Here is a 72,089-nt window from a genome sequence, read left to right on the forward strand (position 1 = left end):
AATTTTATATACAAGGGGCCACTATCAAAATTACAATTTGCAGATATACAAGGCCACTAACACTAATCGATGCAATATTAATGGTGTTTGCCTCGTGGTACTAGCAAAGGAGGACATTAATTATCCCTTGCATGCATGCGGGAGTTTGTAAAAAAATGCATCTTGATGTTCCGTGCAATGCATGGGCATCTTGCTAGTCCATGAAAACAACACATGGCAAAATTCCACGGCGAACAAGGGATTTGAATCTGTTGGGAGGGGTAGCCAAAATATTGGCGACCCTTTTGTCCACCGGTGCCTTTGCCACCGATGAACAAGGAATGGCTCGGGTGCTCATGCTGTCATGCATCCTCCAGCGCGCATGTTGGAGACGAGCTCGCACGAGCTGTGTTTTTTTTGTCCACAACGCCGCCCGAGCCGCCCGCAGACCGACCGGCGACCTGCAAATTACGCCATCCAACCATAGCCGCACACGTTATGACAGCAACTCAACCAACCGGACGAAATTCACGCAAACACGTAGACAAACTGATATTTCATATAAACAACGACGGAAATCATATAAAATATCGGATTTTCATACAAACATGATGAATTTCATTACATTCAAATGAACTACGCGGTGCTAGTTCTGGACATCACAGGTATATAATACCTGGCCTAAATGGTCGCTCGCCGATTGATTTGTGTTCCTCATGTCCGGCAACACGATCACCGGACTGCCGGGAGCCCCGGAGGTATATGCTTCAGCGCAAAGGACGGCTCGCTTCCCCACTGCCCAACTGATATCATTGGCTGGTGCCGAAGATGATGGTGGCTGGCACCGGTTCGAGTTCATCACCAGCCACTACTTCGCCATGGCCGGCACCAGCTTGAGTTCATCCTAACATTCCCCTCTTCTGTGGAGCCCATGCAGGGTCAACGAAGGTCCTCGCAACAAAAGGACCAGCAAGACACCTGCTGTGTACGCCGGCGTCGCCTCCGTGGTGGCCTTCATGGGACCGAAGTGGCGGCGGCCTCCCGTGTTCTACTTCTCCTCGATGATGGCGGCAGACACGGAGGCGCTGGCCACCGACTCGTCGCTCTCCGCGCACCCGGCTTTTGTCGCTGCTTGCATGGCGCGGCCGCCGGCATGGGAGTCTCGGCCACAGAAACGGGAGACACGGTACGAGGCGGCGGCAAGGATGTTATTCACAGGGATTATCGATGGTTAGGAACTACAAGGCAGTTGACATAGTGTCTCGAGAAACATCGAGGAGCATCTGCAGAATCTTCCGGCGAAGCAAGCGATTGTCGATAATGTCGGGGCTCTCCGGGAGGAAGTGGGTACGAGAGCCTAATGTCAGAGTTAGTAAAATGTTTAACCCGAATAGACGAGAGATCAGAGTCCCAGGGTATAGACGAGGAGTAAAAATCCTAATACCATCTAATGGCGACGTGGGCCCATAAGCCGCACAACCATGTTAGTAAAAGTTTTTAAGTGACTAGACTCAACTTCGGCCAAGGAATTGGAAAGGGGGCTACCTACATGCAGTTGGCTCTGATACCAACTTGTTTCTCCCTCGATTCAATCATACACGCAAATGTGTACGATCAAGATCAAGGACTCACGGGAAGATATCACAACACAACTCAAGACACAAATTAAAATAATACAAGCTTTATATTACAAGCCAGGGGCCTCGAGGGCTCGAATACATAAGCTCGAATACACAAGAGTCAGCGGAAGCAACAATATCTAAGTACAGATATGAGTTAGACAAGTTTGCCTTAAGAAGGCTAGCACAAAAGCAACAACGATCGAAAAGTCAAGGCCTCCTGCCTGGGAGCCTCCTAACTACTCCTGGTCGTCGGCGGCCTCCTCGTAGTAGTAGGCACCCTCGGGGTAGTAGTAGTCGTCAAAGGTGGCATCTGGCTCCTGGGCTCCACCATCTGGTTGCAACAACCAGAAAGAAGAAAGAAGGGGAAGGGGTAGCAAAGCAACCGTGAGTACTCATCCAAAGTACTCGCAAGCAAGGATCTACACTACTTATGCAACATTATCAAAGGAAGGCTGTATATGTGGACTGGGCTGCAGAAATGCCAGAATAAGAGGGGGAGAAGCTAGTCCTATCGAAGACTAGCATCTTCTGAAAACCACCATCTTGCAGCAACAGGAGGGAGTAGAGTAGTATAACATAAGTCATATTTATGTTGTTGTATCAATGCTCCGGGATCCTTTCTCGACTCCCGAAGCAACATATCCGAAACATGCCTCGACATCCAGTTCTAGTTGTATCGATCGAGATACAACTCCGAGTGTCCGTTACCGTAGGACATGCTATCGATAGATGTTTTCTTCCCTGCAGGGGTGCGCCAGCTTACCCACCACGCTCGATTAACTCCGTCCGGACAAACTTTCCTGGGTCATGCCCGGCCTCGGCCAAACAATACGCCGCAACCCGACCTAGGCTTAATAGAGAGGTCAGCACGCCGGACTAAACCTATGCCCCCAGGGGTCATGGGCCATCGCCCCGAGAAATCCTGCACGTTGCGTACGCGGCCGGTGAGTAGACCTAGCTACCTTCCTAAAAGGCAGGAGCTTACCAGTCCAATCCGGCGCGCGCCGCGCGGCCGCTGACGTCTATTAAGCTTCGGCTGATGTATATGACGCATAACGCCCATACTATGCCCACGAGATGATTAGTGTTATCAGGCCAGAGGCCCCTCGGATCAAATATCCAAATCGTAGTGGATTTGTAACGCGCGGTAACAAGCGGAGACCCACGAAAGATGTGACCCTGTCGCCCCGTCTCGAGGACTTGCGGCACGGGCTAAGAATGCCCGGCCACGCCTCGTAATTATCTCGCGGGCACCTTCCAGGTCGACCCGACTCCACATCACTCGCAATTAAGCTCGCGCGGGTACCCGTTAGGGCCGACCTGTCTTTAGTAACATGATTCAGTGTAAAGTCATAGTAACCATAGTAACTGTGTGTCTAACACCAAGGGGAGAACCTGAGGAATCACCCTTGACGGATTCCACTCGATGTAATCATCAAGGTGAACGTAAGAGGATCCACCCTCGAGGTTCACACTTGAGGGGTTGCACGACAGAGTCGTATCGGAAGTGGTTAAGGCGGAATCACCCTCGATGACCATGACCGAATAGCTACACTACAAGGTTAACATCAGAAGTGCTGATGAGGTCTCACCCTCGGCACTCGATAGTAACCCAGTAGTGTCGAGCAACTAATTAAGGGGAAAGTGATGTGCGGTGCCGGGGACTGGTCTTCGATCCTGTTGATCAGGTCTTCGATGATGAAGCAGGGGAAACAAGGACAAGGTGGGGGTCACTGATGGATCACTAAGCAACCGATACTAAGCAGTTTAGGATAAGCAGGTAAGGTACAATGAGCAGGTTACAAAAGCAGGCTATGCATCAAAATAGGAGCAAACAATAATAGTAGCAAAATCTAATGCAAGCATGAGAGAATGGAATGGGCGATATCGGGATGATCAAAAGGGGGGCTTGCCTGGAAGCTCCACTGAAAAGGGAAGAAGGGTCGTCGACGACGTAGTCGATCATAGGGGCAGCATCGGTCTCGGGGTCTACTGGAGAGAAGAGGGGGAAGAAACAATAAATATAAAGCAAACATAGCATCACAATGCATAACATGGCAATATGTTGTGCCGGGTGTGACCTAACGTATGGCTACACGATATAGGTGAAGGGGGAATTCAACCGGGAATGTATTCCCGGTTCTGGACCTATGTCAGACAGATGACCGGAGGGAGAATGTTCCATGTTCAGCTAGTTAGAGGCATCTGACAGGTAAATGGACCGCGTATTCGGATTCGCCTCGTCGTTCTGAGCAACTTTCATGTAGAAAACATTTTCATCCGAGTTACGGTTTATTTTATATTAAAATTCAAAGTTTTAATTGATTTTCCAAAATTATTATTATTTCAAAAATAAACAGTAAATGCTACGGGTACACCGAAGTGTACCCAGCATTATGCACATGTGGCTGACAGATGGGACCAGAGGGCCTAGTTGACCAAGTCAACAGAGACTAGTCAACTAATGAATAGTAGAGGTGGGTCCGCATGTCATTGACTCTAACCTTAGTAGTTTAGGTAAATTTGCTTAACTAACAGTGGGGCCTATTTGTCATAGACTCAGTCTTTTTAGAGCAACTAATTAAAGCTAATAAACAGAGGGGACCACTTGTCATTTGCTATTAGACTAATTGAGCACTAAAGTATTACTACTAACTAAGCCTAGACATATAACTAAACAAGGGATGGCATGGTGGCACAACCGTGAGGCTGGTTATGCACACACGCACACACCACACACGGCCTTGGCCATGGCCGTGGCCGTAACCACCACCACCAGCAGCCGGCGATTGCAGGCGGCAGTAGCAGCAGTAAAGCAACACTAGCAGCAGCAGCACGCCGCAGCAGAGCAAAGGAGCAATGGCGGCAGCGCAACAGCAGTGCAAGAGCGGAGGCAGCAGCAAGCAGCGCAGCAGCGCAGCAGCGCAGCCGCGCAGGGAGCAGAGCAGCGAAGCAGCAAGCAGCCACAGCGGTTGGTGAGCAACTGCGGCGAGGACCCGAGCGGGCGCGCGCGCACAGCAACTGCAACAACAGCGCATGAGCAGCAGCAGTACACACGTATGTACGTACGCGTACGCGCGAGCTCGGACGAGCTCAGGGATGGAGGCTACCGCAACGAATCGAGGGGGAAAGCAGGGGGGAAAAGAGGAGGAGCTCACATAGAGCTCATGGGCACGGTCGACGAAGGCCGGGGTGGACCGGAGCCGTGGCAAACGACGTCGGACGCTGACAATTTACCGATGAAGATGTGCCCGATGCCGAGCATACTGGGCGTCCTAGCTCGAGCCCTTCGGCGAGGGCGAAGGGGACGGTGATGGCGGAGCTCCTCGACGTCTTCTCAGGCGCTGAGGTGGACGCTGGTCGTGGTGACGACGATGATCATGACGACCACGGCCCGGGCGAGCTCTAAATATGAACAGAGAGGCGCGAGGGGGAAGGTGAACTGGACGGCTAGGGTTTCTCCACTCGGTCGGGGAGGTCCTTATGCATCTCCAGGGGGCTCCGAATGGTCGACACGGCAACATCCGTGGCGTGGAGGGCCGTGTGCGCGGCCACGCCAGGACGCTGCCTCCTCCTGTACAGTAGGAAGAAGGAGAAGGCCGTGGTGGGCTTGGGCCGGATGCACTGTAGCTACATAGAGCCCACCCACACAGTAGCTTATTAGGCCTTTTCCCTTTTATATTTACTGTTTTCTATTTTGCTCACTGTTTTGTATTTTGTTTTTGATCCAAATAAATTTTGTTACATAGGAAACTTGTCTCATAAATACTTTGCAATATCGTGGAACTATCCACGGAGTCTTAGATAATTTTTGAAAGGCTTTATTTTCAGTTTGAATTTAAAAGAGCCACTAAGTGTTGTTTGCTCAATTCAAAAATAGATAATGGCAATTTTGAAGTTTCAAATGATGCTGGTCCCAACATGAATATTGATCAGGGGAATTTATACTAATATTCGAACATTTTAGTTTTTTTCCGCTCGAAGAAATAATAATTTCACTTGACATTTTAATTTGAATTTCACTTTGATTTTGGACAAGTGGCAAGCTGCATAGTAATCACGGTGACATGGCCACCATTAGGGGGAGATTATTGTAGCATGATTCTCGGGGTGTTACAAGCACCCAACCCTACATATGCAAGAGATACATACAAGGTGAAAGCTGAGATCCTAAGTTTTAATGGAAATGTTGACATTGAAGGGTGCCTAGATTGGTTATATGAAGTGGAGACTTTCTTTGAGGTCATGGAGGTTCCGGAAGATCGTAGAGTTCCTTTGGTCGCATACAAGCTGAAAGGAGGAGCCGGTGCATGGTGGCATCGCGTTCAAGAGGAGCGCAGGTTGAGAGGAGAACCTCGTGTTAGAACTTGGCGACAAATGAAAGGCCTCTTGAGAGGGAGATTTTTGCCCGCTGATTATGACTAGATCCTATTTATCCAATTTCAAAATTGTGCTCAAGGAAATAGGACTGTTTCAGATTATACGGAGGAGTTCCTAAGGCTACAAGTGAGGTGCAACCTTGCTGAAACTGAAGAGCAACAAGTTGCAAGGTACATCAATGGTCTCAATGATGCTATTCAAGATCGATTGATGATGCAACAAATCTGGTCCATTGATCAAGCACAAGCTCTAGCCTTAAAGGCCGAGAAGTTTGTGAGGATGAGAAAGAAAACTAAGGCTCCATATCCTCATACCGAAGGCTCATCTAGGAACCAACCTAATAGAGTGGAAGAAAAGACCACTCCACCAAAGACAAAACAACCCATCCCGAAGCAAATTAGAGGAAAGGGTAAGACAAATGAAGGCCCAAAGTGCTATAAATGTGGTAAATAGGGACACATATCCAGCGGTTGCCTACTAAGGAAATTTGTTATGGTGAAAGCGACGAGGAAGGATACGAATCTGAAGATGTAGACGAACAAGAGGTTTGTCAAGAAGAAGGTGAGGAGGTGGTATGTGTGATCCAGCGTGTCCTATGTTCCACACCACAACTCGATGACACACAACGGAAGAAAATACTTGAGAGCAAATGCACGGTGAATGGCAAGGTATGAAAACTAGTGATTGATAGTTGCAGATGCAAGAATCTTATCTCCCAGAAGTTGGTGGACCATTTAAAGCTTGAAACCCATGATCATCCAAATCCCTACACTATTGGATGGATCAAGAAAGGAGTGAATATGAGGATCACCAAACAATGCAACCTGCCGCTTTCTTTGGGTAAGCATTATCGCTCAAATGTGTTGTGTGATGTGGTTGACATGGATGCCAGCCATGTTATTCTTGGGAGGCCTTGGCAATTTGATGTGGATACTACACACAAGGGCAAGGAAAACTCTTACTCTTTCATTTGGAACAAGAGAAAGATCATTATCCTACCAAACAAAACCGAAGGTAATACCTCTAAGGAGGAGGGGAAAACTATGTTAACTATCTCCCATACCTCTCATGAGTTTATGGAAGACTTGAAGGAGGCAGATTTGTGTGCTGCACTTGTTGTAAAGGGAGAAGAGCACCTGACTATTGAAATTCTAGCAAAGGTACGTGGTTTATTGGCAGAATTTCAGAACATAGTTGGGGAGCCACATGGCTTGCCACCGATGAGAGGAATTCAACATAGAATTGACTTAATTCCGGGAGCAAGTCTTCCTAGTCTTCCACACAATCGAATGAGCCTAAAGGAGCATGATATATTGAAGGAGAAAGTGGAGGAATTGCTGCAAAAGGGGCACATTCGAGAAAATATTAGCCCATGTGCAGTACCAGCCCTGCTCGCGCCTAAGAAAGATGGATCTTGGCGCATGTGTACGAATAGTAGAGCCGTTAACAAGATCACCGTAAGGTATAGATCCCCTATTCCCTGCCTGGATGATATGTTTGAAGGAAATATGCCCTAGAGGCAATAATAAAGTTATTATTTATTTCCTTATTTCATGATAAATGTTTATTATTCATGCTAGAATTGTATTAACCGGAAACATAATACATGTGTGAATACATAGACAAACAGAGTGTCACTAGTATGCCTCTACTTGACTAGCTCGTTAATCAAAGATGGTTATGTTTCCTAACCATGGACAAAGAGTTGTTATTTGATTAACGGGATCACATCATTAGGTGAATGATCTGATTGACATGACCCATTCCATTAGCTTAGCCGATCGTTTAGTATGTTGCTATTGCTTTCTTCATGACTTATACATGTTCCTATGACCATGAGATTATGCAACTCCCGTTTGCCAGAGGAACACTTTGTGTGCTACCAAACGCCACAACGTAACTGGGTGATTATAAAGGAGCTCTACAGGTGTCTCCAAAGGTACAAGTTGGGTTGGCGTATTTCAAGATTAGGATTTGTCACTCTGATTGTCGGAGAGGTATCTTTGGGCCCTCTCGGTAATGCACATCACTTAAGCCTTGCAAGCATTACAACTAATGAGTTAGTTGCGAGATGATGTATTACGGAACGAGTAAAGAGACTTGCTGGTAACGAGATTGAACTAGGTATTGAGATACCGACGATCGAATCTCGGGCAAGTAACATACCGATGACAAAGGGAACAACGTATGTTGTTATGCGGTCTGACCGATAAAGATCTTCGTAGAATATGTAGGAGCCAATATGAGCATCCAGGTTCCGCTATTGGTTATTGACCGGAGACATTTCTCGGCCATGTCTACATTGTTCTCGAACCCGTAGGGTCCGCGCGCTTAAGGTTTCGATGACAGTTATATTATGAGTTTATGAGTTTTGATTTACCGAAGGAGTTCGGAGTCCCGGATGAGATCGGGGACATGACGAGGAGTCTCGAAATGGTCGAGACGTAAAGATCGATATATTGGACGACTATATTCGGACATCGGAAAGGTTCCGAGTGGTTCGGGTATTTTCGGAGGTACCGGGGAGTTACAGGAATACGAGGAAGAAGCAATGGGCCTTAATGGGCCTTAGTGGGAAGGACCAGGAGGTGGCGCGCGCCCCTCCCAAGCCCAGTCCGAATTGGACAAGGGGTTTGGGGCGCGGCCCCTCTCTCCCTTCCTTCCCCTCTTCCCCCCTTTCCCCCCTTCTCCTAGTTGGACTAGGAAAGGTGGAAACCTACTCCAACTAGGAGTAAGAATCCTACTCCTCCTTGGCGCCCCACAAGGGCCGGCCGGCCTCCCCCTTGCTCCTTTATATACGGGGGCAGGGGGCACCCCATAGACACACAAGTTGATCCACGTGATCATATTCTTAGCCATGTGCGGTGCCCCCTGCCACCATAGTCCTCGATAATATTGTAGCGGTGCTTAGGCGAAGCCCTACGACGGTAGTACATCAAGATCGTCACCACGCCGTCGTGCTGACAGAACTCTTCCCCGACATTTTGCTAGATCGGAGTCCGGGGATCGTCATCGAGCTGAACGTGTGCTAGAACTCGGAGGTGCCGTAGTTTTGGTGCTTGATCGGTCGGGCCGTGAAGATGTACGACTACATCAACCGCGTTGTGCTAACGCTTCCTCTGTCGGTCTACAAGGGTAAGTAGATCACACTCTCCCCTCTCGTTGCTATGCATCACCATGATCTTGCGTGTGCGTAGGAAATTTTTGAAATTACTACATTCCCCAACAGTGGCATCCGAGCCTAGATTTTATGTGTTGATGTAATATGCACGAGTAGAACACAAGTGAGTTGTGGGCGATATAAGTCATACTGCTTACCAGCATGTCATACTTCGGTTCGGCGGTATTGTTGGACGAAGCGGCCCGGACCGACATTACGCGTACGCTTACGCGAGACCGGTTCTTCCGACGTGCTTTGCACAAAGGTGGCTAGCGGGTGACAGTTTCTCCAAATTTAGTTGAACCGAGTGTGGCTACGCCCGGTCCTTGCGAAGGTTAAAACAGCACCAACTTGACAAACTATCGTTGTGGTTTTGATGCGTAGGTAAGATTGGTTCTTGCTTAAGCCCGTAGCAGCCACGTAAAACTTGCAACAACAAAGTAGAGGACGTCTAACTTGTTTTTGCAGGGCATGTTGTGATGTGATATGGTCAAGACATGATGCTAAATTTTACTGTATGAGATGATCATGTTTTGTAAACAAGTTATCGGCAACTGGCAGGAGCCATATGGTTGTCGCTTTATTGTATGCAATGCAATTGCGCTGTAATGCTTTACTTTATCACTAAGCGGTAGCGATGGTCATGGAAGCATAAGATTGGCGAGACGATAACGATGCTACGATGGTGATCAAGGTGTCGCGCCGGTGAAGATGGTGATCACAACGGTGCTTCGAAGATGGAGATCACAAGCACAAGATGATGATGGCCATATCATATCACTTATATTGATTGCATGTGATGTTTATCTTTTATGCATCTTATCTTGCTTTGATTGACGGTAGCATTTTAAGATGATCTCTCACTAATTATCAAGAAGTGTTCTCCCTGAGTATGCACCGTTGCGAAATTTCTTCGTGCTGAGACACCACATGATGATCGGGTGTGATAGGCTCTACGTTCAAATACAACGGGTGCAAAACAGTTGCACACGCGGAATACTCAGGTTATACTTGACGAGCCAAGCATATACAGATATGGCCTCGGAACACGGAGACCGAAAGGTCGAGCGTGAATCATATAGTAGATATGATCAACATAGTGATGTTCACCATTGAAACTACTCCATCTCACGTGATGATCGGACATGGTTTAGTTGATTTGGATCACGTGATCACTTAGAGGATTAGAGGGATGTCTATCTAAGTGGGAGTTCTTAAGTAATATGATTAATTGAACTTTAATTTATCATGAACTTAGTCCTGGTAGTATTTTGCAAATTATGTTGTAGATCAATAGCTCGCGTTGTTGCTTCCCTGTGTTTATTTTGATATGTTCCTAGAGAAAATTGTGTTGAAAGATGTTAGTAGCAATGATGCGGATTGGATCCGTGATCTGAGGTTTATCCTCATTGCTGCACGGAAGAATTATGTCCTTGATGCACCGCTAGGTGACAGACCTATTGTAGGAGCAGATGCAGACGTTATGAACGTTTGGCTAGCTCAATATGATGACTACTTGATAGTTTAGTGCACCATGCTTAACAGCTTAGAATCGGGACTTCAAAGACGTTTTGAACGTCATGGACCATATGAGATGTTCCAGGAGTTGAAGTTAATATTTCAAGCAAATATCCGAGTTGAGAGATATGAAGTCTCCAACAAGTTCTATAGCTAAAAAGATGGAGGAGAATCGCTCAACTAGTGAGCATGTGCTCAGATTGTCTGGGTACTACAATCGCTTGAATCAAGTGGGAGTTAATCTTCCAGATAAGATAGTGATTGACAGAATTCTCTAGTCACCATCACCAAGTTAGTAAAACTTCGTGATGAACTATAGTATGCAAGGGATAACGAAAACGAATCCCAAGCTTTTCATGATGATGAAATCAATGAAGGTAGAAATCAAGAAAGAGCATCAAGTGTTGATGACAAAATCACTAGTTTCAAGAAAAGGGCAAAGGGAAAAAGGGGAACTTCAAGAAAAACAGCAAGCAAGTTGCTGCTCAAGTGAAGAAGCCCAAGTCTGGTCCTAAGCCTGAGACTAAGTACTTCTACTGCAAAGGGACTGGTCACTGGAAGCGGAACTGCCCCAAGTGATTGGCGGATAAGAAGGATGGCAAAGTGAACATAAGTATATTTGATATACATGTTATTGATGTGTACTTTACTAGTGTTTATAGCAACCCCTCAGTATTTGATACTAGTTCAGTTGCTAAGAGTAGTAACTCGAAACGGGAGTTGCAGAATGAACAGAGACTAGTTAAGGGTGAAGTGATGATGTGTGTTGGAAGTGGTTCCAAGATTGATATGATCATCATCGCACACTCCCTATACTTTCGGGATTAGTGTTGAACCTAAATAAGTGTTATTTGATGTTTGCGTTGAGCATAAATATGATTTGATCATGTTTATTGCAATACGGTTATTCATTTAAGTAAGAGAATAAATTGTTGTTCTGTTTACATGAATAAAACCTTATATGGTTACACACCCAATGAAAATGGTTCGTTGGATCTCGATCGTAGTGATACACATATTCATGATATTGAAGCCAAAAGATGCAAAGTTAATAATGATAGTGCAACTTATTTGTGGCACTGCCGTTTAGGTCATATTGGTGTAAAGTACATGAAGAAACTCCATGCTGACGGGCTTTTGGAATCACTCGATTATGAATCAGTTGATGCTTGCGAACCATGCCTCATGGGCAAGATGACTAAGACTCCATTCTCCGGAACAATGGAGTGAGCAACTGACTTGTTGGAAATCATACATACTGATGTATGTGGTCCGATGAATATTGAGGCTCGTGGCAGGTATCATTATTTTCTGATCTTCACAGATGATTTGAGCAGATATGAGTATATCTACTTGATGAAACACAAGTTTGAAACATTTGAAAAGTTCAAAGAATTTCAGAGTGAAGTGGAGAATCATCGTAACAAAAATAAAAGTTTCTACGATATGATCGCAGAAGTAAAATATTTGAGTTACGAGTTTGGCCTTCAGTTAAAAACAATGTGAAATAGTTTCATTACTCACGCCACCTGGAACACCACAGCATAATGATGTGTCCGAATGTCATAACCGTACTTTATTGGATATAGTACAATCTATGATGTTTCTTACCGATCTACCACTATCGTTTTGGGGTTATGCATTAGAGACAGCTGCATTCACATTAAATAGGGCACCATCTAAATCCGTTGAGACGACACCGTATGAACAATGGTTTGGCAAGAAACCTAAGCTGTCGTTTCTTAAAGTTTGAGGTTGCAATGCTTATGTGAAAAAGTTTCAACCTGATAAGCTCAAACCCAAATCGGAGAAGTGCATCTTCATAGGATACCCAAAAGAAAATGTTGGTTACACCTTCTATCACAGATCCGAAGGCAAGACATTCGTTGCTAAGAATGGATCCTTTCTAGAGAAGGAGTTTCTCTCGAAAAAAGTGAGTGGGAGGAAAGTAGAACTTGATGAGGTAACTGTACCTGCTCCCTTATTGGAAAGTAGTCATCACAGAAATCTGTTCTTGTGACTACTACACCAATTAGTGAGGAAGCTAATGATGATGATCATGTAACTTCAGATCAAGTTACTACCGAATCTCATAGGTAAACCAGAGTGAGATCCGCACCAGAGTGGTACGGTAATCCTGTTCTTGAAGTCATGTTACTATACCATGACGAACTTGCGAACTATGAGGAAGCGATGATGAGCCCAGATTCCGCGAAATGGTTTGAGGCCATGAAATCTGAGATATGATCCATGTATGAGAACAAAGTATGGACTTTGATGGATTTGCCCAATGATCGGCAAGCCATAGAAATAAATGGATCTTCAAGAGGAAGACGAACGCTGATAGTAGTGTTACTATCTACAAAGCTAGACTTGTCGAAAAAAGTTTTGGACAAAGTTCAAGGTGTTGATTACGATGAAATTTTCTCACTCGTAGCGATGCTTAAGTCTGTCCAAATCATGTTAGCAATTGCCGAATTTTTATGAAATCTGGCAAATGGATAAACAAAACTACATTCCTTAATGGATTTAAAGAAGAGTTGTATATGATGCAACCAGAAGGTTTTGTCAATCCTAAAGGTGCTAACAAAATATGCAAGCTCCAGCGATCCATCTATGGACTGGTGCAAGCATCTCGGAGTTGGAATATACGCTTTGATAAGTTGATCAAAGCATATAGTTTTATACAGACTTGCGGTGAAGCCTGTATTTACAAGAAAGTGAGTGGGAGCACTACAGCATTTCTGATAAGTATATGTGAATGACATATTGTTGATCGGAAATAATGTAGAATTATTCTGCAAAGCATAAAGGAGTATTTGAAAGGAGTTTTTCAAAGAAAGACCTTGGTGAAGCTACTTACATATTGAGCATCAAGATCTATAGAGATAGATCAAAACGCTTGATAAGTTTTTTCAATGAGTACATACCTTGACAAGATTTTGAAGTAGTTCAAAATGGAACAGTTAAAGAAAGAGTTCTTGCCTGTGTTACAAGGTGTGAAATTGAGTAAGACTCAAAACACGACCACGATAGAAGATAGAAAGAGAATGAAAGTCATTCCCTATGCCTTGGCCATAGGTTCTATAAAGTATGCCATGCTGTGTACCAGATCTATTGTATACCCTACACTGATTTTGGCAAGGGAGTACAATAGTGATCTAGGAGTAGATCACTGGACAGCGGTCAAAATTATCCTTAGTGGAATAAGGATATGTTTCTCAATTACGGACATGACAAAAAGGGTTTGTCGTAAAGGGTTACGTCAATGCAAATTTTGACACTGATCTAGATGACTTCAAGTCTCAATCTGGATACGTATTGAAAGTGGGAGCAATTAGCTAAGAGTAGCTCCATGCAGAGCATCATTGATATAGAAATTTGCAAAATACATACGGATCTGAATATGGCAGACCCGTTGACTAAACTTCTCTCACAAGCAAAACATGATCACACCTTAGTACCCTTTGGGTGTTAATCACATAAGCGATGTGAACTAGATTACTGAATCTAGTAAACCCTTTGGGTGTTGGTCACATGGCGATGTGAACTATGGGTGTTAATCACATGATGATGTGAACTATCGATGTTAATCACATGGTGATGTGATCTAGATTATTGACTCTAGTGCAAGTGGGAGACTGAAGGAAATATGCCCTAGAGGCAATAATAAAGTTATTATTTATTTCCTTATTTCATGATAAATGTTTATTATTCATGCTAGAATTGTATTAACCGGAAACATAATACATGTGTGAATACATAGACAAACAGAGTGTCACTAGTATGCCTCTACTTGACTAGCTCGTTAATCAAAGATGGTTATGTTTCCTAACCATGGACAAAGAGTTGTTATTTGATTAACGGGATCACATCATTAGGTGAATGATCTGATTGACATGACCCATTCCATTAGCTTAGCACCCGATCGTTTAGTATGTTGCTATTGCTTTCTTCATGACTTATACATGTTCCTATGACTATGAGATTATGCAACTCCCGTTTGCTGGAGGAACACTTTGTGTGCTACCAAACGTCACAACGTAACTGGGTGATTATAAAGGAGCTCTACAGGTGTCTCCAAAGGTACATGTTGGGTTGGCGTATTTCGAGATTAGGATTTGTCACTCCGATTGTCGGAGAGGTATCTCTAGGCCCTCTCGGTGATGCACATCACTTAAGCCTTGCAAGCATTATAACTAATGAGTTAGTTGCGAGATGATGTATTACCGAACGAGTAAAGAGACTTGCCGCTAACGAGATTGAACTAGGTATTGAGATACCGACGATCGAATCTCGGGCAAGTAACATACCGATGACAAAGGTAACAACGTATGTTGTTATGCGGTCTGACCGATAAAGATCTTCGTAGAATATGTAGGAGCCAATATGAGCATCTAGGTTCCGCTATTGGTTATTGACCGGAGACGTGTCTCGGTCATGTCTACATTGTTCTCGAACCCGTAGGGTCCGCACGCTTAAGGTTTCGATGACAGTTATATTATGAGTTTATGAGTTTTGATGTACCGAAGGAGTTCGGAGTCCTGGATGAGATCGGGGACATGACGAGGAGTCTCGAAATGGTCGAGACGTAAAGATCGATATATTGGACGACTATATTCGGACATCGGAAAGGTTCCGAGTGGTTCGGGTATTTTCGGAGGTACCGGGGAGTTACGGGAATACGAGGAAGAAGCAATGGGCCTTAATGGGCCTTAGTGGGAAGGACCAGGAGGTGGCGTGCGCCCCTCCCAAGCCTAGTCCGAATTGGACAAGGGGTTTGGGGCACGGCCCCTCTCTCCCTTCCTTCCCCTCTTCCCCCCTTTCCCCCCTTCTCCTAGTTGGACTAGGAAAGGTGGAAACCTACTCCAACTAGGAGTAGGAATCCTACTCCTCCTTGGCACCCCCACAAGGGCCGGCCGGCCTCCCCCTTGCTCCTTTATATACGGGGGCAGGGGGCACCCCATAGACACACAAGTTGATCCACGTGATCATATTCTTAGCCGTGTGCGGTGCCCCCTGCCACCATAGTCCTCGCTAATATTGTAGCGGTGCTTAGGCGAAGCCCTACGACGGTAGTACATCAAGATCATCACCACGCCGTCGTGCTGACAGAACTCTTCCCCGACACTTTGCTGGATCGGAGTCCGGGGATCGTCATCGAGCTGAACGTGTGCTAGAACTCGGAGGTGCCGTAGTTTCGGTGCTTGATCGGTCGGGCCGTGAAGATGTACGACTACATCAACCGCGTTGTGCTAACGCTTCCTCTGTCGGTCTACAAGGGTAAGTAGATCACACTCTCCCCTCTCGTTGCTATGCATCACCATGATCTTGCGTGTGCGTAGGAAATTTTTGAAATTACTACGTTCCCTAACAATGTTGGATCAGCTTAGTGGAGCAAGAGTGTTCACAAAGCTAGATTTGAGAAGTGGACATCATCAAAACCATATAAGACCCTGGGATGAATGGAAAACCGCCTTCAAGACAAAGGAAGGGTTGTTTGAATGGCTAGTCATGCCATTTGGACTCTCAAATGCACCAAGTACCTTTATGCACTTAATGAATCAAGTCCTTAGACCCTTCTTATCCCACTTTGTTGTGGTCTATTTCGATGACATCTTGATCCATAGCAAGGATGAGGATGAACACTTTGATCACATTCGGAAGGTGCTAGAAGTACTACGGGGAAATGAGCTCTACGTCAACTTGAAGAAATGTGTTTTCCTGCAAACACAACTTCTTTTCCTAGGATTCGTCCTAACATGTGACGACATTCGTGTTGATGATTCTAAGGTTGAAGAAATCCGAGAATGGCCAACTCCTAAGACCATTTCTGAGGTAAGCAACTTTCATGGCCTTGCAACTTTTTATAGGCGATTTGTGAAGAATTTCAGCACTATCATGGCACCAATTACCGAGTGTTTGAAGAAAGGAAAGTTCCAATCGACAGAAGCAGCTGAAGCTAGTTTCAATGAGATTAAACAAAAGCTATCACAAGCTCTTGTCTTAGTACTACCTGATTTCAACAAGACTTTTGAGTTGGAGTGTGATGCAAGTGGAGTAGGCATTGGAGTTGTCCTATCTCAAGAAAGGAAGCCCATTGCTTTCTTTAGTGAGAAGTTAAGTGAAGCTAGACAGAAATGGAGTACCTATCAGCAAGAATTATACGCCGTTTTCAGAGCGTTGAAAACTTGGGAAGTCTATTTGCTGCCTAAAGAGTTCATTGTTTATAGCGACCATCAATCCTTGAAGCATTTTAGAAATCAAAAGCATGTTGACCGCATGCTAGCAAGATGGGCAGCATATCTGGAGAGGTTTAACTATCTCATCGTGCATAAATCTGGAATAACTAACAGAGTGGCTGATGCTTTGAGTCGTCGTGCATGCCTCTTGACTTCTTTTGAAGCCGAACTTCCGGGCATGGATCAAATAAAGGAGTTGTATGAGGGTGGCGAAGACTTTGGCCATGTTTGGGTAAAGCACGCAAGGGGCCAACCATTAGGTGATGACTATTTGATGCAAGATGGACATCTCTTCAAAAATGATCGTTTGTGCATTCCAAGAAGTTCTCTACGTGACAAGCTGGTTAGAGAGCTCCATTCAAGTGATCTTAGTGGCCATGTTGGACGGGACAAGACTGTCGCTAGCCTGGAAGGTCGCTACTTTTGGCCACAACTAAAGAGAGATGCTGGAAAGTTTGTTCAGCGATGCCCTATGTGTCAAACCTACAAAGGCCAAGTCCAGAACACAAGGTTATACATGCCTTTGCCTGTTCCTGTCGCTCCATGGGAGGACATCTCTATGGACTTCGTCTTGGGCTTCCCAAGAACAAGACGAAAGAGTGATGTTGTGTTTGTGGTCGTGGACAGATTCTCTAAGATGGCTCATTTCATTCCATGCCGCAAGACAACGGATGCTCATCATGTGGCAAACCTATTCTTTCGAGAAGTGGTTAGACTTCATGGAGTTCCAAGGTCCATCGTCTCAGATCGTGATAGCAAGTTTCTTGCTGCATTTTGGCTCACTTTGTGGAAGCAATTCAACACTGAATTGAAATTTTCTAGCACTGCTCATCCACAAACAGATGGACAAACGGAAGTGGTGAACAAGTTTTTGGGAAATCTGATATGTTGCATTTGTGGAGAAAGAAAGGGGCAATGGGATTTGGCTTTATCTCTTGCAGAGTTCTCCTTGCATTTGTGGAGAAAGAAAGGGGCAATGGGATTTGGCTTTATCTCTTGCAGAGTTCTCCTACAATAACTCCAATAATAGATCCACAGGAAGGGGCCCTTTTTCCATTGTCTACACTAAAGTTCCAACACATGTGGTGGACCTGATGAAGCTGCCATCAAGGGGAAACTCAAAATCAGCATTGTCCTTTGCTGATAATTACACCGAGTTATTTGAAGAGATTCGCGACGCTTTGGAAGCACATAATCAAAAATATAAACAACTTGCTGATTGCAAAAAGAGGCCAAAATCATTCCAAGTCAGGGATAAGGTGATGGTCTACCTCCGAAAAGAGAGGCTGCCTTTAGGTGTTAAAGGGAAACTTAGGCGGGGAAGGTATGGGCCCTTCTCTATCGTGAGGAAGATAAATGATAATGCTTATGTGATAGATCTTCCAAGTGACATGGGTATCTCAAACACTTTCAATGTTGCGGACTTGACTCTCTACCATCCAGAAGAAGCGCTCTACGAAGATAACTCGAGGGCGAGTTTCAAACAACCAGGAGAGAATGATGAGGAACACTAAATGAGAAGAAAGAAAACAGATGCCAGATCTGTTTGGCTACTTCTAGATGCTTCCACTCTAGTGTAGTATTTCTTTCCTTTTCTTTTCTTTTCTATCCTATCTACTGTTTTCTAGAGTCTTCTAGTTGTGAGTAGCTATGAGTAGAATGGTGAAACTTACATAATGTTTTCTAGAGTATTCCAGCTATAAGTAGAAGTATGCGAAGGCTTCCCAAAGCTCTATAAATAGAGGTCCTCACCTCTACTTTGTAACCAGACTATGTACCCCTACCTATAATAGAACCTGTTGTTCTTATCTAAGATTTTGGAGTAGATCTTATGCCCTAGGAGTTCTGGGTTGAACTCTTGTTGTCCTATCAGCCTACGTTCGCCTCTAGAGCGATATCTAGCGCAGCACGTCGAAACTGTTCCTTCAACACTTGTGTTGTACACATTGTAGCAGCAAGGTGGAGTTGCTCCTTCACAACCTTTGTGCTGCTTCAATTACCATCGCAATTTCCACTCTCGTGACCATCCATGTTGCCATGTGCACTCGCCCCCGCAACCGCACCTCCTACCATCTTCGTTGCTAAAATTTGTGCCTTTGTCAACTCAAGATATTGAAGCAGAGAGGTGTCAAAACCTACAGGTCTCGTGAGCATGATCTTGTACTCTTCCTCTATTTTCTTCGCCGGCATGACGAGGTGGCGGGGAATGGCGCTTCCCTCCTTCCCTGCAGGTTGGCTACGGATGAGCTGCTTGCCCGCTGGGCTGCCCGGGCCGGGTTGGCGGTGATGGCCGATGGTGGAGGCAGCCGAGGCGGGCGACGAGGCCACGACGGACACGGGCAGCTGATCGGGATCGGCGGCGTGACGGACGGCAGGGTCGGCGGGGGCTACAGGCGAAGGTACGTGAAACTTCACCCGGGAGAAAAGGTTTTTTTTTTTTGCGCTATGTTTAGGAAAGGTTTACGGGAAGGGCTATATTCCCCTAGAATTGAGGGGAAGTTGAGCTGATTATATGGTGTTTCCTAAAGAAAAATCGTGCTTACGGACCTGTTGGAGCAGTTTTTTTCTTGTCCAACTCACTCTAAGCCAGCTTTTTGTTACGGGAAAGGGACTTGTTGGAGATGCTCTTTAGCCCCGAGAATAGTGCTATAATCATCTAGTCCAACCAGTGTTAAGTATCAGGATGCGTTTAGCGTTATGGTGGATTATGACAATCCCGTTTGCCAGTCCTTTTTTGTCTAATTTTTAGTGATTGTTTGACTTGTTTATGCATACTTTGGTGGGTAATTTGTTCACAAATACATTATAAAATAAGCAAAACGCAACACAGTTCGGCAACCGCAAACTGATCTTAGCAGTACATAACTTCCTTCGAAGCTTACAAATCGCTTCCACCAAAATAAGCAGCTTCTGTATTTTATTTTTCTCTCGGTTAATTGAGCATTTTAATACATATTTTACCAAATAGTGTGCCTTTTGTTGTTGATGTACTAAAGACTGTACATCAAAGAAAGTGAGACGAGGACAAAGGAACTGAAATTATCTCACTACTTAGGCACCGGTTTGGGCATATGTACATGCTTAACACCTTGCTCATGCCCTTATGAATAGTCTCCCTCTGTAAATTAATATAAGAGCGTTTAGATCATTAAAGTAATGATCTAAACGCTCTTATATTATTTTACGAAGGGAGTAGTAAGATCGTTACATAGAGACCAGCATTCAACGTTACAAGTTATGGCATAGTGCTCCGAGTCTTAGGCCAGGTAAATACTCAATAGACCAGCATCCATCGTTACAACAGTATCTTGTTTTACTACGGTGCAACCGAGTAATACATATATATGGTGTAAAAAGAGGAGACGTGATCGGCTTTCTGCTGAACAGTAATCCCAAGAAGACTGCTGGAACGATGTACAATCAGTTATGACCACAGCTGCATGGTCTGCAGCAAGTACAAGGTGGACAATTGGGTTCAGTATCTGCAAGAGACAAATACAATGTGGTTATAAACGGGACAACCTATATTCGCGATAATGGCCTGAATTTCTAGCTTGCTGTTGTAAGTAGACCGAAAAATTCTGAAGAAGAGCATAGTACATCCAATACTTTGTAATGGAATTGAACTCCATGTTAGCGTACCGGCAACAAAAAAGGGTTTCAATTATTACACCTAAGGTGATCTATTCTTGATGGCTGATGAGAGTGTATCAGGTGAAAATGAGTTTGGATTAAAACATTGCTGGGATCAAACTAATTAATCAGGATATCATGAGATGTAGGGAGATTATTTGTCCTGGTAGTTCCCGCAAAATGAACAGATATAAGTAGAAGATAGAGATTGCCATATAAAAAAGCACGATTTCCTGTGAACAAAACTGGTATATCAAAGAGAGGTACAGGTTGCACATGGTAGAATCGCAAGGCAGAGCACATACTCGAAGATGCCGGGTGCAAGAAAATGAGCAGCATGATCCCGGTTGTAACAAGTCGAAGAACCAAGAGGTACCTCCAATCCATTATGAGGGAAAATGAAGGCCGTTGCACTCACTATGGTTGGGCATTATGCTTCATCTCCGTCTAAATAAAGGATCTGTACCAGGACTAGTTCAAAACATATTTACGAGACAAGAACTTTCAATAACTTTGACTGGAAAGAAAGCAGAGAAAACTGATATTTCGATAACTTTGACAAGAAGTTTCAATAACTTTTAACAGCGATTTATACTGTATAAGACAGACAAGTAGCAGAGAAAAATCTATTCAAAGACCAATCGCGTTGACTGGAAAATGCTGTTCTGATGGCAGCGCAAGGACTTTGCCTGTGACCATTTTTCTCCATCAACTATTTAGGCAAGACAGTGTGCACAAGTTAGAGAAACTGCAAAAGTTTGATATGATCACACTAGTTTTCAGTCTACTAACGAAGTTGGACAGGAACTTCTCACAGGATTTTCATACGCGTCATTGCCCTCAAAATCTACCAAACTGGGGGCAATAAGTAGGAAGAGAAGTTGTTTGAAATGTACTACAAATATCACACTCCTGGTGCGAAAATGTTTCAATAGGAATTAATAGGAACTGTAGCACAACTGTGACCTCAAAATGGCATAATCCAAGTCAACCTGATATAGTCCATGTTTATACTACATGTAATTTCACACACCCAATGTGGACATGTATTGAGTAACTAACAAACTGGTATCCATCAAGGAAACTCCAACCGTAGGTCCAGAAGTTTATAAACGGCACGTTTGTAGGTTTCAGCTCTGAACACAAAGCTAGACTTGTATGCACCAAGAACAATCAGCCAAAGGCTTCTATAATCCAGCAATAGACCTCTATAAAAGGCAATTTACCGCTCTTCCAGAATCAAATCAGCCCAATATCCATGGTTGCTCACATTGCATATCAACCAGATGGCTTGTGCATTAGTGTTAGCCATCCTTGTCTCATCGGTTTTGCATCCTTTGTCTATGACAACATTAGCTGATGAATCCGACAACAACCAAGACGCTCTGCTCTGCCTCAAGTCTCGCCTCTCCACCACCACATGGAACACCACCTCGCCTGATTTCTGCACTTGGCGCGGCATCTCGTGCACAGGGCAGCCACAACTACCCCTGGTGGTGGCCTTGGACATGGAGGCACAAGGCCTCACCGGCGAAATCCCGCTCTGCATGTTCAACCTCACATCGTTGGTTAGAATCCACTTGCCGAACAACCAGCTCTCTGGCCATCTCCCACCAGAGATTGGCCGGCTCTCTGGACTCCGGTACCTCAACCTCAGCTCCAACGCGCTCACCGGCGAGATCCCGGAATCGCTGTCCTTATGCTCTAGCCTTGATGTCTTGGCGCTGAGCAGCAACTCTGTTGGAGGTGCGATCCCACCTCCACTCGGTACACTTCGCAACCTATCCTCTCTAGACTTGTCCAGCAATAAACTTTCTGGTGAGATTCCACCTCTACTCGGGAGCTCACCGGCTCTGGAGTCTGTCAGTCTCGCCAACAACTTTCTCGAGGGAGAAATCCCGCTGTTTTTGGCAAATTGTTCCTCCCTTCGCTACCTTTCTTTACAAAACAACAGTCTTTCTGGGGCCATACCGGCAGCTCTTTTCAACAGCTCAACCATCACAGAGATACATGTTTCAATGAACAATCTTTCTGGACAAATTCCATCTTTCACAAACTTCCCTTCAAAGCTCAACTACCTCGATTTAACAGGGAATAGCCTAACTGGAATTGTGCCGCCCTCAGTAGGAAATCTCACACGGCTTACAGGTCTGTTAATTGCGCAAAACCAGTTGCAGGGAAACATCCCAGATTTATCCAAGCTATCAGGCCTGCAATTTCTTGACCTCTCATACAACAATCTATCAGGGATAGTGCCACCATCCATTTACAGTTTACCTTTGCTAAGCTTTCTTGGGTTGGCCAACAATAATCTTCGAGGAACACTTCCTTCTGATATGGGGAACACTCTTTCTAACATAAATTCATTGATCATGTCTAACAATCATTTTGAGGGTGAGATTCCGGCATCGCTAGCCAATGCCTCCAGCATGGAGTTCCTGTATCTCGGCAACAATTCGCTGAGCGGGGTGGTCCCTTCCTTCGGCTCCATGACGAATTTGCAGGTCCTAATGTTGTACTCAAACCAGCTAGAAGCTGGAGACTGGACATTCTTCTCGTCCTTGGCAAACTGTACACAGCTGCTAAAGGTGAACTTGGGCGGAAACAAACTACGTGGCAATTTGCCGCCTGGTTCTGTAGCAACCCTGCCCAAAAGTATGGTTAACTTGATTCTACGGTCAAACTACATATCTGGAACTATTCCCTTGGAGATTGGGAACCTGTCTAAAACTTCCCTACTTTATCTTGATAACAATATTTTCACAGGGCCTATACCTTCTATTCTTGGCCAGCTAAGCAAACTGGTTGTTCTTAGCCTATCACGGAACAAGTTCTCCGGAGAAATTCCACCTTCCATTGGTAACTTGAATCAGTTGACGGAACTTTATTTACAAGAAAATGAATTAAGTGGAAGCATACCTACAAGTTTATCCGGCTGCCAGAAATTGGTGGCACTAAACCTTTCCAGCAATGGCCTCAACGGAAGTATCAATGGGCGCGTGTTTAGCAAGTTGAATCAACTAAGTTAGTTACTTGACCTATCACATAACCAATTCACAGACTCCATACCTCTAGAAATTGGTAGCTTGATAAACCTTGGCTCCTTGAACCTTTCGCACAACAAACTCAGAGGCAAAATCCCATCCGCACTTGGTGCATGTATCCGGTTGGAAGCACTGAACTTAGACAGGAACCTCCTAGAAGGAAGCATTCCAGAATCATTGGCAAGCCTCAAGGGTGTCAGATCATTAGATTTCTCCCAAAACAATTTATCTGGTACAATACCAGAATTCCTTGAGACGTTTACTTCGCTGCAGTACCTAAATATGTCCTTCAATAACTTTGAGGGGCCAGTTCCGATAGGTGGAGCCTTTGCTAACACAAGTAGTGTTTCTGTCCAAGGAAATGCACTTCTTTGTTCAAATGTTCAAGTCAACGATTTGCCCAGGTGCTCCACCTCGGCATCTCAGAGAAAGCGCAAGTTCATTGTTCCATTGTTGGCAGCTCTGTCAGCTGTTGTTGCATTGGCCTTGATCTTAGGGCTGGTTTCCCTGGTTTTCCATATTTTGAGAAAGAAGAGGCAGAGATCAAGTCAGTCCATTGACCACACATACACAGAGTTTAAAAGGCTAACATACAATGATGTAAGCAAAGCAACAAATGGCTTTTCTCCAACCAATATAGTTGGTTCTGGGCAATTCGGGATAGTGTATAAAGGTCAGTTGGAAGGAAAAGACAACTTGGTGGCTGTTAAAGTGTTCAAACTTAATCAGTATGGTGCATTGGATAGCTTTATTGCTGAGTGCAAAGCTTTCCGGCACATTCGACACCGAAATCTCGTGAGTGTCATAACTGCATGCTCAACTTACGATCTGATGGGGAATGAGTTCAAAGCTCTGGTATTTGAATATATGGCAAATGGTAGCCTTGAAAATCGACTTCATGCTAAGATCCAGAAGAATGCTGATTTGAGTTTGGGGACGGTGATATGCATAGCAGTTGACATTGCGTCTGCTCTGGAATACCTTCATAACCAATGCATCCCACCAGTGGTTCACTGTGATTTGAAGCCAAGCAATATACTCTTTGATGACGAATATACTGCGTATGTCTGTGATTTTGGGCTAGCAAGGTTAATTCATGGTTATTCATCTGAAGCTCAGAGCAACTCAACAAGCATAACTGGACCAGGGGGAACTATTGGATATATTGCTCCTGGTGGGTAACTAAAACTAGTCTGAATTAAGTATTATGTTACCTTTCATTAAAACATTCTAGTGCCTGTCATAACTTTTTTGTTTCAAATCGTTGCAGAGTATGGCATGGGCAGTCAAATCTCAACCGAGGGCGATGTCTACAGTTATGGCATCATACTTTTAGAAATGCTGACGGGGAAAAGACCTACTGATGAAGCCTTCAGTAATGGCCTTACACTCCAGAAGTATGTGGATGCATCACTTTCAGAGATTGAACATATTCTTCAACCCAGCCTTATGCCAAAAACTGGAGATCCGCCTGGTGTTACCCCAAAAATAGAAGAATACAAGCCAACTACAGTGATGCATATCTGCGCTCTGCAACTTCTTAAACTTGGGATGTTATGCTCCGTCGAGTCACCAAAAGATCGCCCAAGCATGCATGAAATTTATGGCGAAGTAATGGCTGTAAAAGAAGCATTTTTCTCAATGAACGGTTGAGAGCTACAGTACAAGCCTAGAACAGTTTTGATGTACTGTATACAGATTTATGTCGCAGCTATTTCCGTTTATTTGGGTCTTCTTCATTGTAAAAGCTAGGTAGCTAATTTCTGAATCTTCTAGTGTACTCCCTCCCTCTGTTCACTTTTATAAGACGTTTTAGATGGTTCAGACAACTCCCAAAACAGTTCAAAATCAGCTGTCTAAAACGTCTTATAAAAAGAATCGAAGGTAGTAAATTTCACTATGCATTGATGTTAAAGGCCCTGAGCTATTATGTAAAAGCGAACTTCTCTTCGGATAAAAAGCTGATAGCTATGTTTTCCTATTGCTTTCATCAACCAAAGCAACTTAGCCTCCCCACCCAACCGTGTGGGACAGTAATCAACTATTACCAATATATTTCCAATTGAACTATCTGCATTAGTGTTGCTTTTCTAATCAGAGATCTCTGTATCTGCCTCCCTACCTAATAATTGAAACACCAGCTAACATTCATGTATGATATGTCAAGTTTGGACCACCCAGTACTGGTACTAGTAGAGCCTGCAACGAAGCCTAATCTTTACGGACTGAGACTACAAGTCCGATTAATCCCGGTTAAATCAAATTCGAAGCAAAAATTGTACACAATCGATACGGTAATTTTGGTATTTAACACGGAAATAACAGGACTAGAAAAGAAAATGAAAATAGTACCCTAAAAAAAAGAAAAGAAAAAGAAAATAGCAAACCCTAGGAACTCACTTTGGCGTCAATTTGGGAATGGGGTTTCCCTGCACGTCGTGACGATGGCCGTCGGCCGCGCAAGGCGGAAGGTGGCCGCCGGACGTCGACCTTTGCCGGCGCGGTCTTGGCGCTCCGCGGCAGCTTCATGTTCTCACTGTCGTCCCGCGGCCTGTTCCCTGACTCGGCAGCCTCGCTCTGGTACTTGAGACAGTCAGACGAGACGGCAAGCAAGAAAGCTTCTTTCGACTTTGGACTTGCTTTTTCCTTCTTAGTTTTTCAAAAAGGAAAATCTGAACACAAATACTGTAGAATATTCTCGTCTGCTCCGTGGAAAACCGAAACGGAGAGAAAATATGAAATGGGACAGATTCATTCTGTCGGAACAGAAGAGAAAACAGAATAATTTCATGCGCAGGAACGACTGTATTTTCCGGCGGAATAGTCACGAAAATTGGGGAATTTCCGTGCTCGCCATGGTTGCCTACGTGTGTGGCCTAATCCAGCGCGCAACAGTGAACAGTTGGTAGCCAGCACGAACGCTAAAATCACTCCTAAGTTGATCCCCTTCGCCATCCCCTTCGCCATTCCTCGCTGCATATGCGTTACGATTCTGATTCTGGCGTCCTCGTAGGTCATAGCCTCCGTGTTTTCTCCTTTTGAGGGAAGGGATCGATGCCCACTGGTCACCGCAAGTGGACGTCTCCTGATCAAAGTCAACCCAACCCACAAGCTAAGCTAAGCTTTTTTTTTTTAGAAAAAGGGGGTTTGTCCCAACCTCTACATCTGAACGATACATGCGGCCATGATTATTAATAAGCAAAAGGTCTAATACAAGTCTTTCTATCTCGATCAAAGAACACAAAAAAGGCTCATCAAGAGCTAAACAGTAAAAGAGAAGCCACAACCGGCCGGTGAACAAAGATAGGAATACTAAATGTCTATCCTATTACATGACCACCATCTAAACCGATTGAAAATAGCCCGAGCTGTCATCTTCCATCGGGTAGATCCAATAACCAAAGTAAGCTAAGCTAAGCTAGGTAGCACTAAAAGGAAAAGGTTTGCCCCATGCTTGTACGCTAATGCATGTACTACACTGCAGTACAGCACAACACAAATTTTTGAGATGAAAACTGCAGGGGGAACAGTACGATCCATGTACTGATATAACACGAGCATGGGAGAGCGTGCCTGCCATGTTAAGAGAACCCTATCCTATGCACCGAACTAATCTATGCAACCAATGCACTACTAGCTTTTGGGCCAATAGATGAAAAAAGAATGGCCCAGATTTGGTCTCAAGTCAAACTAGACCATCTTTGCCGAGACAACCCTTCACTTTACAAAAAATTAACCCGCACTACACATCTCACTCCGAATATAAAAATAGTAAACATGTACATCCAGTTATTTTGGTCTCAAACACGAAACGGGAGATATTATTTAAACCGAATGTCCTATTTTGGATCGGTTTTGATTGCCATATTTTTCTTGACAAGACCTTTGATACAAGATCAAAGTTGAATATATTTTCTATATTTTTTTTGCCGTTTAAACTCTACTCAAAACTTCATGGGCAACATATTTGGTGAATCCTGTCTAGTTCGTGTGTCCGTGTAGCCATTCCGTTTCAACCCCACGATCTAAACCCTGAGCACCCAGTACTAAAGGTTCATCACGAACCGGTACTAAAGGTTCACCACGAACCGATACTAATGAGCGTCACCCGCCTAGCCGTTGGAACCGGTACTAATGGTCACATTAATGCCGGTTCAATTACAAACCGGGACTAATTAGTTTCACATTAGACCCTTTTTCTACTAGTGCAATTTGACAAGCATCAAAACCTCTCAGAAATCAAGTCAACTATAATTTGACACGACACAAATTCTCACCGATTACATAATTCAGTACATCAGAGTGTGCATGATAATATAGATAAAATCATTTTTTGCTTGGACCATATCAAGAAGCACCATTTGGCTGCATAACTTGCACAGTCACACTCCCTTTCTCTTTTTTGCTTGGACAATTACGACTATCATGAAACACCATTTGCTTGCACGTCTTGCACAAGCGTGCGACCTTTGCCTTGCCTTCTTTGTCCTTATTTTTTTGACCCCCCCCCCTCTCCTTGATCTCCTTTCCTCGCTTTATTCTTTTGCATCTCCCCACGGTACGGACATCAGTCGGCGGATGTATATGAACTTCAGTGGGAATATTACAACCAATAAAAGCCCCATATTCCTCTTGCCTTGTGCTTTGGGTGGCTGCAGGGATCATTTGGTCCAAAGGTGCCTCAATGTTCATCACACTTGATGTTAAGAAGTCTAATGCTTCATCTAAATGTTTCGCCTTTTGAATAAGCTCTTCCATCTTATCTCGTACACCTGAAATCTTCTTTCTTGTGGCCGCATCAAGTGAATCCATGGGCTTTTCTTCTAGTAGGTTCCCATGTTCATCATAAACATTCTCCCTGCAAAACAAAAGAATGCTGTTAATCATATGATTTTGGAATAACAATAAGAAATCGGTTGTCATGCATTATTATTTTTACCTTTTGCACCTTTTCTGCCATCTTTTCATAATGTAGTAGCTAGGAAGCTCATTTTGGTTTTCAATCCTCAATACTTGGATAATATGCCGACATGGAATACTGAGTGACTCAAATAACTTGCACGGACAATTTGCTGTCATGCTTCCAATGTCATAGCAAACCTCCCTAATCTTACCAGACCGACCTCTCAGGGTCACATTTTTTACCCCCACACCTTGTGTAATACTCTGAACACAACAATGGTCTCTAGCAGCAATAACCTGTAGCTGAAATTTCTCGAACACCTCATATGTGAATACCTCACTACCCTGTTTCTCCATTGTCCATGGCGTAAATAGTTGCGGAGTGGTATGTATGCTTCTATTGTCTGCCATTAATTCTTCCTCACGCTGGCATTCTAAAGCTGTGTCAAACCTAAGCCAAAACTCAACAAAAGCAAGCCTTCGATGAATGAAGCGGTTAAAAAAGGAATTTGCACTTTCTGATCTTGAAGTGGTTCGGAGAATGCCTGCTAGAGATATATATCCATAAAGTAGGCCGGTATCCATATATGTCGAATGCTAAACCTTTTACTCAACCACTCATTTTCCTCCAATCCAAAATCTGTAATGATGGAATTCCACTGTGACTCAAACTCTGTTGAAGTTTCCGAACCCCAAACACATGAGTTCAATCTCGTCCAAAATTCAGAATCTTCTCTAATCACAGGTCCAACTTTTTTCTGGAACCTTTTCCATTATATGCCACATGCACAGCCTATGACGGTGGTTGGAAGAACTTCGTCAATACCATTCTTGATGCTAGTGGCTTCATCGGTTATGATGAGTCTAGGTGCTATCCCTCCCATTGCTTTTAAGAAGGTCTCAAATAACCAAATGTATGACTCGTCCTTCTCATTTGATAAGAATGCAGCAGCAAAAAATACACTTTGTAAGTGATGATTAACCCCGGTAAATGGTGCAAATATCATGTTGTACTGATTAGTGGTATATGTAGAATCAAAGGATATGACATCACCAAAGTGACTATAGTTCTTCCTGCCTGTGGCATCCGCCCAGAACACACGCAATAGCTTCCCCTCATCATTCACGTCAAAATCATAGAAAAATGATGAATTCACTTCCTGCTTTCTGGCTAACTGGGCCACAAACATTTGAGCATATGCATCTCTGATTTTATACCTGAGTGCTTGGTAGTAATTCTGCAAGTCCCTCTTTGAGCAGCCAACATTCGGAATTCCGCCCTCGCTAACTTGCAGGAGCCTATATGCGTGAGAGGTTCCAATGCTTGCCTTATGACATGTGTATAAAGTATTCTTTGCCCTCTCACTAACTGTACGATTCGATCTGATCAAATGCCGCTTATTAGGTGATACAAGACCATGAACATGGTGCTCAACCCATGAGTCTATCTTGTAGGTGTTGTCCCCACAAAGTCTAACAAAGATATGGGCATCACAACCGCATCACGTATTTGTTTGCTTACGCCTTTTCTTCAAGGGGTCATCTGTCTCGTTACTATCTTTTGACTTGAATCCTTCCCTATTACACATGAAACGCTTAGTCCGGACCACCTTATTATCAATCTTTTTCTGTTGTCCGATTCGAACACCAAAACCTGATTCATGTGCATATGCCTTGTAGAACTTCTCTACTGCCTCGAGTCCTTCAAATGTCATACCCACTTTAGGCTTCAAGTGCTCATCACATTCAGGTGTAAAAGATGAAGACTGCAATGTCAAGAGTAAACCGGAATAAGCACTTCATGCATAGTTTCAGTTGTTAGTGCAAACTGAACTTACAAAGAGGGGTGCGTCAGTGTTCTTTTGGGTGTACTAAATCCTCCATGTTTCATATGCATTTGAATGCTATTGATTGGATCCATACTGCTGCACACATGGCCACATGATTAGCCTTTAAACCTACGTACACTCACACGTGTATGCACAAGGACTTAATCTGTGTGTAGTTTTACCTTAAACTTTTGATGCCCTCCATGTCGCTGATTGCAAATGACATCGTTGTACTTACTAATTGCTCATCGGTAGTTGCCGCTGCAGCAAAGTATTACCAGTTATAGGGGAGATAAGTCTAGATCGAGAAGTACATGCAGAGCAAACTGATGTATAGGGCGTTTGCCGATTGTTAACGTGGAATCAGACGAGCACGTATAAGACTGGGACGCTACCTGCCTCTCATCGGTGCCGGACGACGTCGGGGTCGAGTCGACGGAAATCGGAGGCATACGACGACAACGACGGCGGCGGCGCAAGACGAACAGAGGCAGTCGGGGCGCTCCTGGTTAAAAGGCTTTGGGGGGTTTTCTGTGAATTAAGATGGTTGTCAAGTTACAAAGCAGGCGTGTAAATGTAATTAGTCCCTAGGCTACACGTGATGCTCAGGATTTAGATCGTGGGGTTAAAATGGAATGGCTACACGGACACACGAACTAGGTAGGATTCACCAAATATGTTGCCAACTTCATGCATGGTCAAAGATCTCATTAAAACAAAGATGTCAGTCAAAACAGTTCCAAAATCGGACATCCAATTCATAATATATTAGCTTCTTCTATTTGGACAAAAAATAAATAAACAAACAGCTTTATTGATGGAAGAGTGAGAATGTGAGATATGTAAGCGGGTCGTTGGCCTAGATAAAGACATTCCTGAGTACCCATGAATTAATTCTGCATTAACTGTTTTGCTTCAAATTTACCAAGCTCTGTTCTCTAAAGTCTAAAGTCAATCCACAGATGACTTTCCAAAGTGAACCAAAGCTAATACACACTTATAACATATTCGAGGGCAATATTATATTCATGAGCAACTATTGGCGCTTGATATATACCCATGTTGAACCTGTTGTGACATGTACTGCTTTCCTACATTGTTGTGAACCCTGAGGTAACATCACTCCACAGGTACTGTGTGGAAAGCGAAGAATCCCTCAGGTGTCTTTGTGCCTGTCGAAAACCCTGTTATTACTAGAGCAGGATCTGACATGCAGAATCCTGTTATTAGTAGAGCAGGATCTGGCACGCAGCACGTCGACAACCGCCCTGGCAAAAGCTTCAGAAGCTTCAGAGTCGATACGGCCAGTATTCTGCAGTCTATGGAAGTATGGATGCTTCCTTTCTGCATACCTAGGATCCTGACAGATCATCAACTCCTGTACCCTTGATGTGTATAGACTATGGAATGGTGTCGTCGCTCGTTGTTAACTGGAATCCATGACGCCACGATGTTTCGTCTCCCCGTGCTATGTTTAGTTGGTATCTGTAATCTAGAACACTATAATTGTCACACCTTTCTGGAGCTGTTATAAATGTCATTTCTTTTGCACACTTAAGTTCTTGCTTTTGCTTGAGGGGATATATGTGATGTCTGAAATTGTTTGCATGGTAACACTGGATAGTGCAGGAAGAATTCTTGTGCACTATGGCCCTCTTTCTTAGCATGTGGGTCATAGATTAACCAGCTTTCTAATGGGTCGGATGCTGAATAAGAATGTCCTTTTTGGCTTATTACAAGCCTCTGAAGAAATGGCTTGAGGGCCAGTTCTTTTGAGCCTATTTGGTTAAGGTGTACGTACACAGCTTTCATATTCTCTTGCAACATCACCTCTCTTGTGCCACACTCTCCTGGTAACAAACATAGGAATACATACACAAGTGAACTGCAGGAACGGCATAGGTGAAAACACATTGGTTTTTGGAGCTAGCAGTGCATAAATCCATGAATCACATCACTACAGGAATAAATGATAACACTTGCAGTTCTTCTGTTACCACATGATGAGCTTTCTCTGCAGCTATTTCCTATCACAGATGCAGCAAGAAACAGTGAAAAGTATGACAACAAAAAAATCGCAGCAACAAGAGGCAAGTCTTGTAGCACCCATGAACTAACTCAACATGGATCAAACATACTCCCCCCGTTCCCAAATATTTGTCTTTCTAGAGATTTCAACAAGTGACTACATACAAAGCAAAATGAGTGAATCTACACTCTAAAATATGTCTACATACATCCGTATGTTGTAGTCCATTTGAAATGTCTAGAAAGACAAATATTTGGAAACGGAGGGAGTAAGTTTTAGTAATTCAACAAGAAGGCTTCAAATCAGCATTCACCTCAACACATCGATATCACTAATTCCCGTATCGTTCCAATTTTATCGGATGTCCCCGAAGGGACACCGGTATCACTAATTCAACATTGAATTGAACACAAGTTTGCTAATAACTTGCAGCATTACGTAGGTGAAGTAGGCATCGTCTGATCAAAACAACAAGGAGTCCAGAACTCTACTAGCCAACACGAAAGAAGTACCACCATCACCAAAATATACTTGTTATAGGGTTTAGGGATAGGGAACTCGGTAAGATGGCAGTATGGCATATCAATCAATTACCATTATTTGCACGGATAATATGGACTTCCATGGTGCTCGTTTGGTTGGTCAACAGCTCAAAGAGGTAGACATCGTCCATCTTCAGATCATTGTGTTTGGCAAACTTCTTCCATCCAGTTACAATTCGATAATCCTCACGTGAACCGCTTGACTTCCCCTTCCATTTCTTCCCAAGTAGCTGGAAACGGACGACTTCCTTATCTCCAAGATTTTGCTCGGCATACTTATCGGGGACAGTCTATTACAGATTTCAACACAAGAGTTAGTAAATCACTAGTAAATTATGTGTGTGCGTGCGCGCACGCGCGTGTGTGAAATGAGGCTTGAATGGTTAATACACACTCCCCCTGTCCCAAAATAAGTGACTCAACATTATCGTGAGAGACAACAGGGTCGGCGGGGGCTGCAAGCGAAGCGTACGTGAAACTTCGTGCGGGAGAAAAAGTTTTTTTGACGCTATGTTTAGGGAAGGTTTACGGGAAGGGCTACATTCCCCTAGATGGAGGGGAAGTTGAGCTGATTATACAGGGTTTCCTAAAAAAAGATCGTGCTTACGGACCTGTTGGAGTAGTTTTTCTTGTCCAACTCACTCTAGACCAGCCTTTTGTCACAGGAAAGGGACTTGTTGGAGATGTTCTTTAGGCCAGAAAATAGTGCTATAATTTAGTCCAACCAATGTTAAGAGCCTGTTCGGCAGTCATTCAGCTCATCAAAATACGGGAGGTGGTGGAGCGCCACTTTGATGACTCCAGAAAAAGAGAGAATTCCTTATTTGACATTCTCTTAAAATTGTATTTCTTATTTGACACTGGAGAAAATTTTCTTCCCTATATGATCTCTAGTCTTAATTTTTTTTCCCTATATGACACTCTAGTGCATTTTGTTCACGTGAAAAGACCATTTTACCCATATGTATAATGTGACCACAAATATGTACAAGATAATAGTTGTTCCAAAAAAAATCAGTCGAGTTATCCATATGTGACATCATATATGCTGGTATTGTCATGCCAGTCGATTTGCTACTGTTCCGCTTAAATTGTATACCTGCAGTAGCATATCTGTGGAAATGATCCATGCTCTATTTTGTTAAATATGGGAGCACGCAGCATGCATCACCATACAACTGTGCAACACGAGGAGCACCGTACGTATGTAGGTGCGTACGTGCACCATACGTATGTAGTTGCGTACGAGGAGCACCGAGGCCTTCGATGGTTCATGTGCTAATTGACCTCACGGTCTGGCTAGTTGTCTATATGTATTTGTGTACATATACGCGGCCAGCTTGCCGGCGGGAGCGTAGATATTTAAATACGTACGCGCACCTGACGATCAAGCGAATACATGTATTTTAGCTTCGTATGACCCGGTTCATATACATACGCATGTTGGCTGCACCGAACCGGGCATACGTTCGTGCTAGCACGCAACTTCCTTCCATACAGCTATAGGTCCTGCATGGGCCATGCAAATACGTGCAGATGCACTAATGGCATGCACGTAGGTATCACCGAAGCACACACAAAAGTGCTTAAAAAATTCATTCATTTTTAAGAATGCATTTTAGTGTTAAAGCACATGTACAAAACTACGTCAAACAGTCGCACTCACAAACCATACCCCATGAAACTAGACCCATAGCTGAATACGTTCTAAATACATTGGATGCATGCGCTCAGGTATACAGAATACACACGCATCCCAAAAAGGACCAACGGAGGAGATAACATGTTCAGCTGTGCTCACTACGAATTTTCCCTAATTAGGCTCAATGTTACATATTTCTGGTTACATTATGTACAGGGGCAAAAAGGTCTTTTCACGTGTATAAAATGAACTAGAGTGTCATATAGAGAAAGAAATTAAGACTATAGGTCATATAGGGAAGAAAATTTTTCCAGTGTCAAATAAGGAACATGATTTTAAGGGAGTGTCAAATAAGGAATTCTCTCCCAGAAAAATAGGCTACAGCGTCGCTCCGCTCCGGCTGCTCCAGAAGCTGAGCCGTGGAGCGGAAAGCTGCCGAACAGGGCCTAAGTATCAGGATGCGTTTAGCGTTATGGTGGATTATGACAATCCCGTTTGCCAATCCTCTTTAGTCTAATTTTTTAATGCCTATTTGACCTGTTTTTGCATACTTTGGCAGCTAATTTTATTTTTTTGAAGGTCACCGGGGAAGGGCGAAGCCCTCCACCTGAATTTTCTTTTTTCCTTTTATTGATTCACACCCCTGGGGAAACAAGGTTTTTACATCAAGAAGGAGAGGAGGGACAGCATCCCCCAGACGCACAGCTCACGTCAGGATAGGGTGGGGGGAGTTCGAGCCCTCCCCCGCGGCAGACAAGTCGACTAGCCGGAGTGCGCGAACACCAGCAACCACCTGTTGATGCATGGCCGGTCAGCCACCTTCAGGCGCCCCCTTCACAGGGCTGCGTCCTCCCTGCAGCAGCCGAGGAGACGAGTGAGGGAGGGCGGCTCGGCCCGGAAGACCACTGCGTTTATGTGCTTCCAAAGCTGCCAGCAGCACAGCAGGACAAAGGACGCGGTAGCAGCTTCGCCGGCCACGGCACGGACGTCCAGGTCCTGCAGAGCCCCAACATTGTAGCCACGTGCGGCCACCTCGAGCCCAATGGATCGCCAGAACGAAAGCGCGAAAGGACAGGCAAAAATCATGTGATCAGCCGTCTCGAGCACACCGCCGCAGATGGGGCACGCCACCTCCTCCGCAGTGACGATGATTTTTCGAAGGAGGACGTCCCGCGTGTGCACCCTTCGCTGGACAAGGAGCCAGCCGAAGAAACGGGCGCGAGGGGGAGCAACGCACCCCTAGATGAACTCGGCAAAAGCGGCCTGCACCCCACCAAATCTCTCCAGAGCGTAGACAGCAGCTGTTGCAATGCCTCCCCGGGGACCCGGGCACAACACCGAGCTCCGCACGTCATTTCCTGGGGTCGGGACGACCCCGTCCATGAGCGTCAGGAGGGTGGCCCGCTCCGCCGCACCGGCTGTGGTGAGCCTGGGCACAAGCGCACTGTCCAGTCCGTGGGAGTGCACCCACCACACCGTGACCTCCGGTTCAGTCGTGTGCGAGAGAAGGGCGGGGAAGGCCGTCGCGACAACTCCACACGGGAGCCAGGCGGCTAATTTTTCACAAAGACATTATAAAATAAGCAGAACGCAACACAATTCGGCAACCAGAAACTGAGCTTAGTAGTATATAACTTATCCTTTGAAGCTTACAAATTAGTTCCACCAAAATAAGCAGCTTACATATTATTCTTTCTTGATTAATAGGGCATTTTAATACATATTTGACCAAATTGTGTGCCTTTGTTGATGTGCTAAAAAGAAAGTGAGACGAGAGGACAAAGAACCTGAAACTATCTCACATTTTAGGCACCGATTTGGGCATATGTACGTGTGGCATTGTGGCATGCTTAGAAGTTAGAACCTTGCTCATAAACCAGCATTAATCGTTACAAGTTATGGGATAGTGCTCCGAGTCTCTTAGGCCCAGTAAATGTTCAATAGACCAGCATTAATCGTTTTTTTTTTGCGGGGATACCAGCATTAATCGTTACAACAGTTTATTGTTTTGCTACGATGCAACCGAGTATATACATATATATATGGGAATTCCTTGAAACAACAGTGGCGAAAATAGTGTAAAAAGAGAAGAGTGTCATCGGCTTTCTCCAAAATGGTAATCCCGGCAAAACTGCTGGAATGTACAATCATTCATCGTGGACCACAGCTGCATCGGCAGCAAAGACAGGGTGGACAAACAGGCCCGGCTTCTGCAAGAAACACACACAACTTGGTTATAGGTTACTCCAACTCTGCAAGTACACTCGCAAGAAAAAAAAACTCTACAGGTATATCCGGTAATAAACAGAACCACGTTACCCATCTTCACTATAATAATGGCCTGAATTTCTAGCTTCCTGTTGTAAGTAGACTAAACAAGTCCCAAGTAAAGCATAGCACATCCAATCCAATACTTTGTAATGGAGTTGAACATAAAAAATAAAAAGGGTTTCAATTATTACACCTAATATAAGGTGATCTACTCCTGATGGCTGATGAGAGTGTATCAGGTGAAAATTAGTTTGGATGAAAAAATCCTTGAATCAAACTAATAGTGAGGATATCATGAGATGTAGGGAGATTATTTGTCCTGGTAGTTCCCGCAAAACTAACCATTAAAAAAGTAGACATTGCCATATAAAAACTCTATTTTCTGTGAATAAAACTGGTATCAATCTGTTCTAAAGAAAGCTACAGATTTCACTTAGTAGATTTGCAAGGCAGAGCACATACGTGATGAAGATGCCGCCTGGTTCAGGAAAATGAGCAGAATAACCCCGGTTGCAACAAGTCGAAGAACCAAGAGGTACCTCCAAGCCATTGTGAGGCAAAATGAAGGCCGCTGCATTCACTATGGTTGGTTCTTATGCTTCGTCTTCCTCTAAATAAAGGATCTGTACCCGTAATACAGAAAACAGCAACTAGACAAGAACTTTCAATAACTTTGACTGGAAAGACAGTGATATTTTGTATAAGACAGCAAAGTAAACAGAGAAAATTTTGTCAAAGGTGAACAAGATTCTTTGACCGGACCATGTTGACTGGGAAATGGTATTCTGATGGCAGCGACGTGCGTGCTCCTATTTTTCTGCATCAACTAGGCAAAGCAGTGCACGCGTCTTACGCAAACATTAGTCACTGTCTGCTAACAAAGTGGGACTGGTTCTTCTCCCCGAACTTTCATAAACATCATTGCCCCCAATTTTCTTGTTCAGGGACATTGACAAACCTCACATTAGTTACGGTCTACTAACAAAGTTGGACATGTTCTTTTCCTAGAACTTTCAGAAACGTCATTGTCCCCAATTTTCCTATTCAGGGACAGAGAAACTTATATGACTTTCAAACCTCGTATTAATTACAATGTATTAACAAAGTTGGATAGGTTTTTCTCGCAGAACTTTCAAAAAGTTCATTTGCCCCGAATTGTCCTGTTCAGAGTGTTAGAAACTTATAGTCCAAGTTAATACTATTCAGATTTTCACATACATCCGATGTTGACATGTATTGACTAACAAACTGATACTCATCCACCGAGGAAACTCCAACCATAGTTCCGGAAGTTTATAAACGGCACACTGCAAAGTTTCAGTTCTGAACCCAAAACTAGACTTGCATGTGCCAAGAACAATCAGCTAAAGGCTGGTGAATAGTGACCTCCACAGCCCAGCAAGTTATTGCTCTTTGAGAATCAAATCAGCCCAAAATTCACGGTTGCATATCAACCAGATGGCCTGGGCAGTAGTGTTAGCCATCCTCGTCTTATCGGTTTTGCATCCTTTGTTGCTGACAACATTAGCTGATGAATCCGACAACAACCGAGACGCTCTGCTCTGCCTCAAGTCTCGCCTCTCCATCACCGCATGGAACACCACCTCACCAGATTTCTGCAGTTGGCGCGGCGTCTCATGCACAAGGCCGGCACAACTACCCCTTGTGGTGGCGTTGGACTTGGAGGCACAAGGCCTCGCCGGCGAAATCCCGCTCTGCATGTCCAACCTCACCTCGCTGGTGAGAATCCACTTGCCGAACAACCAGCTCTCTGGTAATCTCCCACCAGAGATTGGCCGACTCACTGGACTCCGGTACCTCAACCTCAGCTCCAACGCGCTCAGCGGAGAGATCCCGGAATCGCTGTCGTTATGCTCTAGCCTTGAGATCTTGGCGCTGAGCAGCAACTCTGTTGGAGGTGTGATCCCACCTCTACTCGGTACGCTTCACAACCTATCCTCTCTGGACTTGTCCAGCAATAAGCTTTCTGGTGAGATTCCACCTCTACTCGGGAGCTCACCGGCTCTGGATTCTGTCAGTCTAACCAATAACTTTCTCGAGGGAGAAATCCCGCTGTTTTTGGCAAATTGTTCCTCACTTCGCTACCTTTCTCTACAAAACAACAGTCTTTCTGGGGCCATACCGTCAGCTCTTTTCAACAGCTCAACCATCACACAGATACATGTTTCGATGAACAATCTTTCTGGACCAATTCCACCTTTCACAAACTTCCCTTCAAAGCTCAACTACCTCGATTTAACAGGGAATAGCCTAACCCGAACTGTGCCGCCCTCAGTAGGAAATCTCACACGGCTTACCGGTCTATTAATTGCGCAAAACCAGTTGCAGGGAAACATCCCAGATTTATCCAAGCTATCAGGCCTGCAATTCCTTGACCTCTCATACAACAATCTATCAGGGATAGTGCCACCGTCCATTTACAGTTTACCTTTGCTGAGCTTTCTTGGGTTGGCCAACAATAATCTTCGAGGAACACTTCCTTCTGATATGGGGAACACTCTTTCTAACATGAATTCATTGATCATGTCTAACAATCATTTTGAGGGTGAGATTCCCGCATCGCTAGCCAATGCCTCCAGCATGGAGTTCCTGTATCTCGGCAACAATTCGCTGAGCGGGGTGGTTCCTTCCTTCGGCTCCATGTCGAATTTGCAGGTTGTAATGCTGCACTCAAATCAGCTAGAAGCTGGAGACTGGGCATTCTTCTCATCCTTAGCAAATTGTTCACAGCTGCAAAAGCTGAACTTGGGTGAAAACAAACTACGCGGGAATTTGCCGGCTAGTTCTTTTGCAACCCTTCCCAAAAGTATAAATGGCTTGACTCTACAGTCAAACTACATATCCGGCACAATTCCATTGGAGATTGGAAACCTGTCTGAAATTTCCCTACTTTACCTTGATAACAATCTTTTCACAGGGCCTATACCTTCGACTCTTGGCCAGCTAAGAAATTTGTTTATTCTTAACCTATCACGGAACAAGTTCTCTGGAGAAATTCCACCTTCCATTGGTAACTTGAATCAGCTGACGGAATTTTATTTACAAGAAAATGAATTAAGTGGAAGCATACCTACAAGTTTAGCTGGCTGCCAGAAATTGGTAGCACTAAACCTTTCCAGCAATGGCCTCAACGGGAGCATCAACGGGCCCATGTTTAGCAAGTTGAATCAACTGAGTTGGTTGCTTGACCTATCACATAACCAGTTCACAGACTCCATACCTCCAGAAATTGGTAGCTTGATAAACCTTGGTTCCTTGAACCTTTCGCACAACAAACTCACAGGCAAAATCCCATCCGCACTTGGTGAATGTATCCGGTTGGAAGCACTGCACTTAGACGGGAACCTCCTAGAAGGAAGCATTCCACAGTCATTGGCAAACCTCAAGGGTGTCAAAGCATTAGATTTCTCCCAAAACAATTTATCCGGTACAATACCAGAATTCCTTGAGACGTTTACTTCGCTGCAATACCTAAATATGTCCTTCAATAATTTTGAGGGGCCAGTTCCGATAGGTGGAGCCTTTGCTAACACAAGTAGTGTTTCTGTCCAAGGAAATGCACTTCTTTGTTCAAATGTTCAAGTCAACGATTTGCCCAGGTGCTCCACCTCGGCATCTCAGAGAAAGCGCAAGTTCATTGTTCCATTGTTGGCAGCTCTGTCAGCTGTTGTTGCATTGGCCTTGATCTTAGGGCTGGTTTCCCTGGTTTTCCATATTTTGAGAAAGAAGAGGCAGAGATCAAGTCAGTCCATTGACCACACATACACAGAGTTTAAAAGGCTAACATACAATGATGTAAGCAAAGCAACAAATGGCTTTTCTCCAACCAATATAGTTGGTTCTGGGCAATTCGGGATAGTGTATAAAGGTCAGTTGGATGGAAAAGACAGCTCAGTTGCTGTCAAAGTGTTCAAACTTAATCATTATGGTGCATTGGATAGCTTTATTGCTGAGTGCAAAGCTTTGCGGAACATCCGGCACCGAAATCTCGTGGGTGTCATAACTGCATGCTCAACTTACGATCTGATGGGGAATGAGTTCAAAGCTCTGGTGTTTGAATATATGGCAAATGGTAGCCTTGAAAACCGACTTCATGCTAAGCTCCAGAAGAATGCTGACTTGAGTTTGGGGGCAGTGATATGCATAGCAGTAGACATCGCGTCTGCTCTGGAATACCTTCATAACCAATGCATCCCACCAGTGGTTCACTGTGATTTGAAGCCAAGCAACATACTATTTGATGATGACGATACTGCGTATGTCTGTGATTTTGGGCTAGCAAGGTTAATTCATGGTTATTCATCTGAAGCTCAGAGCAACTCAACAAGCATATCTGGACCAAGGGGAACAATTGGATACATTGCTCCTGGTGGGTAACTAAACCTAGTCTGAATTGAGTTTTTTTATATAATAACTTTATTATAGTGCTTGTCATATAACTTTTTGTTTCCAATCGTTGCAGAGTATGGCATGGGCAGTCAAATCTCAACCGACAGCGACGTCTACAGTTACGGCATCATACTTTTAGAAATGCTAACGGGGAAAAGACCTACAGATGAAGCCTTCAGTAATGGCCTTACACTCCAGAAGTATGTGGATGCATCACTTTCAGAGATTGAACACATTCTTCACCCCAGCCTTATGCCAAAAACTGGAGATCAGCATACTCTTACCCCCAAAATAGAAGAATACAAGCCAACTACAGTGATGCATATCTGCGCTCTGCAAGTCCTTAAACTTGGGCTGTTATGCTCCGTTGAGTCACCAAAAGATCGCCCGAGCATGCATGAAATTTACAGCGAAGTAATGGCTGTAAAAGAAGCATTTTTCTCTATGAACAGCTGAGAGCTACAAGCCTGCAACAGTTTCGATAAAATGAATTTAGATTTTCTGTCACAGCTATTTTCGTTTTGGATCTTTCTTCATTGGAAAATCTAGATAGATAATTGCTGAATCTTGTTATGTTAATTTGACTATGCATTGATGTTAAAGGCCCTGAGCTGTTGTGTCAAACCAAACTTCTCTTCAGAGATAAAAGGCTGATAGCTATGTTTTCCTATTGCTTTCATCAATGCCAAAGCAACTTGGCCTCCCCCACACAAACTGTGTTGGGCGGACAGTAATCAATATTTCCAGCTGAAATCTCTGCTTTTTTCTTTTGCCGGGGAAAATCTCTGCATTGGTGTTGGAAGTTTCTTCCTTTGTAATCAGAAATCTCTCAATCTGCCTCCTGCTAACTAGCTAACATTCATGTATGATGTGTCAAGTTTGGAGCTACTAGTACTAGTAGAGATTGCAACGAAGCCCAATCTTTTGGGACCGAGACGACAAGTCCGATTAATCCCGGTTGAATCAAATTTGAAGCAAAAATTGTACAAAATCGATACGGTAATTTTGGTATTTAACACGGGAATAACAGGACTAGAAAAGAAGACAGCAAACCCTAGGTACTCACTCTGGCGTCAATTTGGGAATGGGGCTGCCCTGCGCGTCGTGACGATGGCCGTTGGCCGCGCAAGGCGGAAGCGTGGCCGCCGGACGTCGACCTTCGCCGGCGCGGTCTTGCGCTCCGCGGCAGCTTCCTGTCGTCGCGCGGCGAGTTAATTGCATGTTAGTACCACACTTCAGCACCTACTCACGGATTGATACCACTACTCGAAAGTTTTACAGTTCAGTACCAATTCAGGGCCTAAGTGTTGCAAAATGGTCTAAGCTGCGTATAAAGACGTATTAACGGCGTATCTGACCGCTGGGACCCGCGTGCCAGGAGCCAACTTGGCATATTTTTTGTAGAAAACACCTTTGTTTTAAATTAAATCACTCCCAGCCGCCTCACCTGTGCCCCACCGCCTCTACCTTGCCGGGCTTGCTCGCCGGAGCCCCGTTGCCGGGTCGCCGGAGCCCAGTCGCTGGCTTGTCGGAGCAGCGGCTGGCTCGCCAAAGCACGGTGCCCCTCTCCCATCTCCTTCATTTCCTCTCCTGTTCGCTGGCTCGCCGGGGCGGTGGTGGTCGGCGACGCTGGTGGGGCGCACAGGTGGGTGATGGTGGCGGTGTGGGCGACGAGGGCTGAGGGCGGCGTGGTCGCCGGTGGCCAAACGGGAACAGCCGCTGGAGTCAAACCCCGCTGCCCGTGTGGTTCGTCCATGAATCCCAGATCCGATCGAGCTAGAAGATGCAGCTTTCGCATGGGCTGCAGGACGGCCCAACCGCGGCCCAGGACCACACACATATATTCCTAAAAAAGGATAATTCTTATCAGTTTTTTTTGCAATTATATGTTAGTACTATTTAGTGACAAGCACCACACTAGAACCCACGCACGGCAATATTTTATGTAGGTTAGTATTATTTAGTGCCAAGCATGAACATTTTTCTAAAATTTATGTGGATTAAAAAAACAAATGTAAGAATATGTGGCTTCACTCAGGACCACATGCATGCACAATTATTATGCATCCTCATTGTAATTTTCAAATACACAGTTAAAAAAATTATATGCCCAACTCAGAGTTACTGCGTATATTTGTTGTATTTTTTAATGCACAGTTACTCGAAAAAATGATAACATGTAGTAAAATTTATTGTGTTATCATAATAAATTTTATAATGCATGATGAACATTTTAGAAAATACATTTACAACTTTTAAATACGCGTTCAACTTTTTCTAAAAATGTTCTGAACTTCTTTTTTAAATGCACAACCACTTTATTTACCTTTCAGATTAATTATAAATTTTTTGAACGTCAACCAAAAAACAAAGCGGAGACCAGCAGGTCTATTATTCAGACCTTGTGTATTCTTCAGACCGAACGCAGTGTGCGCAACGTATATTGAAAAAATTATACACACATGTATATAGATATCGTATATTATAAAATGTTCAACATATAAATGATAAAATTTCTGTAATACGAAATCATATATTTAAATAAGATCATTGTATATTAACAAATGTTTAATATATATATTAAAAGATGTGGTGAACATTTTCTAATATATGATACGCTTTTATACGATGAACTTTTAATATATGATGCAATGAACATATTTTTAATTATACGACGTGATGAACTTTTTTTTAATGTCAGATAATTTTTTTTATATCGTATAAAAATCGGAACTGCTCGGAGTTTAAAGACGTAATACGAACGAGTTGACTGATAGGCAAGCGAGCGAGCGCTGCGAACGACTCGGCGCGGATCGATTTCCGGCGGACGGGCGCGCATTTTTGTACTTCGTAAAAAAAATCGAACGTTGCAAGGTATAAAATGTTTAGGCGTCCCTGTTAAAGCAATAGGAGCAGCAGCAGCCAGCTAATGCTTCCAACCGCACGGCGTGAGTTCGAAACCCGGCAGCAAGCGCGCGTGCCGTCATTTTTGAGAAAAACATTTTTTGCGGCAAGATATTTTTTTGACAAACAGAGGATATGTGCATGATTAAATAGAAGGTAAGGGTTCTTTTTGTAAAAGAGCATGCCACATCAGCCCCTAACAGCGGGTCCCGGCGGTCAGATACACCGTCAATACGCGTTTATACGCAGTTTAGATTGTTTTGGAACATTTAGGCCCTAAGTTGGCGCGGAGCTTGGGAGGTAATTCAGGAGCGGATGCAGATTGTGGTCTGCATCGACGACATCTGGAAGACGGAGCATGTGCTGGGCTCGTGGTTCGTGGATGGCAGATATGGTTTCCTCCTTCAGCGTTTAGTCATGGTGGGGTGTCAGATCTGGAGTTCGATGGCGTGTCCGGGATGTTGCCTCGGATCTGATTCGTTCAACGGTAAGGGCTTCACTTTTAGTGAGCCACTTCGGAGGTCCGCAAAGCTGCATATCAGCAATGGAGCCGCGTCGAGCTCGGGTGATGAGGTGATTCGTCATTATTTCCTTTGGTGGCTGCTGTGGTGGTGCCGGAGGCAGGTGACGGGCATTGGTGTCAAGCTCAGAAATGTTCTGCTATCTTTTCAGTTTTGTCATGTCGGTCTTTACGTGACTTGTATTTTATTCTTTTTGATTTGAATGAGACACGTATTACCATGAAAAAAAGCCCTGAGTTGATATTTAACTGCAAAACTTTTAAATAATAGTACCAATCCATGAATAGATACTGAAGTGTGGTACCAACATGCAATTAACTCTCGCGCGGCCTGTTCCCTGACTCGGCTACCTTGCTCTGCTACTTGAGAGTCAGAGGAGCGACAGGCAAAAAGAAAACTTCTTTCGACTTTGGACTTGCTTTTTTCCTTCTTATTTTTCTATTTTTTTCTCGTGGATAAACAAAAACAAAGAGAAAATATGAAATGGAATACATCCTCTTCTACTCGACAAAAGCGTTTTACATTTAAAATCAGATGTACTCCGTCCGTCTCTTATATTATGGGGCGGAGGGAGTAGTAGACTGTGTCAGAATGGAAAAAAAAACATAATAATTCTTTCTTTTTGCGGATGAAAAATATTTGGAGAACTAGTTAAATGTCCGTGCGTTGCTATGGGCAAATGATTGAAAATAAATCAGTCGGGGCACCTATATGTCAGGTACCTGAAAATCTCTTCGCACCTGTCACTTTTATCTTTGTCTATCAAATCAATATCCAACGGTTAGGAGCACACCGTCATCTGTTCATCCCTCTTCCTCCCGCACCTTCTTCTCTTGTTCCATGACGGTTCCTCCTCCTCAACCATGGCCTACCTAGAGTCCCAGACCTAAACTCCTGCCTCCACCCCCAACCCCCCCACCCCCACGGCCGGTGGATATTGCCGCCCCACCCTCCCCTCGACCTCCTCCACGACCATGCTGGCTGCCGCCCCACCCATCCATCTAAGCCTCAGCCCGATGAACAACTCCGACCCTCCCCCCCGGTACCCCATGCACGGTCACACATTCTCCCTCTTGTTTCGCGACGGTTCCTCCTCCTCAACCATGGTCTACCCAGGCCTAAACTCCTACCTCCACCCCCCCACACACCCCCTGGGTCGGCGGATATCGCCACCCCACCCTCCCCTCGACCTCCTCCACCATGCTGGCTGTCGGCCCACACATCCATCTAAGCCTCACCCCGGTGGATAACCCCCCCCCCTCCCGCACCCCATGCATCATCACCGATTAAGTTTTAGAGTCGCTCCTGCCAGCTATGCCCACCCCCCTAAGCCTCACCCTAATGAGGAAATTGCCCGTGCATTGTAAAGGGGGCATAGATAATATATTCTAATAGTTTGACAACAATTGTGGTTAACCATATATGTTTAGTATTGTATGCACGTCAATAGCATTGCCAACTTTTTATCGTTAAATCGTTACTTTTCTTCTTCTTCCATCTTCGGCTCTCAATCTATCAATGCCATAGCAGGCTCAGAATCCCCCCCACCACCATGGAAGCATCTCCCCTGATGTATTGCAAGATGTAGTTGGGCCACTGACATGAGGGCCGCTGCAGTAGGGATCCCTGTCCCACCAGCACACCCATTTTGAATTTTAAGGAGATAACTGTAATTGTAATATTTTTGGTCGTTGATGACAGAAAAAGATGTAATGGATTTTGACCAAGTCACCATCATGTTTTGTACTCAGTCGCATCCTCGAGTAATTGATAATGGGGAAAATATCATATGGAAACCAACATTCGTATGATAAAGTACACTTACATACATTACTTGTCATTACAAACTTTGTGAACATCAAATTTTCTAAGGACACACAGTATTTTTTCAAAATCAAATCATTACACTGAATCTACATTACCTTTGTACCTTGTCTGGCGTTACACATGAATATATTTGCATCACGTCAGTACACATAAAATACATATGCACTAAGTTGGTCCTACTAAACACTGATTCAGCATCACAAACTACATGATGTTACATCAAGATGCACACGCTCGAGAAGGACCTTCAGTTGTACTCCCTCCGTCCCGAATTACTTGTTGCACGTATGGATGTATCTAGATGTGTATTTTAGTTCTAGATACATCCATTTCAGGGATAAGTAATTTGGGACGGAGGGAGTATATGAAAGTTCAAGCCAACTCAACTGCTTGCACTATATAACTTAGAAACGTGTATTAGCATTGAAAACCTGAAAAATAAAATCTCTAGTGTTCTTCTAAACCTCTAGGACTTTTTTTCAAGATAGTTAGGGAGGCATGGAAGGATCTCAAACCAGTCGGTCTGGCCAATGTTGGGGCGATTCTATTGTCTAACATTGACCAGCCAGTCCACACTATGCTGCTCACCGTTATTCTGCTCCCCTCCAAATCGGCCAACAGATGTTACCGCTGCCACTGCTCCGCACCGTCAAATCAGTAATAGGAAACTATATTATACCTCCAAAAAATTGTCAAGGAAGGATCAATAATAGGCATAACATATTGCATATGATAAAATTGAAGCATCTTTGTTCTGCACACATGTCACAATTTCTTGGAGATCTGGTGCAATACACAATATAGATAAACTCTCGGATGTTTGACATCCTATTAAAATATGTACACAGAATAATAATAAAATCTTTAATAAAAGAAACGAAAGAGAATCATAAAAAGGGATTGTAGAACCAGTGTTGACATATATATTTCATTTACCCACCAATTCGTGTGATATAAAAAAATAACACTCGCAAAAATCTCCTTCGATCTCACCACGTGATGCAACTGAATGACATCTCAACCTTCTCATGACTTCTAATTTTTTTTCAGTTGCAAAATTCTTTAGTTAAGCTCACTAATTTTTATCATACAATATCCCAGAGCTATATTTTTGCCAGGTTGCAATATGAAAGATCACTCTGATTAGCCATCATAGCAATATGCATCATCGCAAGCAATAATCAGCACATAATTTCCATTAAAACAATTATCACCAATCAAGCTCCTACAAAATCATTAGAATCAAACTTCTTATAAAAAAATCATATTCACATAACTTCTACCATCAATGTCATATTATATTTATGCGTGCCTCAAAAAATATCTAAAGTTCAAACCCAATAATCAGTTAAGCTCTGTCTTTTACATCATTTCTGAAAACATGCCACTCTATAGCACGATTCTTTTCAGTGGTAATAGCTCATGGTGTTGCGATAACTGACTCTTTCTCAGTCATCAAAAACCCTGTGTGTTTTAAGAAAATGAATGTTTCGAAAATTCATACAAACATACATATGAGTTTATTAACAGGTTAAACTCTTCATGCTTGTGACCATAAGTCAATTTTCTTGATTGCAATAAAACCTGCAAACTCAAAGGTTGAGACAGGATTCTCCAAGAGGCATAAAATACTGGGTGGTTCAACAAATTTAGGACACAAAAAACTATATCCAAGAGGCATAATATACATATAAGATGGATTTGTCGTCCTGCTCCTAGATGGTGGCTGCACCGAAAAACCTCATGGGCGAGACCTTGTCCCTGGCGGCCGGCGGGGTGGACTCCTGAAAGACCTCATCGGCGGGGGCAGTCAAGATGCATCTAGTAATTTTGGCGAACACACATGAGCTCATTGCTAAGTGCCAACTCCAATTGCCTGTGTTGTAGAACTAATACTATCGTCAGACATTGGCATAGCAAAAGTCTAAAACGAACACCTAGCATATCGGAGTCTGGAGTCGATCAATCCACCTACCACTGGACTATGCACGACGTGAGCTAGTGATCGGAAGGCCCCTGCAACATGGGCATATCACGTCTTGGTATTCATCTCACAATCATCATGATCGGAAGAGTCCTCGACGGACATATCACGTGAGCCGACACCGGAATAACCGTACTGGACGGCAGTTCGATGACGTGAGGTAGTGCAGCGCCACAGATCGAGCAGCTCGATCGATGCATCTTTGCCGAGTGGCTGCGCGGCTGCCGACGACAAGGTTCCATTGCGCGACCGCCATAGATAAAGAGTCCGTCCGGCCACAGGCGACGAGGTTTTGTCTTGCCGCCGCCGTAGACGAGGAGTCCGTCTGGCCACCGGCGACGAGGTCTTGTTGCGCGCCCACCATCAACGAAAGTACCATGAGAAAGCCGCAACAAAATGATAGGATGGAAACCAGGACTGGCTAGAAGCATGGGTTGAGATTAGGGTTGCTAGGTACTGACTAGTAAGTGTGCACGTGCAACGCACGTCTATTTGAACTAATAAGTGTGCACGTGCAACACACGTCTATTTGGATTAACATATTATACTAAACTTAATACAAGATAATTTATTCATAAATTTGAAATCCTATAAAATACACAATCTCGTATTCCCAACTCGTTAACTCAACTCAATTGTATGTGGTCCAAGTTTTCTATCAGGAAAACATGTTAACTCAACTGTAGATAAGGACGGTATGAAAATGCTCATGTAAAATTGCAATTGCCATGTATCTGCTGGACAAACAAATACACTTATGCAAACTTCAGGTTTTTTAGTAAAACTTATGCGAACTTTAGTTTTTTTCACTAAAACTTATGCAAACTTCTGGGGTTTTTTCAGTGAAACGTAATTTCATGACTGCAAGTAAGGTCTTGGTTCAGCGAATTTGTCTGTGAGTTCACTATGTAGTCGTGAGTTGGCCATGTAATAACCGGTAGTTAGTACTTAAAAAAATAGGGATGTCTGTTGCAGGTACACGAAAATCAGTGAAAAAATAAAGAAAGAAAAAGGACATTGGTTGCCTGAAACCCAACTGTGTATGCTCCAGCGCGCCTCTGTTTCTCATTGTCTCATCTCTGGTTCCTGTACTTCGGCGAGGTAGCGATGACAGTAAAAAACAACACTCGGTACTTACCTGATTAGTGCGTGCGTGCGGTGCGTTCACGTGAAGGCGAGCGTCTCCGTCGTTCAGGACTGCGAGCGGCCGTGGCGACCATGTCCTCTCACCAGCTGGGCGGCGTTGTCGACGCAGGTGAATCAATCTTCTAGCTTTGAGGCGGCGGCCTCGACGCACCGGGGCGAGGGGAGTTCCAGCGTCCGACAAAGGTAGGATGTCTTTGGACGACGTCGTCCACGCATGAGTACTGGACAAGCGTGTCCAACGGAGCAACACGCGTCAGAGGTGAGGGAGTCGGCGGTGGCTTCATGCGAGTGAGATGGGGCCGTGATTAGCTTCACCTGTTGCGCAGTGGCCGAGACCTGCACCGCCCTGGGGACGCCGATGGTTGGGACCAGGCGAATCTACATGCATGGCTGTGGGGGCAAATGCCCCCACTCGATTTGTTTGGCCCGCTTATACTAGTCCAGGATACTCAGCATTGCCCTCACTTGAAGGGCGTCGGCGGTGGGTGGTTGTCAGCGTGGGAGTTGTGGATAGAGTTGAAGTCGACGCGGACGCCGGTGGTTCCCGGAAAGCATGCCAGGACGTGGACGGAGTTGTTGCAGTCAGTAGAAAAATGGTCTGGCCTCCAGGCAGAAGACGAAAGCGGCAACGACACGTGTGTGTGTTCGGAGGAAGCCGCAGCTCCTCCTCGCGTGTCTCCTACTCTGTCTCGCGTGGATGGTGGGCTGGTGACGGCAGGCGACTCGCAATCGCGATTCCCTGATAGGAGACGATAGGATGCGCTCGTGATTAGTTCCCTAATAATTAGATGCATTCATGATTAGTTATCTAATAGGATGCGTCCGTGATTAGTTTCCTAATAATTAGATGCGTTTGTGATTAATTTCCTAATAGGATGCGTGATTATTTTTCTGATAATAAGATGTGTCCGTGATTAGTTTCCTAATAATACGATGCGTTTGTGATTAGTTTCTTAATAATTAGATGCGCCCGTGATTAGTTTCTTAATAGGATGTGTCCGTGATTATAGTTTCCTAATTAACCAGGCGTGGACTTTCATATTTTTCTCCGCGGTGGAGTACGGTCAGTCAATGTAAATTGCTAAGTGCACGCAGAGAACAGATTAGGCTAAGGCTAGCCGTTAGATTGAGTTTAGTAGGACTAATCATGCGATGGTAATGTATCTGCGTACGTTTTGTGGGGTGCACTTAAAGAAAATAATATTTGCTCTTTTATATAAGTAGTATAGATGAGGGGCAGTCTAGTCTGGTCGGAGGCAGCGCTCCTTTTACCTAGTGCATCACGTAATCAAATCGTATCTTGTCCTGATTTTTCTGGAGAAACTTACCTTACATGAATACGAGGGATTGTATGCTGATTTTGTTTCTCGGCAGAAAAAATCGGTGAGGAGGGGAAGGAATCGATAGATTTAGGCAAGTCACGTAAAACCGGAAGGTGGGGAGTGAAAGAAATCGATTGGGATAAACAAAATCGGTGGATCTATCGAGATGAGGAGCCAACAAACGAAGGAAACGACCTACGGATGATGATGATGATGATTTGATTAGCGTCGTATATGGAAGGGAAGGATGGAAGGATTGGTGTTTTATATGAAAGGGGACAGAAGGGTTGGTTTGGTTCTCGTGATGCATGAATTAAAACCGGTCTTGGTTTTCGGAGGGAGGAAAAAAATTGATGGGGGGAGAGATCGCCTGGTGGGAGGAGATCGATGGAAGGGTGAACGAACGATACGAACGAACGACTTACGTACTCAGATATTAAGAATAGAGATTTTCATTCATAATAATTCAGGAGCATGAACCAGAACTAGACTGTATTTTCGAAGGCAACAGTCATAAAAATTGGGGAATTTTCGTTCTCGTCATGGTTACCTAATTGTGTGCGGCCTAATCCAGCATGCAACAGTGAATAGTTTTTTTTTGGTAACGGTTAATAGTCTGCGGCCAACTCGAACGCTAATATCACTCCTGACTTGATTCCCTTCACGGTTCATTTCCTCCGTCCAGCGAGCCCTCTTTTAAGCATTTGTAGTGGTTATTAGGGTATCTCCAAGGCTATTTATCAAATAATATTGCTAAATCTCAGTCAAATAATATTGCCCTCTCCTACTCCTCCAACATATATATACTAGAGATTTCTGCTCTATTGGATACACAAGTTTTGAATCCTCCTCTAGTTCTTCTAGTTCATGTTTTAGTTGGTCCTAGTTGACTAGAGCGTGGCTAATCCTTCTATCCTCTTAATTAGAAGCCCCGTGTGGTTCTAATCTCCTTTAATTATCCGGCGACGATTAGCTCTGGACGGTGAAGCGTTGCCAGATCGTGAAGGCTGCACGCTGGCAACCAAGTAGAGAGGTCGTGCTTTTGGTCTTCGGTTCGAGGGACTGTTCGTGGGCGGTACGAGGGATCGTTCATCTACGGTTCGAGGGACTCCAAATACGATGTACACCGACACTATCTTCTTCCGCTGCAACTCAGTGACGGCAACGATCGTGACCCCAACCCGTTATGCATCTTCATATTGATCTTGGATGATTGTAGGTGCAATTGTTTTTCTACTATGTTTCCCAACACCCCGAGCCCCTGCCAGGTGAGCTCACATGACACAATCTCCATTGCCACCGGAGACTATCCGCACATCGACGCAACGCAAATCCGACCACCACCAACATCACACCTTGGACCACGCCCACCATCACCTACCCGGAGCGGGAGCTCCGACTAATCTCGGGCGTCACTCTGGTCCGCCCGAGCACGAGGCCCAGGACCTGGCCCTCTCCGCGCGAAAACTCGCGCCTTTGGCCCGAACCTAGGTGAATGGAGAGCCACCACCACTTGGACCCGCCGCTGCACGCCACCGCCAAAGCTGTCATGACTGTGCCGATAACCGGTGCACCCACCAAGGTGCCACCATAGCACAGACAGACCTAAAGCAGAGCAATGCCCACGCTAGGGGCAACCACCGCAGCCGGTGACAAGCCCTGGGCCAACCGCAACGCCGGGCACCGGATATGGCCTATCCAAATCAGGCCGCCATGGCCAGCATGGGCGCAAGCTGCCAGCCACACTAGCACCGGCAAGATGCCCACACATGACCCCGCACCGACGCCCTCCGCCCCCTGTGCACTGCCGCCACCACCATACCATGCGGTGCCGCATCCTACTTCAAGATCGGGAGCGTGTAGCCCCGCCACCCCGCGCCAGGCCAAACCATTGCTGCCGCCACAACACCCACGTCGCTGACACGGCCGTCCGCGTCATTGCCGCAACCATATGAGAGGAAGAAGGCCCTGCCACTGCCTACACCGATCGGGTTTTGCCCCGCGGTGGCAAGGGGGAGGCGAGGGGGGGGGGACGGCACAAGCTAGGGTTCCAACCGCTGGGCGAGGAGGATGCCCTACTAGTCAAATCTATGATTATAAGATTATCCAAAATCAAGGGGGCTAGACCCAAAATGATTATGGTTTCCGATGGAATCACACATTCTAAATGCTGTCGCGTATTAGTAGTACTTTTTCGAGTCAATTACACCACAAGTGCTAAAACTTGGCTGAAAAATTACTTTAATGCCAAAACTTGCGGCGTACATTGAACTGGTGCTATAACTTGGTTTTGGCGTGCATATACAGTGTAAATTGCATTTGTAGACGGATACGGAACTGACTAGGCGCGCCATATGGCATCAGGCCCGCTGCCCGTCATTGAAGTGTACATATAGGGCGTGTCCTGTTATTTTGTGGAAAACCCCTCGGAATATTTTTCAAACATAAATTATGGCCAACCGGATTTGACCCCCTGATCTGCAGCGTGGAGGGTTCATACCTAACCAATGAACCCAAAACAATTTTCTGTTATATTTTCAGATGTACTTTTTATATCGAGGTGGACTTAAGCTAGCTGGAGACCCTAAACCAGTTTGTAGTGTTATATTCTTAACAAAAACTAAACTATATGTAAATTATAATCTTTTTACGAATATGTAAATCATACTTGTGTGTCATGCCTTAGGATTTTTTTTAAATTTTCTATATATTTTAATAAATGCTTACAGAAGTTTAAAATGTTCGCAGTTTTTTTAGAAACAAATCTTCACAGTTTTACCAAAATATTAATGTAGTATATTAAACTGTTCATGCTTTAATAGTTTTTCTATATATTTTGATAAATGCTTATATAAGTTTATAAATCTTCACAGTTTTAATGAAATATCCATGTAGTCTATAAAAGTGTCCATGTTTTAAGAATAATATATTCATATAATGTAGAAATCGTCGGCTAGGATTCAAACCAGTGACACGTAGTCATCAGGTGCGCGTAGCCACCACCCCACCCGTCAGCGTTATTCTTTTCTTCAGAAATTTATAAAATATATGTAAATTATAATATTATATATATACATAATAATATTACATTATAAAAGTATTCACGTATTATTTAAAAATATCCATATGGTTAAATTGTAAATTTGAAAATTATGCACGTAATCTATCCCTATCCCTAATAATAAAGCACGGATTGACTTCGTGGGTTCACCGTCACAATACGCTTCCGTCCAGTCGTAATACGCTTTTACGATTTGTATAGACAAAATCGTTATAAACGAGGTGGTACTAATAGCTCGTCCGACCTGATACGTTTTACATATCGCTCGAGTTTGCACCGCCTGGGCCGAGCTCGTGCGTCACGCACTTATCCTGGCCCAATGCGCCACCTGGGCCGAGCTCGTGCGCCACCCACCTATCCTGGCCCATTTAAGACACATCGAAGGAAAAATAGTGCTGGTGCAAAGAATTGAACACACAACCTCATGCTGAATAACTAGCGTCACTACCATTGGGCTGGCGGTCGTGGGTTAATGATGAGCAGCGTTGCTGTGCATAAGGGAGCTGTCTCAGGGATTTTGGTCTATTCGCTTGTTTTAATGGTTGCACCGCTGCTGGATCTGCTATGTGGATAAGGAAGCTCTCTAGGTAAGGGTTTTTGGTCTATTTGCCTTTTTTTAATGGTTACACCTATCGGAAGCCGTTGAATGTTGCTATGTGTACTATCGATTGCAAAAAAAAAAGAATACGGAATGAGCACCGATTATATTTACTTGCTGTTATTTGTCGTACTATCATAGTTTAATGTTCATGCCTAACACATCTTATGAATACATTATCATATACAATAATTAAAAGTGAGTGAAATATTAGAATTAAATATCTCTTAACAGAGAAGGTAATTGGAGCACACTAGGGCTTGCTAACAACTAAGATATTCCTCAACTCTGGATGTCACCGATGTCATTGCTGAGATACAGAGGGGATACCGGGAGACGGAGGGATGAAGAGTAGAGAGAATGAGACAATAGATCATCTTTCTCACGCTGGCTGGGAGGGGGGGGGAGCACTCCACTCCATTTTACCATCTCTCCCGCAACTCTGTGTGACATAATCACGCAATATCAAATAAATTTCATCCATTCAAAAAAAATTTGCTCCGTGAAAAAATCCTTCTATTTTTGAAATTAAATCCGTAGACCATAAAAGCATATTTTCGAGAGGATAAACGCGTAGACCATAAGATGTTGGTATTGTATGGAGGTTTGTCCCAACGAAGAGATCATCATGTCGTGCATGTTGCTCGACCTGGGCCTTTCACAACCCGTGCTCGCCCAACTATCACGAAAATAAGACAACAATAGCTAAAATAATTAATAAATTACAATGGAATCAAAATATATACTTTTTTAATGGTGCAATTGGTTGGATTTTGAAATGCGTATTTCCTTAAAATTGAAAGACACCTTTTTTGTCCCGTTGCAACGCACGGGTATTTGTGCTAGTAATTTTCATATTCAATAAAAATATCAAAGTATTTTTTGTTTTTCTATATATTTAAATAAATGATAATATATATTTAAAATTTTCATGCCTTTAATAAGATAGTTATGTATTATAAAAGTTTTCATTTTTATTCTGCAGTTTATTTTGTTTATAATGCACAATTATAATTTGCATATAATTTATAATTTTTGTAGCGAATAACAGTGCAAAATGGTCAGTAGGGTGTCGAGCCCACTTAAGATCAACCGAGTATATAGAGTGCGTATCCGTTTAGTATGAAAAATGGTTCTCGGTCCATTGGTTAGGCAGACGCGTATCCATGCTACAGATCACGGGTTCAAAATACATCAGCCACCATTTTTGCACATAATTTGCTCGCTGACAGATGGATCGACACATGGCAATGGCCTTTTTGCGAGAAAAAATAATTTCGATGGGATTCACAAAATAACAGGCCACAAGCCCTATCTCTACCATTCAATGGCTGACCGTGGGTCCCACACCATATGGCGCGCCTAGTCAGCACTATGTCTGTAAACAAGTGCGAATTGCAGCGTATATGCACGTCAAAGCCAAGTCATAACACCAATTCAATGTATACCGCAAGTTTTGGCACTGAAGTGATCTTTCACGTCAAGTTTTAGCACCAGTAGTGTAATTGACTCTACCTTTTCTTTGAGAAAGAAAAATAAGAAGTACAAAGTCCATATCCATTTTGCAGTGCAAGTGGGTGATAATTGACGAGAGAGTTACTGCCCCACGTCTCGACCAGAAGAGCAGCCGCGTTGGGTACACAGTAACACACCGCACACACGGAGCGTCGACGCTCGGCCTCCCCACTCACACTCACTCTTCAGCCTCTCCACGCTCCACACCGACCTCGCCGGCGGCGGCGGCGATCGATGGCCGGGGTCAACCCAGCACCAGCAGGTAGCCACCACTCAGATCATCCTCGATTAGTACCGGGGCAGGCTAAAAACGTCTCCCTTCTCCCGATTGCTTCTTACCGCTGCTTGCTATCCATGTGTGGCAGGCTGGAGCGGCGGCGACGGCGACGGCGACTGCGAGGACTGCGCGTCGTGGAGTCGGCACTTCTACTGGAACCACGCCGGCGGCGACAGAAAGCAGTTCGTCATCGTCGCCTCAGAGGGCTTCCGCGACCACGCGGTGAGAGCTCCATTTATCCCCTTCAATTAGTTCCGGGCCGCTCATTTACCCCCTTCCCTTCCCTTCCATTGCATTGATTCCTTCCAATTTGAGGTTTTGAGGTGCTGGAAGCTCCAAAAGAATGTGCGATTGGTTTCGTTTCGTAGCTCCATTTTTGCCGTGCGCGCAGATCCAAGATAGTAGAATTGTTTCAGTTAGGTTATTATTGGCGGGTTCGGTAGCTCCCCCGTTCACACCCTGATGCAATTTGTTTTATATCTTAGCCACATTGTGCGGTGTGTGCGCAGATCGACGATTCAATTGTTTTTGGGGAGGGAGGGTGGTGTCCGGGTGTTGAAATTTTTGACTGAAAAGAAACGTTTGGCTCTGGTCTTAACTCCTGTATCATTCATCCTACAAGTACCAAATGGCCAATGCATGCGAACAATATGCATTTTTTAAGTTAAGTAATTAATGGTCCATCATGGAGTAGCACGTGTTGGACCTTTAGTAAGTTCCTTTATGCTAGAGATTACTCAGTTTACCTGATGCAGATGAATTGGAAATAATATATGGCACTTGTTTAAGCGAAAATATAGGTTGGGAGCGATGGCATCATGGATCAGCAAAGTCACGAAATGCGATGTAGAGATAAATCTTTGTTGATTCGCAATATCTCATAGATGGATGATATTAAACATCTCACCTAGCAAGAATAGAAGCTATATATTGTGTAGGATGCACGATGTATTCGTCACTCCTTAGTTTTTAAATGCACAGAAGCGGTGTAACCAAAATCTTTACTACTGTTACAAATCATTATGAATTGTTGTGTGTGACAAATCCTATATCTCTAACCAAACCTAAATCCTAAAAAGTGGTCGGCTGCTAATCTGTCTTACACAGCACTCGGGCTCGTGCGCCGTCCGATCCAGATCTCGCGGTCACGGGCGTTTCCAGTGGAGACGGGCAAAACCGTCGATGCGCGCGCCAGGTGTCCCCCGGTCGTGGCTTCGTGTCGATACCCGTTGGCTCTCAGTGCGGTTGCGTCTCGGCTCCCCTCTCCTATTCTTCTCCACTCCCATCCCTTCCATTCGAAACTGCCCCCGAGCGCAGCGGAGCGGATCTCGTTCCAATCCCCCCAACCCATCCCCCAAATCCAGCGCGAGAGCAGCCGGCGGCGTGTCGGCGATTCGGCGGTTGTCTTCCGCCGGAGCGAGGGCGGGACTGCGGGCACGGTGTGAAGGAAGGCGGTGCAGCGGCGGAGACGCGACCGAGGAGAGATGACGCGCTGCAGGCCGCGTCAGAAGGAGCAGCACCGGAGACGCGGCAGAGGAGGAACGGCGTGCGCATCCGTTCTTCTGTTGGCGCAGAGGGGCAAAATCGCCGCGAATACCTGGTATGCCCATCGATCTTTTCCGGTCCTCCGCGTTTAGGTTGTCCAAATCGATGCGCTCTGCCACTCCGCCGCGGACAGAGGAGGAACGGCGCGCGTACGGCCATCGTGCGGTTGTTGCAGAGGTGCCGAATCGCGGCGGGTCGACGTGCTCCTCCATGTTTGACTAAGTTGATGAAATCAAGTAGCAGATGGTAGAAATTGTTTGGAGCACTCGTTAATTTGGAGATTGGACGACGACACAGGGCATTTCGTGTTCCTAGGCTACTGGTGAACTAGGATTAGTAGGTTTCGAAGGCAAGCCTTGGGGCTGTAGATTTCTGGTGTTGTAGATGATGAAGGTTGATCCTGATGGGCGACTGACTTGCCTGAATATGGTTCATGTGTTGCTTGCGCAGGTGGTTTGACAGTGTTTTTGATTTAGTGTACGAGAATAATGCTTCTCTCTTGTCAATGTTGCCCTTTTTTGCTTGTGACTTGCCTGATACTGTTTGATATGTTGCCTGCGCAGGTGTTTTTGACAGTGTGTTTTGATTTAGTGTAGGACAGCAATGCTTCTCTCATGTCAATGTTGCCCCTGTATCGTGAGTGACTTGCCTGACATGGTTCACGTGTCGCCTACGAAGTTGTTTTAAAAGTGTGTTTTTGGTTTAGTGTAGGACAGTAATGCCTCTCCCATGCTAATGTTGCCCTTGTTTTTGCTAGTGACTTGCTTGATATGGTTCGTGTGTCGCCTACGAAGGTGGGTTTGACGGTGTGTTTTGATTTTTAGTGCAGGAAAGTAATGATTTAGCAATGGAAAATGCACATGTGATTTTTGTGTGTGTGTGAGGTAGGAAGTAATCCAGTAGAGGGAGGTTAATAGGGTTATTTGTAGGACAGTTTTAAGCATTTCACGAGAATTCATTCTGTGATTTTCTGTTCTAGGTGCCTTGTTTTGTTTCTGATTTTGTAGGACATGTAGAGGGAGGGTAATAGGGCCAATTATAGGATAGTTGTAATATAGTGAAAATCAGATAGTTTTCAACCCTTTTCATTGCCCACTTTTTGTAAGTTGCTGTCTGTTAAGTTCAGTAAGAATTTAGTCAAACGAAATTCGTTGGATGATATAGAGTTCTTTCAGAATCATTTCTAATTGTGTTTTTATGATGAATCTCACTGTTTGTCCTTTAAATATGCAGCAGAAAATAGATGGCTGGGACAAGTCATAAGTCAAAACAGGATGGACCTGCTGGATCAAGTCATGACGACCTTGCATCTCATGGGAATGAAGAGCATCAAGCACAGGTGTGCACATGCTCAGGAAGTTTTATGTTCTTCCTGTACATAACAAAGTTTGTTTTTTCCCATTTTTTTTATTGATTTATGTGGTTTCCATCTCCCAGCCACGGAGCAGTGCACCAATAACTGGGTACAAGCGTATGAGAACTAAGGCAGTTGTTTCACGAGGGAAGCGCCCTGATGATATCATTAGTAATGAGAATAGTAATGAGAGCCAAGCTGCAGATGCTGGGAATAAAAATGTTGAAGGTGCAGACATCGACCAGCCTCCAAAAGCAAAACGCCAGAAGACGGGAGGAACTGAGGTATTTTGCATAGTTGCCTCAGTTTCACTGAGCAGTTGCCCAGCAATGCTGCCTAAGTTGCCTATGTTGTGATGAACCTTTTTCCTTTTTTGCTAATCCCCTGTTTCTGTTTTTCCTTATGCGCAATAGGGTCGTAGGAACAGGGCATCCCCTGCAAGGCTCTTCAAGTTGAACAAGGACTTGGTTCCTGACCAAAAGGGTGTCATCATCGAGAAAGAATTTGGTGGCATTCTGGACCTTGCAGCGAGTGGCATGCCCGGAGATTTTAGCCAGTGGATAATGAAGCATTACGACCCGGAGATTTCGCAGATAGTCATTCCAGAAAGGGGGAAGATTCCTGTAGATGCCGCAAGTGTCCGTAGGATATGGGGTTTTCCCAACAGGGGCAGGAAGGTGTGCTTCGAGAATCGGCCTGAAATCACAATGGCAATGTACAGTATTTACAACATCACATCCAAGAACTCCCCAACCCTCACAGAATGGTGCAAGATGATCGTAGACATGGGAGGATCTCATGATGATGACTTTGTCCGCGCTTGGCTAGCTCTTGTTTTTTCGTGCTTCCTTGCCCCTTCAACTAGTTTGAGTATTTCCCCAAAGAGCTTCCCGGCGGTCATGGATGTCAATGGAATAACGGAAACCAATATATGTCAATTTGTTGTTGATCAATTAAAGCTTGCGTTCACTTCGGGGCGTGCCAACAAGAAGGATGTTTGTTGTTGTGTTTTCCACCTTGTTGTAAGTGCTTCAAGCTTTTTTGTTTTTTCAAGCATCCATTTGTTTACTTATCTTTTCTTTTCTTTTTGCAATCATTAGCTAACTTAAACTTTCTGTTCTTTTTTCGTGTCTCTACGCAGCTGTTGTACCTAGACTCTCTGGATGTTAATGAGCCAATCCCGAACTTGGTACCAAGGGTTTCAGTTTGGAATTCAGATTTAATCTCCAGAGTTGTCAAGAAGGACAGGAAGGCTCCAGGAGAATATGGCCAATTGCGGGTAACTGAATTTTTCTGTTTTAGTATACATATCATTGTCATATTGTTTTTAGGAAACGCTACCATTTTTTTAGAGTAGGCAATTCACTTTCAAAGAGCAAGCAAGGTAATGTATCTTTTTGGGCAAGTGCCATACATATATTTTCAAGTATGTCCAAGTAGTTATCAGACTTATTCGAACCTTCTCTCGTTTGCCATGTACACAATTGGATAATGTTCACATGAAGGATTTGTTTTGTTGTTGTATTTAATAGTAGCTTCCATAGTACATTTTTTAGCTCTTTTTTCTGTCTGAGCAATTTACATGTTGAAAAGTAGCAAATTTACACAACAACACAAGCAACTTATGTTCTGAAAACTAGCAAGTTGCATACCAGTTCTTCATTTTTGTTGATTACAGTATCAACTAATAGTAGGCAACAGGGGAAGTGGCATAATGGTTGCAGGAATTTTCAGACTATTAGTAGTACTATTTTTCTTCATTTTTTTCAGGTCTTTTTTGGTATGGGAGTGCCAGAATTGTTGTCACTCATAGTTTTTTTAATCTTCTTTGGCTATAAAACCACCAGCTCAAGACGGAGTTTTCCCGTTGTGCCGATGATAGCTTGTTTGGCAGTATGGACCACATCACCAAATTTGTTGCCGCAAGATTGCCCGAGTCATATGACAAATCAGTAAGTTTATCTAGCACTTGTTTTTTCCTGTCACCGTTGTTCCCCTTTTTATCGCCATTTGTACATTCAACCATTTTTTCAGAATCTTCAATAGAAGATATGTACTTATCATGTTCTCTACAATCTACTTTTATGTTTTACAGAAGCAAAAGAAGCTTACAGGATTGGTGCACGATATGTGTTCTGTAATTTCACATGCAGTTGGGAAGCTCGTGACTGGGGTTGGGAAGATAGATGATGATGAATGAGGGACAAAGGAGGCAGATCCTACTACTGCAGAGACAAGCAGGCGGCAGTCTAACAGAAGGGGCAAGCGAGTACCAGCCAGAAGAGACAGCTTACCAAGTGAGGAGGAGTCGTTTAATTCTGACAACGACGACAGCGAGGCAGCCGACAGTGAAAGTGAGGGAGATGGCAGGGATGAAGGTAGTGATGAAAGCGACACCGATGGCAGTTCAGACAGCGATGACGGTCATGCTCGATCAAGTGGAGTTCAGGGAAAATCAAGTAGCCAGGGAGCACGACAAACGGTTGATCACCACAAGGGGGCAAGTGCTGAGATGGGAGGTAAAGACGGAACTGAGGGGAACGAGGACAATGATGATGATGATGAAGAAGAGGATGACGAAAAGGAAGATGACGAAGGAAAGGAGGACGATGACGATGAAGAAGGCGATGGGGATGACAAAGACAAGGAAGATGATGGGCAGGGGAAGCAGGATGAAGATGATGAGGATGACAGCGGAGGTGGCAACGATGGTTCAGGCAACAATGGTGGCTCCGATCTGGACGGGGATCCCGCAGCTGAAAATGCAAGCGGCGATGATGATGAACAATGCACGCTGCAATTTCTAATTGAAAAGAAGAGGGACAGAAAGGCAAAAGGATTGGATGAGGCAGATAGGATATCTATCAGAGACCTTGTGATGACAGAATTCAAAACTGTTGTTTCCCCAAAACCACGCTTCCCTGTTTTTGAAGTGAAAAAAATGTTGGATATTGATGACATATCCATGGCAACCGAAGCGAGGAGGATGTTCAAAGAGTTGTTGAGGGGGAAGATTTGGATATGGTCTTCACATTCAACCCCAAGCAAATATGCCCAAAGGCGACTTGGCAGAAAATAATGAGAGAACTTGGCTCTCTAAATGAAGCTACAGAACAGAAGACTGCTTGTCAAAACCAACTACCACAACTCCCGCCATCAAAGAAGATGAAGAAAACTGTTAGTTTCGTATTGGAGCCATCTGTGATGAATGAAACAGCAATTCATCCGCAGGCATATCGTGCCGAAAATCCCGGTTACGGCCAAGGGGGAAAGTCAAGGCAGTCAGCCATGAAAAAATCTGGTCCTCCCCGGCAGCAACAACAGGCAATTTCTGAAACAAAAGAGGCAATCCATGGGAATGCCAAAACACAGGTGGTAAAGAGTACACCATCAAGCTCAGCAGCATCCCCGTGCAGCAAAGTTGGAGATGAGGCAGTACCTACAGGAGTAGATTCGAAGCAGTCGGGTAATTTTCATTCTCAATGTCAAGCAAGTGGATCACATATTCTGGCAACTCAGTCTAAGGAGGAAACAAGACCAGCTATTTTTTAGGCAAGTTCTGCAGAGGAAACACTGGACCCCACAAAAGTAAGGCCAGTTCAACTCAAGAAGGGACCAACAGTGCTAGTAAGCACAGGAAACCACAGCGGAACACAACCACTAGGTGACTTAAATGGTCAAGTGCCTCCCCCATCCCGGGGAAATGTGATGCAGTCAGCCAATGGTATCCAGAGGGCCAAGGTGCAAGACTTCAACGCATCACCCGAGGCTGCAGCATTAAATCATGCAAGACAGAAAAAGGAGAAAGAGAACATCCCTCCGGTGTCATGTACGGAGATCAATAGGATACAAGACCTGCCTGAAGCTGCAACCATGGAAAAAAGTTCGGAACAAAAGTTGCTAAGAGCCCTAGGGAAATTGCCTGTCTGCTCAACTGTACCTGCCCAACCTGAGGCCACAAGTGTTCCAGAAGCAGTTGAAGCAACTGGCCAGGGGAACACTTCCCATTTCTCTGATGTGGAGGAGAGGTACCATGAATTCATGCGTGTTAGTGGGAAGACAACCAATGCACTAGAAATCAATGTTCTAGATGTGAGTGAGCTGTTTGCAAGGTGTGTTGATCCAAACAGTAAGAATGCCCAATCCAACTCCACAAATCACAGCTCAGCGAATAAAGATAAACAACATTTTGAGCAAAGGGACACCGAAAGATCAAATGATTTTTTCAGAGAGTACTGCCCAGCACCAAGTTTCGATCTACGCATAGATGATTTGCACACAAGATCTGCAGATAACACAACACATCAACATGTTGGGTCAAGCACATTTACAGAGCATGAGTTCAAGGAACTCCCAGTACATAACCAGCCAATCATCGATATAACCGACGATGATTATCTGTTGGACGGTGAAGGCATAGATGAACTGTGTGTTCAAGCAGAAGGAAATGCGTACCAAACACCTGAAAAAAGTTCCAACCAAGGAGAAGTAGGGTCAGGCAGCAAGGTTTACAGCAGTAGTAGTTCAGGAGAGATGCATCCACATCAATTCGAGAGAAGGATTATCAAGCCACCTCCTTGCAAGAGGTCACCTTTCATTGACTATAATGAGAAAAAAGTCTACATGTCCAAACCCGAAGCAAATAGATTGTATGCATCAGTTATTTTGCATGGAAGAATTAATGAAGAAGAATCACCAGATGTGGATACCAGGTATGACAGTATATCACTGCATTTCTTTTTGTCAGCCATTGCACAATGCACTTTCCCCCAGGCAAGGTCTGTCATGATATCCAGGCAATTCAAACTGTGTTTACAAGCGATCCATTTATAGAATCAGGCAACTTGGCTTAGTGTGAAATTCTTATTTTTTGAAGTAGTTTCTCCTTTGATATGCCCATGCCCCCATGTGTTGAAATGGTGGTAGGAATTTCATGGAAGTATTTTGTGAGCTGAATGCCTCTTTTTTTTCATGCAGCGTAAGGGTAATTGAATATGGCAAATACTTTGTCACGGTCAGGGAGCTCGCAAACTCAATGAAGAAGGAAGGTTTTGTCTTGAGCCATGTAATGGAAGTTGGTATACAAAATATAATGATGAACTTGCCACCAGACTCAAAGAAGCTCGTGATGCCCGTCAGGTTCTCGGTAAGAAAACGCGAAGCAACTAATAGTGTAGTTTTGCGTTTCTTTCTTTTTCTTTTTTTCATAAAATGTCATGTTCATGTCTGTATTTTTTTACATCAGGTTCAGATGCAAAACATGGAATTGAACGGCAAGGAGCTCATTTCCCGGTTCAAGAAGTCGAATCGCTTGGATCGTAAAGACATGGTAAGTTAATGGTTTCTTTACTTTTTACCAATGAATTTTTTATATATGACTTTTTATGCTAAAAATTTTGCTCACACAAATGTAAATATTTCTTAGGGGGGGGGGTGTGGTGGGCAAGTTGACTACACTCATGAAATTGCTTTTCTGTGGCAAGTTGCTTACATTTTTTGCACAACTTGCCTGTGCATTTTTGGCTGGTTGCTTACATAAGTACATAAGTTGCCTATGCATTTTTTGGCTGGTTGCTTACATAAGTAGATAACCTACCTATGCATCTTCTGTTTTTGGAAAATTACTCACACTAGTACAAAACTGGCATGTGCATTTTTGCTTCTTCAGCCCATTTCTTAATTGCTTCTATGTGGCATGTTGCTTACATTTTTTTCACAAACTTGCCTGTGCATTTTTGGCTGGTTGCTTATATAAGTAGATAACTTGCCTATGCATGTTCTGTTTTTGGCAAATTACTCACACTAGCACAAAACCGGCATGTGCATTTTTGCTTCTTCAGTCCATTTTCTTAATTTGTGAGAGCACACAGAAAAAATTGCTTACATCCCGTTTCTAGTATTGTATTTTTTACTAACTCCATTTTTGTTTTTTCTAACAGATTATGTTCCCAGTGTTAGAGAACATCGACAAGACAAAACCTAAAATAGGCAATCATTACTGGATTTTTAACGTGAACATAAGGGATCGACGTTTTGAAACTCTTGATTCTTGGAGGACGCTCAAAAACAAGTCTTTAGATGTTTGCGCAAGGAAAATGGTTGCAAGTTTTCGGTCTCTATGGGAAGAGCATTACGCCAGTTCCCGCGTCTCGCTGGATGAGTTTGGGCTTACCAACATCGGCGTTCCAAAACAAAATAATGAGTAAGCATCCACTTCTTTTCACATATTAACTATGGTTTTGTTCAATTTTTTACAAGCGACACAATAGTACATAGAGTAAGCATCCAGTTCTTTTTTCAATTTTTTGTTTAGGTTCAACTATGGTGTTTTTGCTCTGACGATAGCAAACGGTTGGGAGGCAAGGGCTGTTCCAAAATTCACAGCTGAGGATATTCCAAGCATCAGGAAACAATTGACTAACACGTGGGTTGAGAACGCCAACAACAAGGCTCCATGGAAAACCATACTCAAGTTAGCATAGGTCAGTTTTTTCTCCCCTCACGCGCGCTACATCCATGTAAATGCATGTGTTGTTTCTTTTGCTCTTTTGTGAACTTTTGGACTGCCGGGGGAGGAGTTGCCTGTATAACAACTTGGACCAGCCAACTCTATTGCATAAACAGGCAATTTAAGCTTTAATTTGAGGCAAGTTATTCAGAAGAACCCATAAAAGATGAATGAAAGACAAATAGTATGATCATTACATAACCAGGGAATTGTTGCATTTTATAGCATTGCAGAATCTTATGTATGTAAATTTTCGACTATTATGGGGAGGGCAAGGGTGTTTGCGGGGCAATTCAGAGCACACAACAGGCAACTCAAAACTTATAACCAGGCAACTCAAAACTCTAGTGTGAGGCAAGTCAGCCACAAGAAACCGTAAACCATAAATAATAGTTTAGGATGTTCAAACATACAGACCCACAAATAGTTTAACTCGTCAATGCCATTTGACACATCTTTTCAGCCATCTGGTCACTGTGTGACCATTACACCAATCTGGTCGGGCAGCTTGCACCATTGCGGTTAAAAGAACCACAATAGCTGCACTTGTTCTTTCTCTTCGGATGCAGCTCAAGTGCTGATTGAATTCTTTTTGACTTTGCCCTCCCTTTTGTTGTTGATTTTGGAGGGTCTCTAGGAATTGCATGGCCAAGTGTGGTAGCAGGTCTTCCAAACTGTGGTTCAACCATCGTAGTACCTTGTGCGGCCGCAACAGCTGCATGTAGAGATGCCATACTGAGCGGCTGGTGCGCATATCCACCAGGAGCTTGTGCAATAGGAGATGAAATTGCATTGACATTTTCTTCTTGTGTTGTTGAAGACCTTGGATGCTTCCCAATCCAGCCATCCAGTGTTGCTGCTGACGCAGGCAATGGTGCCAGTCCAGGACCAGCCACATAGGTTGTGTTTGCTGCGTTAGTTCTCCGTGGTGGTTGTATAGCCCCCATAGTTTGTGGTGCAGGCCAAATTGCTGGTCTAGGACCCATAGGAGGTGCGCAGGCCCTCTTGCTAGTGCCGTATCCATCAAAAGTTGTGGCGCAGCTCCTCTTAGCGCTTGGACAGGCCTTGTCATTGTTGAGCCCCTTGAAAGGTGCGGCGCTGCTCCACTGTTCAGTGGCACATATCCTGACAGTTGCTGTACAGACCAGCAGCCTTGTGTGGGAGGGCTCATGGGTAGTGGTACAACCCCTTTTTGCATCGCTGCAGCTCTGAATGCTGTTTGTTGGTGTCCATCCTCACTCATAGAGTTGCCAGTTAGGTTTGGTGCATTTTTTCTCCGCGTTGCAGAAGTAGGTCGCTGCTGCCTAGGTCCAGAAGAGGTTTGTGCAGGTTCATCAGGACGCACTGCAGGGCCACTAGTTGCCTGAGTGTTTCTCGGTGGTGGCGCAGAAGTAGGTTGCTGCTGCGTAGGTCCAGAAGGGGCTTCAGGACGCACCGCAGGGCCACCAGTTGCCCGAGAGTTACTCGGTTGTAGTGCAGAACCATCAGCTGATGGTGGAGGACCACCAGAGGGCCCACTTGTTGGTGCTGCCGGTTTCTTCTTCTTTGACATGTTGAGATTTTTGATTTCATGATGCGCACCATGCATATGTTTCTTTACAATATCTGTCGCAGCATCTGACGCACTAGCAACCCGGGCAAGACTACCAAAATCCATCATCAAATTTGCATGCCTGAGTTCCTTTTTCGACTGTGGTGGCATCTCATCAGGTTGCTCTTCGACAGCAGGGGGTGCGTTGGGAATTGCCATAGGTGTCCATCTTCTAAGTATGTACTGCGCTGGGATTTCATCAACACCAAGTTGGTTGAAAACTTTCAAGATATGGTAGCAAAGCATGCCGTCCCTCTCAATCTTGCAGCAGTCACATCTGTAGTCTCCAGCACTAGCTTCCACCATGACAAAATAGCCCCTAGAACCATATTTGGCAACCCACTCTTGATTGGGGTAAACCTCATACAAGTTTTCACCATGCGGTCGCACATTGTACCTGTAGTCAACTGAAACTCATCACGAAACTTCTCGTACAAGTCCCTAGTATACGAACCGTACGCCTGCTTCTCTATTGGGTAAGATGACCACATTTCAGTCTGTAAATGTCCTGTCCTGTAGTCTTTTGAACCCTCCCGGACTAGTATGTGTGTCTGGATTTTCTGATATTGCTTCACAAAGTTCAAAATGGACTTGTGTGGGTTCACATATCGCTTAAGGACAGCATTGAACCCCTCGCTGCGTTGAGTTGACTGCAAGAAAGGGAAGAATTGGTGCTTGAAGTAGCAGGGCACCCATGTCTCTCTGTACTTGTATAGATTCTCGAAGTGGGAGTCAGTCATAGCCTCATACTTCATCATCAGCTCACACCACCCTGCCTCAAATTCTTCCGGCGTCAAGCTGAAGTCAACACAGTTGTTGAAATCTTTGGACAAGCCAGGGTTTCGCCCCAGCAATGCTCCAAGCTTTTCTTGTGCTTTTTTCATAATATGCCAGCGGCAACATCGGTGCACACTTGTAGGAAAGATCTTTTTAATTGACCGTGCCATTGCGATGTCTTGGTCGGTTATGATGTTGGTGGGTGCTACATTATGCATTGCCTCAAGGAAGGTCTGGAATAGCCAATCAAAGCTCGATGCCAACTCTTGCCTAACAAAGCCACATCCCAACATGAACGACTGCCCATGCCTGTTAATCCCAATGAAGGGTGCAAAGGGCATGTTGTACATGTTAGTCATATACGTTGTGTCAAAGGAGATACAATCATGATAAGATTCCACGTACGCCTTCCTTGCTGCACCATCAACCGAGAAAATATTCTCAACCCTGTCTTCCTCATCATATTTTATCTTGTAAAAAATTTTGGATCCTCTCTCTGCTGATCTTTAAAGTAAGCAACTGTCTCTATCATATCCCCTTCTTTTGTATCATCCTTGTTCAAGAGCGTCTTGAGGTTTGTAATGTGTTTAGTGCCATAAGGTACAATGAGTTCTGTCCCATAGAAATCCGACATGATGTGCATCATACGACCTGTTGACATGAAGTCACAATGGTGGTCAATCCTTTTTCTACACAAAAATAGTGCCAAAAATAGTTTCTTTTCTGTTTTCAGCAAGTCAACTCAAATGCAAAGCTTGGGAAATTCATGAAGATATACAAGCAACTACAACCATATGCCCCAGGCAACACATGAGCAAAATACACAAAACAAACCAGGGGGTAACTATGCATTTAGTGAGCAATACAAATTTCAATCATAGGCAAGTTGACCCCATCCAGAAACGAGTACTATTGTACATTTTAGCTACAAAGAGACTAATCATAGGCAAGTTCAGATTTGACACCAAATTTGTTTTATAAAAAAACTAGGCAAGCAGGAACTTTGCATTGAGTAACAAACAGGTAAACATTAGGCAAGTCCAGCATCTAGAAACAAATCAGGCATTTTATGTCTTTTTTCTACTGTTGTAAGCAATTTAGTGGCACTATCAAGCAACTAAGGCATTTGTTTGAAGCAAATCAGTGACATGTTTCAAGAAAAAACAAGTACTTGTTGATGGGCTAAGAAACACACAACCAGTAGGCATGTCCAGGTTCTTAAAGTTAGAAGATAGGGGGGAGGTGGGGTGGTTCAATACCCGTAGTTAAATTGCAGTTATGAAGATGAGTAAGGAAGGCCCTTTCTTCTGGCGGGATCCCTTGGTGTGATCGCAAATACTTAGTCAAACATGGCTTGTCAACCAACGGATGGTTGTGCTTGCTAACAAAGTAGATCACTTCCCATCTGCCATCTATTACCTTCACAGCCATCTTAGCTTTGCAATCAGTTTGCACAATTTTATCTCTTTTTCGTTTCTTGCTACTCTTTTTGCCTTTACTATCATCATCAAGAAAGACAATAGCCTCATCTTCATTATCATCTTTTGCTTGCTCAACAATGTCATCTAGCATGGGAATCTTTTCTGCCCTCCGTCATCAACATCAGGCTTCCGAAACTTGTTGCAAACAAACTGTTGTTTTATCAACTCCCCGGTTTTGAGATCCTTCCTTGAACTATTCATTTTGATTGAAAACCCCATTTGCAAGGAATATGCATTGTAATGCACCTTGGCATCTTCCAAAGTGTCGAACCTCATGCCCACGTAAGGCTCCTTGGGCTGTGACCAAGCTTCATCATCATTTTCAGCACCCAAACCATTACCAACAGTGCCACCGGTATCACCTGCAGCACCTGTGCCATCAAGGGTATGAGCATCACTCCCAGCTGCTATAGCTGCAGGTACTTGTGTACTGCCCGGAGCACGGCCCCCATGACTTGACTGCCCATCTGTCTCCATTGCTTCTGTAGCAGCACCATCGACTCTTTGGATGATAGGGGGATTAGGTCATTCCGCCACAAATTCTGCATTTCCAGCAGCATGTTGTGTACAGTACAATGGATCATCATTATTTTCAGCTGGTTCCTCATTTAGGTCAATCATTATCAACCTGTTTATTTATTGAGAATATGGGAAAAAGTAAAGCAAGTCAGCAGAGGGATGCAGGCAAGTAGCACAGTAAATACATGCAAGCCAGTAGCACACCTACCCAAGCACACAAAAATAGCTCAATCATGTTCAAACTGTGCATTTTTTCAACCAGAAAAATTAAAGCAATTTTTATGTTGTTGAGGCAAGCTAGTACCACACTAAACTCAGGCAAGCAAACAACACATCAACACAAGCACACCAGATTCACAAGATAGCAATTGAACATAACCAGGCAATTCAAAGTGCACTATCAGGCAACCCAAACCATATAATCAGGCAAGTCAAACTATATATGTCAGGCAATATATTATTTTCAGGAGATGCATGGTTTTTTTTGTATTAATGAATCATGTTTGTACATATAAACATAGCATAGGTTTTTTGTTTTTTGTGTTTCATAATATATTTTCTTATTTTGTTTTTCTTAAACGCATGCAACATTTGATTTTGGGGAAGCAAGCATACTACCATAGAAGTGCTACTTTGAAGTGTCTTCAGAATGGAATTCACTCCCAAATCGGAGAGATTAGAGCATGTTTAGTGTTAGGAAAAACTTAAGTTAGAATTATGGGCATGATTGCTCTTTTATATTCAGACTATTTCTGCTTTCAGTACCTATGTTTGTGTGTTAGAAAGAACTTAAGTTGACATTTTTAGGTTTCATCTTTTACAGCAGCAAGTTTGTGTGTTTTTGGATATGCTCAGTATGTTTTGAAGTAACGTTTCACAGCTGAGATAGTTGTTGGTATATGGATTTTCTTGTTGGCTTTTTCCTTCTTTTGCAGGATGAAATACTAATAATTTTGCCACTTTATCCTGGCAACTTTCCAACTTTTCTTGGATCATGGCGAAGGATATGATACAACAAAGGTAAATTGTACTACGCAACTGTCTCTTGTTTTTTAGTTGCAATTTTAGTTACATTTTTTTCTTCTAGTGTTTTTTCACTATCGAAACCAAGGAATAATGGAAACAAATGTCCAAGAAGAATGTTTTTCTAGTTTCTTCAAGAGTTGCCTTGACATCATTATGCTTTTTTGCTTAATCCTATAATGTAAGTTGCTTCAATAAGCCATTTGTTTTTGGTCCACATGCTCCCAAAAGATCTGATAGGGGGGAAACGCCTTGTTTTCCCCTTCTTTTCCATAGTGATGTCAGTATTCATTGTCATATAAGTTTCAAAAGTGTTCATGTTTTTCCATGGCATAAGTTTTCAAAGTTGTGTGCATACATATACTTAGTTGCCTCATTATAGCACTGTTTTTGCTCAAACAGAATGTCTATTTTGCACTGTTATAAGCAACTAATAGAACCGGAACACATCAGAAATAGATCATGATCAGTTGTTTCTCATCCTCTTATAAGTACTGTTTTTGCTCAGTTGTTTTTCTAGCTTAAGGCATTATATTTTCCTAATATTTTTGTCCCCAGCATTTACTATCAGCACTTGCCTACAGATTTATAAATGTGTTCATATGCAACAGATTTGCAAATAGATTTTGAAAACTGGGAAGAAATATCATGCTTAACATCAGACTAAATTTGCCCAAATCAGGGGGCTGAAACTTGCCTAAACAGCAGACTAAACATGCTTAACATCACATCTTTTTTACACAATGTTTTGCACAACTGAAGCCTTGTACAAATCGTGGGGAAAGAGGAGGGGGATCTGGAAGATGAGCTAAATCTGACCTTTTTGCCTTGCTTTTTTGCCTTTTTGCAAGGCAATCAGGAATGAGGCGCCTAGAGAAGAAACATCAATGGAGCCACCATTGGAGGGCTATGAAGGTTTTCTTGGATCTGGAA

General features: G+C 44.0%; 3 protein-coding genes, 2 long non-coding RNA genes and 1 pseudogene across 6 annotated transcripts; 2 read left to right on the plus strand and 4 right to left on the minus strand.

Annotated features, from left to right (window-relative positions):
• Positions 1-20,112: 20,112 nt before the first annotated feature.
• On the minus strand, positions 20,113-26,268 carry LOC125517000 (uncharacterized). Its single transcript, XR_015608980.1, has 3 exons — positions 25,979-26,268; positions 20,840-20,994; positions 20,113-20,383 (listed from the first exon to the last, which is right to left on the minus strand). It is a non-coding gene; the product is annotated as an uncharacterized LOC125517000 (long non-coding RNA).
• LOC125515279 (uncharacterized) lies at positions 20,988-25,522 on the plus strand. Its single transcript, XM_048680721.2, has 2 exons — positions 20,988-24,752; positions 24,849-25,522. Exon 1 carries the CDS (start codon positions 21,821-21,823, stop codon positions 23,561-23,563), a length of 1,743 nt encoding a protein of 580 aa, XP_048536678.2. The 5' UTR covers positions 20,988-21,820; the 3' UTR covers positions 23,564-24,752; positions 24,849-25,522.
• Positions 26,269-27,925: 1,657 nt separating the features above from the next.
• On the minus strand, positions 27,926-28,672 carry LOC147966555 (uncharacterized). Its single transcript, XM_087527293.1, has 2 exons — positions 28,518-28,672; positions 27,926-28,436 (listed from the first exon to the last, which is right to left on the minus strand). The coding sequence occupies exons 1-2, from the start codon at positions 28,655-28,657 to the stop codon at positions 27,926-27,928; spliced, it is 651 nt and encodes a 216-aa protein (XP_087383419.1). The 5' UTR covers positions 28,658-28,672.
• A 7,134-nt stretch (positions 28,673-35,806) lies between these two features.
• Positions 35,807-42,983, minus strand: LOC125515280 (uncharacterized). 2 transcript variants are annotated; one of them, XR_015608982.1, is made up of 4 exons: positions 42,651-42,974; positions 42,270-42,396; positions 37,256-37,443; positions 35,807-36,732 (listed from the first exon to the last, which is right to left on the minus strand). It is a non-coding gene; the product is annotated as an uncharacterized LOC125515280 (long non-coding RNA). The 2 variants fall into 2 exon arrangements; XR_015608981.1 differs by having other exon boundaries at positions 35,808-36,732; positions 37,256-40,516; positions 42,651-42,983.
• On the plus strand, positions 38,219-41,964 carry LOC125515278 (uncharacterized). Its single transcript, XM_048680720.2, has 2 exons — positions 38,219-41,183; positions 41,277-41,964. Exons 1-2 carry the CDS (start codon positions 38,252-38,254, stop codon positions 41,657-41,659), a joined length of 3,315 nt encoding a protein of 1,104 aa, XP_048536677.2. The 5' UTR covers positions 38,219-38,251; the 3' UTR covers positions 41,660-41,964.
• Positions 42,984-66,250: 23,267 nt separating the features above from the next.
• On the minus strand, positions 66,251-69,564 carry LOC147966556 (protein FAR1-RELATED SEQUENCE 5-like; annotated as a pseudogene).
• Positions 69,565-72,089: the final 2,525 nt, after the last annotated feature.

The sequence above is a fragment of the Triticum urartu genome, chromosome 6A, assembly GCF_056163025.1.
Source record: "Triticum urartu cultivar PI428250 chromosome 6A, HENAU_Tu73, whole genome shotgun sequence".
Taxonomy (NCBI): domain Eukaryota; kingdom Viridiplantae; phylum Streptophyta; class Magnoliopsida; order Poales; family Poaceae; genus Triticum; species Triticum urartu.

Excerpts from the sequence above, each read along its gene's own strand:
- LOC147966555 (XM_087527293.1), bottom strand. The coding sequence starts at position 28,657 with ATGACAGCAAATTGTCCGTGCAAGTTATTTGAGTCACTCAGTATTCCA. Across the intron at positions 28,437-28,517 it reads TGGCAGAAAAGGTGCAAAAG|GGAGAATGTTTATGATGAAC; the intron begins GTAAAAATAATA and ends TTTGTTTTGCAG.
- LOC125515279 (XM_048680721.2), top strand. The coding sequence starts at position 21,821 with ATGGCTTGTGCATTAGTGTTAGCCATCCTTGTCTCATCGGTTTTGCAT.
- LOC125515278 (XM_048680720.2), top strand. The coding sequence starts at position 38,252 with ATGGCCTGGGCAGTAGTGTTAGCCATCCTCGTCTTATCGGTTTTGCAT. Across the intron at positions 41,184-41,276 it reads AATTGGATACATTGCTCCTG|AGTATGGCATGGGCAGTCAA; the intron begins GTGGGTAACTAA and ends CAATCGTTGCAG.